The sequence below is a fragment of the Durio zibethinus genome, chromosome 23 (assembly GCF_047325235.1).
Source record: "Durio zibethinus cultivar Kanyao isolate XHJ-2024 chromosome 23, ASM4732523v1, whole genome shotgun sequence".
NCBI lineage: Eukaryota > Viridiplantae > Streptophyta > Magnoliopsida > Malvales > Malvaceae > Durio > Durio zibethinus.
This window is the reverse complement of record NC_143184.1, coordinates 18385884-18451358: the sequence shown is the minus strand read 5'-3', so window position 1 is coordinate 18451358 and position 65475 is coordinate 18385884. Positions and strand designations below refer to the sequence as shown.

Below are 65475 nucleotides of genomic sequence, written 5' to 3'. Positions count from 1 at the left end.
CTGGATCCAAGGAAGAATTGAATCTTTGTACGAGGAAACGGAAGTTAAGAAATTGTAAGTGTTCATATACACATATATAATAGGCATGTAGTTAGGATAAAGAACGACACTTGAGTATGTTTTATTTGGATTATATTTAATTATAGTGTTAATGATCAATTTATTTAAAACATTATTCATAAATCATGATTGCAAATTTCAAACCGGTGAAAATAGACGGATACCCAAAAAAATATATAACTTAAAAAATAAAAATATTATCTTTCTAACTTAACCCATAAATTTTTTTTCATTTTCCTACACTTTCTTAGCAATCAAACACCTAAAATATAATCAAACAAAAAATCTAAGATATTATTTTTCTTTTCAAGCTAAACTCGTCATTTTCTTTTTCTTTTCCCATACTTTCTCGACATCCAAATACCTAAAAAAATTATAAAAAAAACTCCAAATCAAAAAATGAAGTTATATATTATATAATCAATCCCAAAGAGTCAATTTTAAAAAACAAATCCAAACCCATAAAATAACCAACTCAAAAAACCAAAGATATTATCTTCCTTTTCAAAATTAACCCACCATTTTCCTCTCATTTTCTCACACTTTCTTAACATCCAAACACCCACAAAATATATCAAAGAAAAAACAAAAAACAGTCACAATAAAAAAGAAATACTCAATAGCCAATAAAGAGTAGGAAACAATGAAATTGAGATTGAGACTATCAATAACCTATAGGGGAAACTTTCGAAAAACAAAACAAAACCCAAAAATAACTCGGTTAGAAACTTATAGATTTTGGAGAATACGTGGATTTTGATCCACAAGCGAAACGTTAGATTCAAGTTTTAAAGAGACAAGAAGTTAAGAAGCGAGAAAAGAAGCACCAAAAGCGTGGATTTAAAAATCAAGACAACTGCAGGAGTAGAGAAAATGCTTGAAGAACTATTTTTAAGATGATTTGGTTTTGGGTTTTTCTCTTGAAAATATTTAGTTTGATGTTTTCTTTTCTTTTTTTTTTTTAGTTTCATCTGAAATATTTGAAGAGCGTTTTTACAGATGAAAAAGAACTTAGCGGTTAATATTTGCCTTTAATGGTATGTGCATCACACTTTGGTTATGGAGTCTTGTTTTGAGCAAATTAAAAAATGTTTAACCTTATATTGAGCGAAATAAAATTTATTATTCTTAATTCATAAAATAGTCAAACGTTATATTTTAAATTCAACATTTAACTTTATATGTTTTGAACATAGTTAAATAGAACACTTTAAACTCAATATCGATTTAACCTAAATTATTAAATAGACAAAATTTAATTTAATTTTTATTTAAAAATATATTAATTGGATAATAACAAATTAAAACATATCAAACATAGATTATTTTGTCATTTTTACATCCATTAATTTTTTTGTTTACAAAATTTGTTTAATAAATAAAATTTTAAAAAATAAAGAGAAAGACAATAAAAAAATCAAATGAGATATCATATGAATTTATTAAATTAAAATATTAAATAATATTTTTTAATAAAAAAATATAAATATAAAATTAAAAAATAATAATATATATTTTATATATACCGAAATCAAAACGTAATATTCAAAATCTTACTCTTACTTAAATTTGATTTAAAAAAAAATTCAACCAAAATTATCTTGAATTTTAAAAAAAATGCACTAATTAAATTGAAACAAATCGAAACTTATAATATATATATATTATTTTGTTATCTGAATCTCATATTTTTATTATAAAATTTATCTAATAAAAAAAATAAAAAAATTAAAAAGGTAACCCAAAAATGTAAAAACTTAAAAAAACAAAGAAAATGAAAAAAAAAAAAAAAAAAAAAAAAAAACAAAAGGAGGGGGGCGCACGTGAACATCTGAGATAGAACAAAATACTTGAAATCCATCTCTAACTTAATCTCATTTTCAAATAAAAATCTTGATTTGATTTGATGTTGATATTTTAAAAAAAAGCATCTACTTTGAATTATTACGAATCAAAATTAATCAGATTAAAATTATTTTATCATATTTAATCGTTGACTTGTTTTTGCAAAAAAAAAATTTAAAATTAAAATAAAAAATAAAAAAAATAGAGAATGGATAAAAGAAGGGTGCCATGTGGACGCTTTCTTATTCCTCATCTTCTACAACTTCACTAGGCTAGAATTATATCCACATTTTGCTAGGGATAATTTTTTATTTTTGTAAATTTTGTTTTAATTACTAGAGAAGTAAATTTTTGATGCAAAATTTTAATGGATAACAACAAATAGACAAATATAAGTGTAATTATTAATATAAATTATATATAAATGTAATTTTAACTAAATTAAGGTATTAAATAATTTTTTTATTAATATAACATATATAAATTAAATTAAATTAATAATAAAATATTTTTTTATATACCCCAAAAAAGGTCAAAGTAGAGCTCTTCAAACCCAATCTTAAATTGATCTAAATTATTCGAAGAGACAAAATTTAACCCAATCCTTATTAAAAGAAACTGCATCGATTGAATCATGATGAATTGAAATCAATCAGATATAAATTGTTTTGTTATTTTTACATCTATTTATTTATTTTACAAAATATATTTAATAAATAAAACTTTAAAAAAACAAAAAAAAAGAATGACAAAAAAATCAAATGGAATGACACTTGAATTTATTAAATTAAGATATTAAATAATAATTTTTAATAATACATATAAAAATATAAAATTAAATAAATAAATAATATATATATATATATAATGGTTGAGATATAACATCCAAAATCTTATCATAACTAGACTCGATTTAAAAAAAAAAAATTCAATCCAATTATCCTAAATTAAAAGAAAATACATTGATTAGATCAAAACGAATCAAAATTTATTGAATATGAATTATTTTATTATTTTTTATATCAATTAACTTTTTTATTACAAAATTTATTTAATAAAAAGTAAAAATTAAAAAAAAGACCCAAAAAAAAAAAACTTAAAAAAAAAAAAGAGTTGGATGTCATATGAATATTTGAGATGAGACAAAATACTTTCAATTTATTTCTAACTCAAATCTATTTTTAAAAAGAATCTTGATCCGATCTCGATTAAAACAAAAAAAAAAAACTTATATTGATTGACTAGCTAGAATCATTTCTAAGTAAATATGAATTCTTTGATTATCCTTTATCTCTTATAAAATTTATTTAATAAAAAAATAACTAATTAATAAATAATAAATAATAAATTTAATAAAATAATAATAATAATAAAAAAAAATAGAGGAAGGACGAGACATAAAATTGAATGTAACAAAGTTTGTTAAAATCTCAATAAATGAGTTGCTGTCAGAACGTTAATAAACGCCTTGTCATAACAAGAAGTGTTAATGTTAAATTATAGTATTTAATGAGATGCCCAAATTTTAAAATCAGAATTTTCAATATGAGAATTAAGTTATGAATATATTAATTAATTTGGTAAGTTTTAATATGAGTATCATATTAATTAATTGATTCATAATTTAGAGATATTAAAAATTTTAAAATTCAGATATCATATTAAATATTTTATTATATATAATTTAAAAATCATTTGTAACATTATCCCAAAACAGAAACTTAGTTCAAATCTAGGAACTTCATTTCACATATGTAATTTGGTAAACATTCATACGTGATTAAGTAAAAGTAACTAAAAACTTATGCAAGTACTGTGTATATTTTGTTAAAATGAGTGATTCTGGATGCTAAATGATGCAGGGGACAAATTCAAATGTGGCACAACTGATGGAGAAATGGGCAAGAGATAGACATGGAGAACAGAATTGCTTCCACTCGACATAGCCACTTTGACTGCACTTTTGGCCATTACTTATTGTTAGCCATAAGGCACATGAATATGCTTCCTATCCTACCTCACTTCCCTCAAATCAAATCTGTTTCCAGACAAGCGGCAAATGTTTCATCTACTTTCCTGCATGTTACATCTGTTTGTAGTTAGATGTCAATTGTCCTAATGAAAATTATCACTATTAATTTCACAAAAGATTTAATGTATTTCCTTGTGAAGTATTTTGTCAAATTATGATTTTAAGTTGGCTTTAATTTGGCCACTTTACTTACCAATTCCTCTCATTCAACTTGATACTTGCGTTTGCTTCACGGTTTCTTTGAGTGAAAGAGTTCTGAAAAGCTATCATGTATGGACATTGAAGAATCCTGTGCTCTTCTTCTGTTCTTCACCCACCTTTATATAGACTGATTTGATATTCTCAGGTATAAATCAACTTTGCCTAGTGGCTGCAAACCATTGAACTAACCTCTTCTAATCAAGATTTAAAATGGAAAAAGTTGCCAATTAATAAGACAAGCAGACCACTCAGACTTAGTACCATTCCTGCACAGAAATGATAGGCTTGATAGCTATCCAAAAGAGATCAAATTTGCCAGTAATGACTTTTTTTTTGCCTCAGCTATCCAGGTGTTTTAAAATCAATCATAAAAAAAATTCTAAGACAAATGCATAATACATTAACAGTAACTCAGAAGTCAATTGTGGAGGAGCATCACTGGTTTAATCACTTGCTTTTCATAAAGTTTTAAACAATGTTAACATCCATATATATCATCAATTATCTGCAGTGATGGATCTAAATTTTTTTTCCAAGTATTTACTTATATAATATATATAAAAAAATTATTGATAGATTTATTAATTCTTTCAATGAAAAAAGTGTTTTAAGGGAAATTTTTTTTTTCAAAATTTTCGATCTTTGATTTTTGCATGGGGATCCATCCAAATGCTTTATTCTTTGGATAACCACAAAGACTTGAGTACCTTTTTTTTTTTTTTTCATTTTTAAATATGAAATATTTTTCCAACCAGTCAGAACTGTGTAATTCATCAAATGAAAGGTGCAAGACATGGAAATAAATCTTGCTTCATCCAACATCCAGCAATAAAAATAAATGAAAATAAACAGTCCTAGGATTGACAAAAAATAATGGGTCCAAAAATATATTGATAAATAGAAACTCACAGATGTTGCCAATTCATTTGGTGAATGATTGAAATGATGGGAAACAGGATAATATTGAAGTGGCATTAAAGGTAGAAAAAATACAAAGAACCACAGGTGCATTGCATCCAAAAATTTGGGATTGAGAGGAGATAGCTTGAATGGGCCGTATCATGTACATAAAAAGATGGGGCAGCATCGGTTCTCAACATTGTTAATGAAAATTCTATTAAGCCTTTAAATCCTTTTCTTTGACTCCTTTCTGTCAAATTTTACTTTGGATTCTTTCGATACAATGCACCACCAGAAAGACAAAATGTCCTGTGTTTTATATTACCTTTAGCCTCTATTACTCGGAGCAAGGGTAAGGGTCCAATATAGTATGAGTACGATACTGACACATGCATTTATTTTAGAAGTTTTTTCATATATTTGGAGGGTTGGACCACCATACTCGCCTCCATTAAATATATATCAGACACAAATATTTCAAGAAAAATGAAGAGTTGGAATAACATAGCCATTAGCTAGGGTCAGTACATGGAGCTTCTAGTTGTGTTTGTACTGATATTGATCACACAATTGATCCACAAAGGTTTGGAAGAGACAGGAAATGGTGTAGACAATATATCCTGCATCTATGCATGCTAGGATCGGGAGGAGGCAGCATTGCATTCTTCAAATGAAAGGGACCTGAAAGGGAGAAACAAAAGGAAAAGCACTCTATCATATGCTAAACAGCTCCTATAATAATTATTTCATCTTTGTTTTTCTTTTGTCCTTTTATTTTGGATGTCTAATGGTTGATACTCCAGTCAGTTCAATCCTATATATATGATTTAAAACAAGTTCTAATGCCTTGTCAAAGCTTCTTTTAAAAGATTCTTAAGTTTTTTTTTTTTTTCTCAAAGGCTTCAAATGTAACTGAGTAAATTGGATAAATTAAAGAGTGGAAAGAAGAGGTAAGCACATCGTGGATTGAAATCGAGTAACAACATACTTTATTCAAATAGGTAGAAAATGAGGTTGGGTTTTCATATTATAAGTTCAGAGGAGGAATGTTGGATGTTGTTTTTAGTCTTGTTTTCTAAGAAACCATTCACATTAAAAAGGTTCTATCAATTACAAAGAGGAAAAGAAGGTTAGAACATGGGATTCGGAAAAAATTGAGAAAATGAAGACAAACTTTAGGGTGTGAAACAGTGCTTTTTTTGGGTTAGGTTTGTTCATCGCTTCCACTTAATTAATTAATATGTAAAATAGTTTTGATGTATAAACTTTGATAATACAAAGAAACTTAGTGGCTGATTGTGTTTTGTATCGACGGATCAGTGTATCGAGCAATCATCAATGTATTATAAGACTATCAAATATCTATAAAGAATTCATGAGCAAAATATTTTTAAAAAAATCTCATTTATTTGGAGAAAAAGAGAGTTCCAATTATTATTTCTGTTTTCTTTTTTTTTTTTTTATAAAAAATCAGATGAGTTTATATATTTAATTATTTTTTCAATTTACAAAAATAACTGTTTATTTTGATAAATAAAAATTATCTATTTTTGAACAAATTTATCTATTTATTTTGTGAAGATTGAATTTTTTTTTTATTTTTATCTACCTGTTTAGAACTACACTTAATTTATATTTGTTTAAATTAAATTTTAAATAAAATACTATTTTATTTACTACACGTACACATTACCATGTATGCCAAGTGCCATAAAATAAATATTAATATGATATTAATTTTAAATTAATTATTTACAATAAATGCAAAATCAACGGATCTTTAAAAATCCAATATCATGGCTCAACCTTCCATATAATCCAGTTACTCTAAACTTTCACTCTTTGATTTAAATAACTTTCTTCTCTTTTCCTTTTTCAATTTGAAATTACTTCTGACGCTCTATTTTGAAAATCTTTAACAAATGATGCTCCATCTAACAGTGATGTGCTAACAAAAAGCGTGCCTGAAATGACTTGCAAGAGATGTGTTTTATGCCTACATGTGCAGGTATAGTCACACATTTCTCTCTGTCTGCCTTTTTGTAGGGTCTCTGCTTTAGATCTGATGCTGGTTTGTATCCTACATTATGGACAATGAATCATTATGTACCCTTCAAACAAGGGCTTTTGCATGATATGCTGATGATTTCATAGCCATAATCACCAGTTTCATGTATTTTTTATTGCAAAATTTTCTCATCCAAATGGAATTTTGTACTATCCTTTGGCTTTTGATTGCTTATCCCAATGGAAAATTAATTCTAGACATATTTTCCAAATCAATAATTGATTGATCTTTGATTACTAGAATTATTTCATAATTGTTCTTAGAAATTGAGGAAGAAGTACTGTAATCATACCAACAGGGAAAGATAACCATTAATGAACCAGAGGCTTACTGGCTCTAAAGACATTGATGTTTTCAATAAAATTCAAATCAAATTGAAGATAACACAATTTGCTCAAATAGAGGGATTAATTGTTGAATGCTAGTGCATTAGGTAAATCTCGATGCATTCAATGTCTGTTATTTCCAGCACTTCTAGCCAGTGCTTTGGTAACAAAATGACTAAAAATTCCAATGGGACAAAAGAGAAGGCAAAGAGAAACCGAATGCCGAGTCTCGACTTGGTTTTGCAGTCCGTCATGAAAAACCTGTCTGGATTGAGCAACCAAACAAGATGGTCAGACCTCACAGTCTAAACTGTTTATACATGTGTGCATAAAAATTGAGCCTACCTTGCAGCAAAGAGATCCACAGCCAATAAATGAATCCATGCAGAAGCTAAAGTCATCTCACTAGAGAACATTTTAGCCATACCAGATAGCTAAAACTCGGTGACAAAAAACAAAAGTAAAAAAAGAGCAACTTATTAGCTGTTGTCAATGAAAATCGTGTATTTCTAAAGTACACCAATGATATACATATCATATAAGTGCTGATAAACAAGTACCTCCGGCAGCCAGTATTTACTAGCAAACATAAGCCTTAATGTATCAGGCGTCCACGACATATACAGCAGATATGCATACAGAAGTCCAAGCACAATATATGGGATGCTACTTTCCATAGACATTTTAGTCTGCAATAGGATTTTCGCAAGCCAAACGCATGAATTCCTTAAGAAATATAGCATGGCTCAAAATATTTACATGAATTACTGAAACAAAGATTGCAGAGTTTCAAATCTTTCCAAGACTAGGAAACTATAAGCAAAAGCTGACTTCAAGGTGCAGGACATACCCTAGACGTTGCAGGCGCTTACAAGATATTACAAAAGTTCTAACTAAATTCCAATGACAAATCAAGAACTTCATGATCAATATACAAAAGAGAAAAAAAAAAATTTTAAATGCAAACAAATAATTATAAACCACCAAATCTCAGACAAATAGTACAATTTACAACTGGTTCACCAAAACTTCACTCCATAAAGGTTTAGGACCAGTAAACGGTCTGACAGTAAAAGAACAAATAATCAATGTCCCCACAAGGAAAGATCCGACAGAAATTTCTCAAAGTAATTATTTCTAGATTCACAATATCCATAAAGAAAGTTCATATTCCTAAGCTATACATGGCAACCAGAAACTTAAAAATCGATAGAAGGGAATAATGGTGGTAATGATAAGAAACTTACCAATTCAGCTTTTGGAGCAAAAATCATGAGAGTATAGAATGGAAGAACTGCTGCTGTTCCCAAACTAAACACGCTGCTAGCAATTTGAGAAGTTGTCAACCCTGTAAAACGTAGCATATGCCAGTTAGGAAGAGTGAAAGAAAATGCTTGACATATGTTGACTTCTTTCAAAATTCAATCAATAATCAAAATTATAAATTCCATTGGTTATTGACAATCATGAGAAACCCTCTCAAACTTAGATGGCATTTAAGCAGATGTGTTGCATACATGCTACAAATTAAGGACCTTTAAAGATAACTTCAGCATAAGCATAGATAGTGTAATCCATCGATGCCAATACCAGATGACTGCAAGTAGGACCTCAGTAAGCCCCCAGGCAGCAGCACAGGGAAATAACTGGTGCGATGACCAAGCACAAATGGCACAGGCAGAACGAAGGAAGCAGTCATGGTGGAACTATCCAACTTAGTCCTTTTCACAACCTTTCAGCGGCAATAATTTATACAGGAAAGAGAAACATGTGAAATATGCCTCCAGCATATGCCGGATTTTTCACCTGGCAACCTATGTCAAAAACAGATCAATTTCTTTTCTTCACTCTTTCCCCCACATGTTCACTAATATTCAGTATTTTTCTAGCAAAATACTGGTTTCTGCTACAACACAATAAGTGAAGTGCCAAAAATTAATAGCAGGGAAGGACCTAATGCAGATGAATGCTAATAATTGATAAAAATATTTACTAGGTACAAGAAAGGAACGACCTAAACAGCCAAAAGAGTATATTCATAGAAATTCTTGAGCTGACATGGCATAAGACTACCAAAACTTTAGCAGACAAGACATAACATGATCATAAGTTATATATTTCTGTTGATCGTTAAAGATAAAAGGAGCTTCAGAAGGACCATGGCGAGACTGGAAAGAAGAATGTAAGACACTCTCTCAGAAGTTGCAACTCCTCCTTTCAAGATAGTGCATGATTCACACAATTCTGACCATGCGACGAGTGTGAAAGCTAGACACTATTAAAGCAAATAAAAAACAGTTTGTAAAATTCTGCTGAAAGTAAGCACTAAAACAGGTAAAAAGAATTACACGAAGCTTGTACTTCAAAGCTTTTTCTACAGTGAATCAATGTTGAAACTCTTTGTCTAATAACAAGTCTTGTTCCTCTAGCAAAACTCCATTCACCAAGTAAGCCAGCTCCAATTCTTGCTTGCTGGCCAAAATGTTCAGTAGTCCTGCTTTTGAGAACAGAGGTGAACCTTTGGTCCATTTCCACATGATGATGAAGATTACTAGGCTGCCCAAAGTGGCTAATCTATAAGAAATTAGCCTTAAATGTAAGGATATCTCTTTAGCTTGAAAGCTAAACAGAAAACTATCAACATGTTATAAACAGCACAATTACACAAATTCACTAGGTCAATTAAAGGGCTCATCACAACTCAAGTTCATTGACATTTAACGTGTTCTGATAATAATGACTAAATGGAGCAAACAATCCAGTATACTTGGAATCAATCAAAGTTCTGATATGTCAATTGAGCAAACAAATACATAATGAAAGTTATGTCCATCATGCAGACCACCAAAAATCACTTAACTTTAATTTCTAATACTGGCAAAGCTAAAGTCTTTGTCAACAAAACATTACTCCACAACTAAGCCATAAACCTCATCTGAGATTTAGCAGAAACTAGACTGAAATGTGCCTATTAAATGACCAAATTGATTGTTTCAAAATACAAAAGACACCCATTTCCAGTCATTTAAAACTCTTTTTCCATCAACCATTACAAATTAAACAACCAAAAACATCAAAAGGGTATTAAAAAAAGTAAGCTAAAGAACATAAAAAAACAAACCTTTAGTGAGACTAGAGGAAGGGAAATGCAAGAAGAAAAGACCATGATTGCTGAAAAACTGAAATACCCCTTAACAAAACCAACAGTAATGGCTTCTTCATGAGCTTTATCATATGCAGTACCCTACTGCCTAACAGTTGGTTATCAAAATAGTACTACCCTAAAAATTTAAAAGGCGGTGACCCAAAAAATGGAAAGAAATTTGGTGACTTCGGGTAGTGAGAAATTCCACTAAAAGAGGAAAAGAGGAGAGAGACACGCTCACACGCAGGCAAAAGAGGTTGAACAGAGAAAGTGCTTTTAAGTTTTGGAAGAGTGTTTAACAAAAAAAATAAAAAATAAAAAACTGTTAAAACCCATGACAGCAAGTAGTGTCCACTTGCAGACTTGTCTTGTCTTGCATATAATAATATATGATACTGCACCTTCAACTTTGTTGTCAGTTTCTGTTGGGATGAATAATTGGTGCATTTTTTTTAGCTGTCCATCCGTATTTTGACACGTGTATACTATTAATTGGATAAATAAACTTTTTTGTTTATAATACGACCCATGACTTCGATATAATAAAAAAATAAAATATAAAAGTTAAATAATTTAAAAATTTATCAATAATTATATATTAATTTAATAAAATTAAAAATATAAATTTTATATGTTTATATCTAAACAAATTATCACGTATAATTTTTATATAAAATATAATACAAATATATAAATTTAAAAATTTTATATAATATAAATATTAGAATCACCGAATCTAACCATCTAACTGGACGTATGCAAATTCAGTGTTGATATGGGTCGTTGTCTTGGTGGGTTTGTGCTATTTCAGTGTTGATATGGGTCCTTATCTTGGTGGGTTTGGCAAATTTAGGTAGTGATGAACCATTATAACAATAACAAACCATTATATTATAACAATAACAATGTAATATAATCTGTACATATAATTACTTTGAAAAAAACATATAATGCTATAAATTTAAAAATTAAAAAATTGTTAGATATTTTGAAAATAAGCGTAAATAGCAATCTCACATTGTAAAGAAAAAATGAGATAAATTCTTTCAAAATAAGTAGTTTTTTTAGGTACCAATATTTATTTCTTATTAAGAAATATTTTATATAGCTAAGAAAAATATTTAACAAAAATTACATATAGATGCTCTAGATTTAGAAACCTAAAATTTTTAGACTTATTGTAAAAACTCTTCACACTCATTCGTTTATTGGACGGATGTATTATCTCTTTCTTCAAATCTAAACCAAATTCATTTTAAAAATTTAAATCAAATCCTATAATCACAACTTTTGCACTAATCCAAGCTACTTAATTCCAATATAAAAGTTGCCCTTTGATTTTTTTTTTTTTAATATAGATTAATTTGAAATTTGGTGTATTTGAATTTTTTTTACGTGAATTCGTAAATGATGAAAATATTTTTTTGTAAATATTTTAAAATTTACAAATACGTATATTCATAAACTTTTAAATGCTTACAAAGACATATTTTCGTATATCTATTAACTTTTAAAGCCTTACAAAAAAGCATTTTCATAGAATTTTAAAGGTGGAGGGATACGTGTATCCGTTTAAAGTGCATTAAACAATTGAAAAGCATGCTCAGAGTAGCTTATAGTAACTGTTTTTTGAGCAATAGCAACATTATATCCAATGGAAAAAGAACCTGACATGTTGAGACTGTTGAAAATATTTTCAAAATAATGAAAAATGTTTATTTAAGTATGATACTTAGCTAAATTGAGAAATCAAAGTTTAGGAAAGCTTAAAAACAAGCTTTGAAATCAAGAATAAGCTCAAAAAGTAAAGTTTAACTAAGGGTATTCAGATGTCATCATAGGATATTCGAATACCCTCAAAAGCATTTGAATATCCAATCATTGTTTTAAGATATTAGGTAAAAAAACACTTGTGTATTTGAATACCCGTGACAGCCATTCGAATATCACTCTACTGTTCAATCAAAAAATATGATTTTTTAAAATGACATCTCTTAGAACGATATATACTCTTTTGTACATTATTTTTCATTTTCAAAAATGAAAATAATTATATTCATAATTATTCACAAAAATGTATTTTGATTTAAGGTTGTGTTTATTAAATGAAATGACACATGTAAAGAATCATCACTCTTTTTTTTTTTAAAGAGTTACAATCCTTTTCTTTGATCTCTATAAATAGAGAGGATTAGAAAATAATCTAAGCATGTTGTTTAATGCTAAAAATATGTGGCAAAATTTTGTCAAAATATTCAAACTTGACTTGATCCGATCTCGGACAAAATTCATTTTAAAATTTTAAATTCTCATTTTGAATTTTTTTATTTATATAATTTTATATTTAATAATAAGATTCTTTTTTAATCAATTTGAGCTTAGAAGTTATATGAGATACAGGCTCTTTTTTTTTTTTTTTTTTTTCAGTATGACAAGCAAGAGTTCTTCATGTAATTTATATAATAGACAGAGATAGATTTTTCAAAGAAATCTTCTTTACATTTATTTTAATAAATAATAAATATTATTTAAAATACGCTAAATCAATCCTCTAACTGGTTCCTGTCGTTCAATTTATGACGTCTTTATATTTATATACTAAACATTAATTATACATATTTTCATATTTTAATTTATTTTGATGAAAAATTTTACTTTATAATTAAGATATTTTTAATATAAAACATATAATTTCACACAAATTGAGTTTTAATAATATTTAAAGATTTAAATATATGTTATTAAATCAATTATTAATTAAAAACTCATGTATAATTTTAAACTATACATTTACATGTAAAGAACGTGACAATAAATACTAGTTATGTAAAAAATGATAAAAACTCGACTCGATCTCAATTATTTTAAATTAAAAATTAAATAATTGAATTTAAATTAATAAGTAAAAACTTGAAGTAACCTCAAAATAACTAAAATTCAAAATGATTTAAATCCTAAAAAACTCAACAACTACTAAAAATTATTATTACACGTTTCTAAAGTTAGTATTTAATATACCGTCGATGTAATTTTTTAATTCTACATACAGTGTTAAGAGATTAATACATATTTCATTTATTTTTAATTATTTTTTTATTGTTTAAATATATACCTAAAGCTATGTGTCATTTTATTAACTCCGCTTATAAAATTTAACGTTATATTTGAATTGAAAGAAGGAGAAAGAAAAAAAAGAAGAAAAACAAGGAAAATAAGAAAATATTTCCTTGATTTGGTTTATTATTTACATTTTAATAAAAAGAAAAAAAAAGAAAATTGAACATCTCTCCTTTTCTTTCAAAAGCTACAATTTTTAATTACCTCAAATTAGTGTAAATAGGAAGAAAAGGAAAGGATTAAAAATTTATAAATATAAAATGACTTTTATTTCATTATTATATTTTATCATTTTCAAATAATACTTTTATAATATTAAGCTTAACCATTGATGTTAAACGTTGCCTTTAAAAACTTTTACAACTTATTTCTCAACTATTTTTTTATCAATAACTTCGAATTCTATATATTTTTAATATATGCTTAGGTTTTATTTTATTTTTTTTTCATTTTGTTATCATTTCATACATTCTAAATAATAATAATAAAAAAGAACATGACAAAACATGTAAAATGGTAGGAAAATGCTAATACTTAAATAAATTTATGGTTAGTTTTATTTTAATAATAAATATTTACATTTTTAATTTTTTCATTTATGGATTAATTTTGAAAAAAATTGTAGTATAAAAATAATTTCAAATATACATTTTTATGAATTAATTATTAATAATATTCTTTTAAATTGAAATTATTTTTATTAAATTTCAAATTTATTTAAAATAATTAATATCAAGATTATTCACATGATAAAAAAAAATATTTTTAAAAAAAAAAGTATAATCGATCCATTCCATTCCTTTCTTTTTTTTCACTTTATCTATCCAAACAAGAATGAACTATCATTTCTTTTCTTTTAAATTTTTTTTCTTTTCTTTTTCTTTCCTTTATTAACTTTAATCCATAGACAAAAAACTCTACTGATAATGGATAAAATATTTTTTTATATTTATACAATCAATTAAAACCATATAAATTTTTTGGTTAATGTGGGAATTGAATGTATTCAAAACCCAAAGGTTAAGTTTGAATGATAGTAACATTTGTATCCAAAAAAAATTGAATAGATAATAAATGTGTTTATTCCATATTTAAAGAATTAGATTCGAATTATCATTTTTTTAAAGGTAAATAGTATCCATAGTCCTTCATATTTAAGCTAAATTTTATTATGGTCTTTAATTTTTAAAAAATTTTTATCGAGTTCTCAATTATTTAAAATTATCTTATTTTAATTATTTCATTTATAAAATTATTTAAATTGACGATATATGCTTATTGGTATAATGCGGATAACATTTGGTATTTTACATGACAGATGAAGAGATTAAAATAAAATTTTGTTTAAAGTTTAAAGACAAACGATATTACTATCTCAAACTTTTTATGTTTCAGATTTTTTTATTAAAATTTTAAATTTAAAATAAAATTATATATTTTATTTATAATATAATTTATTCGTTAAATATTTTTTGCTTTTAATAGAAATAAATTTTCAAAAATTAAAATTAAGTTGAAAAATCAAAATTCAAATTTTCTTTGAAAAATTTCATATCACTTTAAAAAATTAAGTAAAAAATTTTATAGCAGTTTAAAAAATTAAATAAAAACTTCATATCTTTTTCAAGTATTAAGTAAAAAATTTTAAATTATTTAAAAAATTTATTTATTAAACTATTTATAATAATTTTTATATTAAAAATTTATTTTGAATCTATTCTTTATTTAAATTTTATATTTATAAAAAAATAGAAAAAGACAATCAAAATGACTTTTACTGCCTTTGATCAGTAAGAGGAAGAAATAGAGTTATTGATAATGATATTTTTTACTTTATATAAATATAAAATTTTTAATAAAAATATATTCAAAGTAGAATTTATGGATAGAAAATAAATTTTTGAATAAAATTAATGAATCTATATTTTAAAATGATATGAAAATTTTTACTTAATAGTTTAAAATGATATTGAGTTTTTTTATTTAAATTTATAAATCAATATAAAAATTTTTAGTTAAATTTTAACTAACTTTCAATTTTTAAAATTTGTTTTCTATTAAAATATATTTTATTGATAAATAATATCATAAAAAATAAAAATTATTTTAAACTATAGTATTTTATAAAATATATTAGAAATATAAACAATCGATTTTTTCTTTAATTATTTTAATTATTATTTATTTTTCCATTTTTTCTTTATAAAATATATTTTATAAAATATGTTAGAAAAAGGAAAATATATATAATATTTTTAATCAAAAATAAATTTTTGGATGGAAATTAATATTTTTTTATTATGATTTATTAGTAAAATAATATTTTTAATATAAAATAGTTTTTTGTTTTCAAATTGATATGAAATTTTTTAAAAAAGATTCTAAAAATTTTAACTTAATTTTAATTTTTGAAAATCTATCTTTTTTCAAAACAAAAATATTTAACTAATAAATTATATGAAATAAAAATATAAAAACATAATTCTAAATTTAATATTTGGTAAAAATATATTTAAAATATAAAAAAATTGAAACAGTAGCATCTTTTATTCTTAAATTTTGAATAAAGTTTTATTTTAATTTTTCTACCTATCACATTAAAAGTTGGTTGCGTCAGGTAATATTTACGGTCAATTTATAGACAAAAGGCCAAATTGAAACTACTTTAAGCAATTAAAAATTTAATTAAACTTTTTAAAAAATTAAACATCAAAATAAAATTTATCCCAAAATTAAAAGATCGCTGATGCTATTAAGTCTTCTCCCCTTAAAAATAAGTGTGAGATTGATAATTTAGGCTTCGGTTGGGAGGTGGAAGGCGTATGGGTTAGACTACGGCAAGAAATTTGAAAATGACAGATTTTTTATGGGGAAAATTTCCATTCCACGAAAAAGAATTTTCAAGACAGCACGCAAAAGGAAGCACTACACCATGAAACGTGCACGAAAAGAATTTTTAGAATAAATTATTTTAACAAATGATAATAACACCAACTACAATTCTCACCTTTGTTTTTTCTTTCAAATTAATATTTTTTATTAAAAATAATTGAGAAAATATTAAAGATTAAGAGAAGGAAAAAAAGTGATTGTTCATGAATTTATTTTTTTTTTTTATAAAAAAATCATAATTTGAAAATATAATAAGCCATAAAAGATGTGGTTAGCATGTACTATTGCTGCTATGTTCATCAAGCCAAGAAATTATATCACTAAAAACTCTAAGAATCATATCATCTGGTTCACCTTCAAGAAGAGCATGACTGGCATCCTTATAAATAATAATCCTCTTGTCCCAGCTGCTTGCTTTCTCGTACAAGGCTTTGCTAACAGATGGGTCCGTTACCACATCATTCTCCCCATGCAAGATTAATATCGGAAGTGAAACCTGAAATCATGGCAATTATAGTCATCAATCATAAGTTTCAAACTCCAAATCATAACTGGTATGATATTATATGACGGCTCTCCTGGAATGCCACTGGTATTAGTCATCGATAACTGTAGGATCCAAAAACCCTGAGGAAAGAACTAAACCATATTATATGACGGCACTCCTGGAATGCCAGTGGTATGATAATAGCATGGTAATTGAGACTCTGCCCCTATCGTACCCTAAGCAACATATGTAGCTCATCTTAATAGGTGTAGACGAAAAAGTTCGGTCATTTGGATCTGCAACTTAAGCTAAAAGATTCCTGCAACCGACTATCGACAACTTGTCCGGATTTAACAACGTTTGGCTTATCTGACTTTAAGGAAAACGAGTTTGGGGATTGATGCAGAAACTATAGTAAAGCGTGAGTTGATTGCTATCGAACATTAAACAAAATATAGTTATGGAGAAATATACACGCAACACACTGTCAAACAGACACAGAAAAGTTGTTTGAAATTCCATTTTGAAGTAAATAAAAAAATATTAAAGAGAGAGGGAGAGGGAAATTGGACCTTCTCCAAATTTTGTTCTATCTCGTCAGTGGTTCTCAGCATCTCTAGAGCAGTCCGCAAGCGTGGCTTGTCCTTGTAAGCAATAACATTATAAGGTGTCTGCATTGGTAGAAAACTGAAAAGTAAAAATATATATAATAAAAGTTTTGGCTATTTATTCAAACAAATATTCTGAATGCAGAGAAGATGAATGATTATACCCAAGAGATAACAAACTGCACAAAAATGTCACAGTTATACACTTGAGCATCCTACAGGACATCCATAATATTTACCATAAACGTTAACTACAAATTATTCAAATGATCCATAGAAACAAACCAATTCTCTCTTCTGATTGTCTCTGAATGCTGCCTCTGCCAAATCCTTTTGTGGGACTAACTTCTGCTTTGGAAGAATATTAGCCACACCAATCAGAATTTGCTTTACTATCCAGGGTGGAACCATTTCATCAGCAATCTACACAAAGTATTTCAATTAATAGAGGTAAAAAAGATGTATACAATGTCCATAAAATGTTTCAGTTCAGAAATATACTTTGCACATAGGAGCAACAACACATGCACCACTCCAGGCGTTAGGTTGTTTTAGGTGCATCTTCAGAGCTACAGCTCCACCCATTGACTGCCCAAAGAGGAAGTTTGGAAGAGCCCTAAAATCAGGATTCTCTGCCATCGAATCCAACAAACGTGAACATCAAGAGCAAACCAGTAATCAAGACCATTGACATTTTTTCTTATACATTTAATAAAAATGAAGATAACAAAGACTCTGAAGGGAAGGAGAAAGTCTTCCTTCGAATAAAATTATAACAAGCCTAAGGTACATCAAGTAAACCAAACATCATCATTTATGGAAATTTTATAAAGAAAAAAAAAGGTAACTTGCTAGAAAAATGAAAAAACTGAAGCTTCTTACATATTTATGAGGCACATAACAAGAGAACTAAAAGAAAATGAATTGTTCCAATTCATCTTTTTCTTAAGTGATGGCAATATTGATAAAACGATAGATGTTTACAAATGTAAAATAACAATATTCCAATTCAAAATTACTTCATCTTCATTACTTTCTTTCCGCTGTCCACTGTTTTAGTTGAAATTGATACATTTTGAGAAGAAACAACTAAAAATTTACCACTTCTATACATCACATGGAAAGAGGACAGATAATGCTTTACATCAACCTCTCTTGCAGTTTAGTCACAAGCTCCTTGTCCTCTTTCCTGACAAAAGATTCAAGTGGCCTTGTGTGCACAATTAGAGAGAAGTAAGAGCATGAAAAGGAGGAGATTAAAAATGGAAGGTGAAAGTGTAATTGCTTCTACTTGATAGAGTAATAAGTAGGACATAATGCTTGACATTGATCTTTCTACCAGTTCAGTCACAAGCTTGCTGACCTCTATTTTTCAGAAAAGATTCAAGTGGCTTCTTGCGAGCACAATTAAAGAGAAGTGAGAGTATGGAAAGGAAAAGATTGAAAAAGGAAGGTGAAACTACAATTTTCTTCTACTTGATATGATAAGAGTAGAAAAGTGAGAGAATGAAAATTATATAAACTACAAGGAGGAAAATGTGAGAGAAGATGAAAGTTCAAAAAAAATTTTACGAATTAATTAACTTCCAAATCCATCTAACAAAGCATGAGAGAAAAATCAAATATTTATTCTACTTTTCAATTTTTTATTACTCTCTTCTCCCCATTGAGAAGTTTGTTTTCACCATTTAGCAAATTGTTAAGGTGCTCTGCCTTGATACATCCCTGCTGTTGGATATTGAATCTGCAATCAGGGCCTTCTCTCCGTGCATCTTCAGTTTATATCAAATTGTACCCCCTGGAGTGCTGAAACCAGGAGTTTCACACAAACATTTGTGATGGTTTTTCCTAAAAATGTCCAGGTCATTTTATCACTAAAGGGTGCTGCAAAATGACTTTGATGTATTTCATCAAGTTTTAGTCAATTATATGCAACTGAAGAGGCTTGAAGAACAAAATTTGTCATAGTCAGGTCAATGCAAATCTTTTGGACATACTTTGTAATTGAGAAACTGTGTTCAAAGCATGATTTCATATTTTTCCTACAGCTACAAGGAGTACGGATTATTGTTAGATGATTTGTGACTCTCAAATATTGATGTGTCAACATTCAACAAAAATCATAAAGGATGATAAATTGCCAAGCACTTATACACGCAAAATTCCACAATGTACTATCAAGTTACTTTACCACTTCATTGAAGAAGGATATCAATGAATTGTTCTATCAAGGGAAAGCGGAAAAGCTGAGACCATGTAAGATAAAATTTGGTCACAACCAGAGAAGTTCCCCAAAAAGATTCAAAATTAATATCATTATAGCTTAGAGGGGAAAAACCCACACCTTTGACTTTGGAGTATTGCTCAATCACATCATCCACAAGCCTGTCAAAGCTCGGAATATAGCAATGAAGGCCTTCTGACAGACCAAATCCTGGGTAATCCATTGCAAAAACTCCATATCCACACGATGCCAATTTCCTAGCAATTCCTGCTAACAATGTCAAAAGATATTTAGGTCCCATGACAACATACCCAAAACTACAACAAGGTTATTTGTTACTAGTTATGAACTACATGCCTTCAAAAAAAAAAGTGCAAGTGTCTCCATAACCATGACAAAAAAACACCATTGCCTTGGGGTGAGAGTTCTCTGGAAGCCAACTTTTTGAGAAAATTTCCAATCCCCTAGAATTCACCTCATATGACTGTACCAAAAAATTTCAAAATATGAAGTGATTATAAAGTAGACTATAGCCACTGCAAAGAATCAAACATGAGGCAATTAAAACATCTTTTTGGCAAAGTAGACAACTTAGGTATGAACTTCATCAATTCCGTGCAAGAAGGAAAAGAAAAAGTAACTGAATAAGCAACACCATAGATATATTTACAGTGGGGAAATTTTCTTTTCGAAAGGAAAAAAGGGAAAAAGCTTTCCAGTTGCCAAAGGTTGTTCCTTTTTATCACTAATCTGTTGACCTTCCATTTGGTCTAAACATAAGAGAACAGCCAATTTCAAAACATACACACACACACACACACACACAAGAGATCAGCTAAAACAATAGTATGATGTTTTCACAAGAACTTTTACATTTGAACTGGGAATCTCTTATTCACTTTAAACGAAACTTGCTTGTAGAGAGAAAGAAAGAGGAGCTGTGGCGGACAAAAGCCTGCCAAATACCAAAGAGAGAAAAGAAGAAGAAAAGTGCAATTTCATAGCTTTTACCTCCTTCATCTTCAGTCCATCTGGAGGTGTCTGCAACACATGCAAAAAAAAAAGGAAAAGGACCAATCATTATTCACCTAAAAACAACTCAAAATTTTAAAACCATCTATTTGGCATATCAAAAACTGAATTCTCACATTCACAATTTGTCTACTCATTCTAACAACTACCCAATTTTCCTTTAATTAAAAATATTGTTTCTCTAAATGAATCAACTCAACCAAATTCTTTAAACTATCCATAAAAATTATCCAGAAAATAAAATGAAATAAAGCCAACAAACACTCAACTTATAACTTATCCATTTGAAATATCAAACAAAAACAAAGGCAATTCTCCACTGAATTTTTGAGAAGTTGTCTACCAATTTTCCTTTTTATCCAGCCATTCCTTCTCTAACTATATATCAATTCAACCAAATCCTCTAAAATGAAATAACAACTCAGAGTCATTGAAACAAAAATCTAATACTTCAATTCAATATATAACTTTAGTACCCATTAGATATAAATTTGAAGAATGAAGGTTAAAAGAATAACCTTGAATAAAATATGATTAATTCCAAGCTGAATATCCTTAAAGGCTTCCCTAGCTCTCATTCTAGCAGGTGCTTCATCCATGTTAGTATCCAAAATCTTCTGTAACTCTTCATCTACCCCTTTAAACCTCACTGGCTTAGCCATTACTCTGCTTTTTCCTCTCCTCCAATTCAACAAAAACCCTGTCACACACCAAAAAAATTAATAGAAAATGAGAAAAAAATAATAAATGGTTTTTTTATTGTTATTCTTGGTCTCTAGAATTACCGTAAAAAAGATGGCTCCTGAACAAGTTTGAAGTTTTCAAAGCCATGTGGATTTTTCTTTTGAAAAAATTAAATAAGAAAAAATCAAATAGTATTTGTTCAATTTGTTTATATTTTATTTTATTTTATTTTTAAGATGCAAAAGAAAGTTGAGATTTTAATTAGGAAAAATATTTTATAGGGTAACCAGAGAGGTTGGAATTCTAAGATTGCAAACCGGTAAAAAAAAAAAAAAAGAAGGGGTTGGTGAAGATGATGACTGAAACTGATGGGACCCATTCACCAAGGAAAGAACTGATGCTCACGACATCTTCTTACTTCACGTGGTATAGATTCTTTTGGCAATGGCAAAAAAGTAGGCGCATAATCCGACCAATCAATCAAAGACTCGTCCCATTAGTTTAAATAATCGGACTAATCGAATAACGACTCGTTCCATATAAATCTCATAAATCGTATTTTTATATATCCAATATTATATCATATTCTATATGTATAATAATATAAATTATTAAATTATAATTATAATATAAATTATAAATATAAATACGATATATTTATTATATATATTATATAAAATCGATATGATTAATATATATAATTAATTTATTTAAATATGATATAAATAAATATGAATAGATAAAAATATACGAATAAATATGATTAAAACGAATATATATAATAATACAACTAACATAATAAATAATTATAAATTATCTCTTATTTACAATTTAATTAATTTGATATATTAATAATATAAAAAATTATTTACATATTAAAAAAATATAAAAATTTAATATCAATTTAATATCTATTTAATTTATATATTTAAATTTTAATATATATTACATAATTATATTAATGTTTAGTATCAAATTTAAATTGATAAACTATTAAAGAGTAAAAAATAAAATAATAATATATAGGACTAATATTAATATTAATATTATTAATATAAAACATAATTTTATAATAATTATTAAATGAGTATCACAATTAAATATTTAAATTAATTTTTATATGATATTAAATAGCTGTTTAAGTATCATAATTAAAAGATTAAAAATTAAAATAATCTTTATATATTTATATTAAATTAAAATAAATATAAAAAATGTGTTAAACATATTAAACGTATTAAACATGTTAAATGTGTATTCGTATGATAAAATTAAAGTAAATGTGTTATTCGAGTCGTGTCACGTATTTAGAGATATCAACATGTATAAGATATAAATTGTGTAGTGTCGAAATTCATATCGATAAGAATAAATATGAAACATATTTTTTTAAAACACATATATAATTTTTTTCATATCGTTTTCATATAATATCTAAAATTATCAGGTCTAGTTTTATCAACTTATTTATACCGGAGGTAAATTGATTTTGATAAAATTAAAATAATGATAACATTAAAATTAATTATTGTAGTAGTAAAATAAAATTCGTAATGATATTAATTTTGGTAAAATTGAAAATAATGATATTGATAAGATTGATTATTATAACAATAAAATTAGTTATTATATTAGTAAAATTTTGTTCTTCCTCGTAAAGGTTGTGCTATTTTGTAGGTAAAAAACAATGTAAAAATAACGGTGGTGATAAAATATAACCTAATAAAAAGAAAAATTGATCATTAAAGATATTAATATAAATATATAATAAAATATTAATATATATATTAATACTATTATTTAACATTTAAAATGTTTAAAAAATTATTCAATCAAAATATTGAATTATTTTAAAATAATAATTAAAATTTTAAATATTAAAAATTATAAAAATGATTCAAAATAGTTAATATTATAAAAAAAGTAATACTTATAACAACTGTAAATATTATTTAACAAAATAGTATTAAACATATGAAATATCAAATTTATAACAACTGCAAATGTTATTTAACAAAATAGTATTAAACATATGAAATATAAAATATATAACAAAATTAAAAAATTAAAATTTTAAAAATAATACATTAAAACATAATAAAATAAAATTACTACTATTAATTTATTGTATTATTTATTTAGTAATCTATTTTAATAAATTACTTAATTATAAAAACATTTATCTTTTTAAATATTTACTAGGTATGATTTTTATGATAAAATTTATTTTTTATTTGTATTTATTACTTTAGTTATTTATTTATTAATTATTTTATTATATAATTATATAAATGATTTATGGTATAATTATAATAATTTTTGTGAAAAGCTTTAAATAAAAGATGAAAAACATAAATAATAAAAAGAAATTAAAAGACAAAAGCTACTAAGTGATAGAAGGTATTCTTATTCATGCATTATTCAATGGAGTTCAAAAAGGAGAACAAAAAAGGATGGCAGGGGCATAAAAGGATTATAAGTGATAGGAGGTATTTTTATCCTTGCACTATTCATTGAAGGGTTAAAAAATATGGTAAGGGCAAAAAGGGGGAAGAAAGGTTATGGTGGAAAGAATAATTTTTCATTGAACACTTAAAGGTTTAACGGTGATTAGAGGCTCTAGTGGGATTAAAGAAAGTTCAATCATGTCGAAGCATTAGATCCAAACATCATTCAATGGCGGTTGAAACTCTAAACTATGTTACTATTGCCACATGTGGGTCCAGGAACCCGATATAGTATGGAAAATTTTAAGATCAAAATCAATAGTTGTTACCAATATTTTTTCATATGTGTGATTAGTCATCCAAAAAGTTTATTTTTTTCATAAAACTCTAAAACTAGTTCAAAATTTATCAAAAAGATAACTTTGGTCTTTGAAATAAAAAAGGGATTCAAGAGTTTATTTACGCATAAAGAAAGATTAGCACCTCCACAGTACCTATTAAAAAACGGTACTAATTAATTGCATGTCATCCTTGAGTTTTGATAAAAATGGTCTTGACTTTAATGTTTAAAGTTAATTCCTTGAATTTCATTTATTTTCACAAAATCATATTTTTTTTATTCTTTGAAAATGCAAATAATTTTATTTTGGATTAAAATGAACCTTCTATATCAAAATATTTTCTAAACTCTCTTATATCTAGGTGAAATTTCAAAAACATTTCTTTACTTAAAGATTTCATAATAATCCATCGAAACAAAGGAAATATTTTTTATAAAAGATAATTGTTGAGAATTTTTCCTATAACTTGCCAAAGTCTCAAGAATTATTTTTACTTGAAATATTATCTTACTTTATTTTCAAAACATATTTCAAAACATTTTCTTAAAATATTAGAAAATTTTATTAATAGATGCAATAAGGTATTTATAAGAATGACAATTAATATACTAATGCATACAACAAACTAATTATGAAAACAAACAAGTGCATATGCATGTAACAAAATATTTTTGAAAGTGATGATTGCTAATGCTAAGATGAACAACAAATTAATTATATGAATAAACACAAATGCATAAGAGTGATTATGTTAGAAATTAGGGTTTGGAAAAGGATTAGAGTTACTAATAGGGCTTAGGAAAAGGTTTCAGGTAAGGGTTAGAATTTAGGGTTTGGGTTGAGTTTAGGGTTTTGGCTAGGGTTAGGTTTAAGGTTTAAGTTTAGGTTTTAGGTTTAAAGCCTAGGTTTAGGGTTTGGTTTAGAGTCTAGGTTTAGGGTTTGAGTTTAGGGTTTAGATTTAGGGTCTAGTTTGAGGTTTGGTATAAGATTTGAGTTAAAGGTTTAGGTTTAAAGTCTAGGTTTGGGGTCTAGGTTTGGTGTTTGAGTTAAAGGTTTAGGTTTATGTATGATTAGCTATGCATGACACTTTAAATTTTTCATTAAACTAAGTGCATGAGATTAATCAACTATAATGCATGAAATCAAACTAATATAATTAAGTTGACATGAACATATTATCAAAAACCTAATAAACATTAAAACCAAGCAAAGGGTGACTAAGAGGGAAAGGAAGGGCTCAGCCAAGGCAATGAGCAATGCCTAAGCTAAGACCCCTAGGTCATGTTGATAGGTTTTGTGTGGTCATTTTATCAAACATTTGAGAAACTCATGAAAATTTGCATTTTTATTTCATCAAACACCATGAAAACATTAAAATCAATACCTTTCTAACTTTGAAATTTTATTTAAACACCTAGCAAATATAACAAAACATGAACACCTACCTAAAAAAACAAAGAAATAGGATATGGAAGGAATGATGAGCTCTTGGCCAAGCATGGGGAAACCTAGGTTGAGAGCTTCCCTAAGGCTCCATTTATGATATTTTTGTTAATTTCCATTAGGTAAGTCTTTCATTCATTAGATACACATCAAACACTTAGAGAACAACCATTTATTTTCAATGAAACTTTTATAAAACACTTGGAAAATTTTATAAATGAAAATAAACAAACTAACATTTTTCTTCATCAAAATCAAACAAACATATAATCAAACTAAATAAACAAGATCATCACAAGCACAAATCATCATAAACATATTAAGATCATTTACCCAAGCGTGAAAATCATCACAAATTTAAGGTGGAAGTCTCGACCATTATCGCAAGGTGCAGATCCGAGAATCCTATCGTTAGAAGTGAAAAAAAATATTTTTCAAAAACATCAAAACCGAAAAGTTATTATCAATTTTTTTAAAGATGTGATTGGTCACCTTAAAAGTTTATCCTTTTAATAAAATATTAAAACAAGTTTAAAGTTTATTAAAAAGATATTTTGGCTTACAAAAATTGAGTTGGGTTCAGGAGTTTGATTATGCACAAGGAAAGATTAGCACCTTATAGTGCCTGTTTAAACAAATGTACAAATTAGTTACATGTTATCCTCAAGTTTTTATAAAAATGGTTATAATTTTAATGTTTACTAATTAGTTCCTTAAGTTTTATTTATTTCTTCCAAAATTATTTCTTGAAAGCAAATCACTTTGAATTTTATGTTTTACGAACAAATCATTTTTTTTTGAAATGTTGAAAAACAAACCAATTATTGGATTGAGATGAAAAATCCTAAGTATCAAAACACTTCCTCCATTCCCTCATATTTAGGTGGAATTTAAAAAATATCCCTAACTTTAGGAGTTTTCAAGATGTCCCACAAAACCAAGATAATATTTCTTATAAATGATAACCGTTAAGAATCCCCCTATATTTAGGCAAAATCTTAAGAGTATTTTTTACTTAAAATATTACCTTATTTTATTTATTTATTTTTTGAAATGTTTTCTTAAAACACTTTATTCATGAAACATGTGAGCAATATGCTTGAATATCATGATATATATGCATGACAATCAAAGAGAGAATGACAAATATAAATGCATGAATGCATTAATAATTCAAAAATGTTAATGCATGTGAAAATTTATTAAAATGAAATACGAATGCATGAAAATGGGTCTAGGGTTGGCTTTTAGGGTTTAAGCTTCGTTTAAGGATTGGTTTGAGGTTTCAGTTTAATGATTAAGGCTCAATTTAGGATTTAGGTTTGGTTTTAGTTTAGGGTTTAAAATTTGATTTAGGGTTTAAGGTTTGGTTAAGAATTTAGGTTCAGTTTAGGGTTTAAGGGTTAGGTTGGAGGATTTGGTTTAAGGTTTAGGTTTGGTTTGGGTTTAAGGGTTAGGTTGGAGGATTTGGTTTAAGGTTTAGGTTTGGTTTTAAGGTTTAGGTTTGGTTTGGGTTTAAGGTCTAAGTTCAATTTGGGTTTGGTTAAAATTAGGGTTTGGGTTCGATTTAGCGATTGGTTTAAGGTTTAGGGTTTAGAAGTTGGTTTGGGGTTGACTTAAGTTTAGAGTTTAGGCTCGAATTAGGGTTTGAGGTTTGTTTAGAGTTTAGGCTTGGTTTTGGGTAGATTTGGGTTCAATTTTGGGATTGGTTTTGGTTTAGGATAGGTTTAGGTTTGATTTTGGGTTTAGGCTTGGGGTTTGAGTTTAGGGTTTGAGGGTTTGGTTTGGGGTTTGAGTTTAAGTTTAAAGACTGAGGGTTTAGTTTTGGGTTCAGGGTTTAAGTTTAGGGTTTGGTTTATGGTTTGGTTTATGGTTTAGGTTTAAGTTTAGGGTGTGAAGGTTTAGGATTTAAAATGAATAATGTATGTCATAAAAGAAATAAATGTGGTATCAATGCAAAATGTAATATTTAATGCATGAAAGAAGACTGCATAGGAAAACAAAAGCTTAAGGCAAATTCACAAACACTTCATAAACTAATCATTCATGTAACAACCTAAATAAAAGTAAATTAAACACTAAAGGCTAAGGGAAGAATCAAGGTTCAGCCAAGCCATGGATAAAACTAAATAGAAACTTTCATAGTCGTTGGAGCATTTCTTGTATTGGCCAAACATGTAGGACTATGTATCCTACATTTTCATTCCACACAAACATATGAAAAAAAAGTTAAATCCTACTAAAAAAATCCACTCATTCCACACTTTAACCCTTTGAAATTTTTATCAAACACATAGAAAACATGAAAATCTAGCTAGAAATCAAAGCAAACAAGTATGAAATGTTAACTTTTTAGCCAAGAAATAAGTTGGAAGTCTTGGCTAAACAATGGGAATGCTAAGTAGAGATTCTTCCATAGCCCCATCCATGATCATTCTATCATTTCCCTTAGCTAAAAAATACATCAAACACTTAGAAAACTACCTTGTAAAGGTCTTTTATCATCAAAGGATTTTTATCAAATATGTAACAAATTATCATGAAGGAAAATACTAGAAATATTCATACTTGCCAATTAACTAACATAGCTTATCAAAGTAGTAAACTAGCATGAGAGTGACAATCAATAAAAGCACAAACACATCCTAATACATCAATCCAAGAAAGCAAATCTCATAAACAAAGTAAGAGAAGGTTTAGCCAAGTTATGGAACAATATGGGTCAAAACTTCATGGTGGATTTGTGGTTGATTATTGATTCACCTATATTTCAAACTATACCTGTGATTTGGTTGGTTAAATTTACTGACTCAAAGATGAAAATATGGAAGAAAACCACTATGAAAAGAATTTCTAAAAATAAAATAAAAGTATATGGTTAGATATGGAACTTGCATGAAATACATGAAAATGAAGAAGAAATTATTCCTTTCAAGCTTTTTTCAAAATTTTTTTTCTTCATTTTTGTTGCCTTTCTCACCACTTTTCCTTGCTGCCTCTTCCTCTTTTTTAGCCCTATATGATGAATATAAAGGCCAAGCCAAAATCTCTTAGCCCTTTGATCAATTTTTCACCTAATGGCTAGCATAATCCTTCTTTTTTTCTTTATGCTTATTGATCAAGTGACCACATTTGGCCCTAAGATTTAAACCCTTGAAAGATCAATGGTTCAAAATGAATACAGCAAAAAATTTAAGTTCTAGTGTAGTTGACTTGATGGGAAAATACTATTTTACCTCCATTTGTGCTCTTTGTTTTTTTACATGATTTTCTTAAAAACTTAATATCCTATCTTTATTATTGTGATTTTAATACACCAAAATTCATAAAATAATATCTAATCATGGTTTGAAGCTTTTCGTGAAAAAACAACCTTAGAAAAGTCAAATTATGAAAATACCCCTAAATGGTATTTTGGTAATTTCACTCTTTTTGAGGTGCCATTAGGGTTTTTAATGCATAAAAAATCATGAAATAATATCAAAATATGATTTGAACTTTTTGGTCAAAAATTGACCTGGGAAAGGTAAAAAATTGACTTGAAAAAAGTTAAATTATGAAAATATCTATGATGATATTTTGATAATTTTAACTCTTTCAAAGCGCTATTATGATTCATGAAATAATATCAAAACACGATCTTGAGTTTTTACCAAAAACTGACCTTGAAAAGATCAAATTACAAAAATACCCCTAAAAGGTATTTTGGTAATTTTATCCCTTCAAAGCTGCAATCATGGCTTTTAGTGCATCAAAATTACAATTTTATAAATCTTGAGCTTTAATAGTCCCATTCAGTTGTGAATTTCAAGGATTGACTCAAGTTTGATCAAGTTTGATCGATTTTGACCAAGTTTGACTTTATTTAACCAAGTTTAACCTAAGGGCATTTGGGTCACATTAATCAAAAATTCAATTTTAAAAATCGTAAATGTTAAAGAAATGTTAGGTACAAATTGGGCCAAACTTTAAAGGCTTCAAAATTAATTAGAATTTACCCTGAACAAAATTAGGTATCTACAACCATCATGAGAAACACTATGGGCGAGAGCTTCCTTTCATGGCCTTTTGTTGTTGTATAATTTATGTTATCCTTGAATTGATTTTTGTTTTGAAATGATAAAACATTAAGCTAAATAAGCTTTATTAAGATTTTGAAAAAGCTCAAATAAATGATAAAGCTAAATAAGCTAAAAATACATGTTTTGTAGTTTTATTATTTTTTTGATATTAAATAAGTAATATATTTTTCAAAGTGATATTTGATTTGAAAAATATCCTAAAAAAATTTTGAAAAGATTGGTCTTAATGTTTATATAAAAAATATAAATTTTCAAGATTGACAATTCTCGGTAAAATGTTTTTAAGTTTAAACAAACCTTTATTTATGTTTTTGTATTTTTTTAATCAAAACCATTTAAAAAAATTATTTAGTTAAGCTTAATTGAAAGTCCAATTATTTCTTTTAAAGTTGTTGACCTTGAATTGATTAAGAGTTCTGATTTGACAAAATAAAAATTTGCCAAACTTGTTTCAATCTTGTCTAAGCTTAAATTGAACATTTTTTCACCCTTTTATCTTGCCAAAATTCATTTGAGAACCAAAAAAACTCAAATTCTCGGAACAAAACATGATTTATGCAAGTTTTGATAGAAGGGATTGATCCCATAAGGGAAAGGATCGATCCCCTCATTTACCAGATCGATCCCCTAGAAAAAAAGATCGATCCTATTTTCAACCAGAATCGAAAGTTCTCAAGATTTGGCAAAAATCGATTGATCCCCTCCCTGTAGGGATCAATTAGTTGGGGTTTCAAGCTGAACGGATTGATCTCCTCATTCAAGCAATCGATCACTTTTTCATACAGAATGCTTTCTTCGTGAAATTTTTTAGAAAATAAATTGATCCCTTACATAAGGGATCGATCACCTAAGGTAAGGGATCGATCCCCTTTTAAAGGGATCGATCGGTTGTTCAAACAGAATGCTCCCTAAGTGTTGAAACCTAAAAAATGGATCGATCCCTACCAATCTGCTCAAGCATTCAAAGCTGTAAAAAGAGAAAAAGTATAAAATTTATATCAATTTTTCTCTACTTTCTTATATATACCTTTGTGTACTTCAATTTAGCAAACACTGAACCTTTATGAGGTTCTTAAAGTTTGTCAAACACTTTTAAATTTCTATATTGTGAGTGTGTAAGCTTAAGGGGGAGGATAACCCTTAAGAGTGTATGTTGTTGAGTTTGTAGAGTTTTGTGAAAGCTTGGTTGTAATCTTCATCTAATAGTGGATTGAACTCCTTAGCAAGAGAGGCTAAAGGAGAGGACGTAAGTACCTAAAAAAAGATCGAACCTCTATAAATCTTGGTATTAAATTCTCTAACCCTATCTCTTGTTTATATTCTTCTATTGTGCTTATTTATTTTGATAATTTATGGTTATTGAATATTATCTTAGAAAATTTTATTAAAATCAATTCACCCCATTTTGGTTTATTCAAGTCTTTAAGCTAACAATTGGTATCAGAGCTCGTACTCTTTTTTGTAGGTTTAACAGTCCACGAGTGATCCTAAAAATGGCTCAAAAAAATATGATAATCAAAATGGAAAAACCATCCACAAGCTACAACAACTATACTGGCTAACAAGAGATGTGTCTCATGGTAAATGAAATAGTTGCAACATCTCTTGAAAGTGAAGGGCATTCAATTGTAAGACCTCCTCTCTTTGCTGGTGACAACTAATCCTATTAAAAGACTAAGATGAGGCTGTACATTCAAGCTAATGATTATGAAGTCTGGAGGGTCATTGTAAATGGTTCTCAAATTTTAATGAAGATGGTGGATGGTAAGGAGGTGATCAAGCTATAGAGTGAATGAGATGTCAATGACATGAAGATGGCTCAACTCAATGCCAAAGTAATGCATACACTCTTTTGTGCATTGGGGCCAAGTGAGTACAATAGAGTTTTCTTGTGTGAAAATGCAAAAAAATTTGGGATAAGCTGGCTATTACTCATGAAGGTACTAATCAAGTGAAAGAGATAAAAATTGGCATGCTCACTCACGATTATGAACTATTCAAGATGAAACCATATGAAATCATTAGTGAGATGTCAAATCATTTCACCAACATCATTAATAGTTTAAAAGCTCTTGAAAAAACTTACTCAAATGTGGAAATGATGAAAAAATTCTCAATAGTCTACTTAAGAGCTGGGAAGCCAAAGTGACAGCCATTGAAGAATCCAAAATTCTTCACACATTATTTTTAGATAAACTAATGAGCTTTCTCCTCACTTATGAAATAAAGATCAAAAGGGTACATGAGCTAATCAAAAAAGGTGACATTGCTCTCAAATCTACCTTTCAAAAAGATGAAAAAAATTTTAGAGAAAAGAAAAATGATGAAGATGAAGAGATGGTCATATTTGCAAAGAGGTTCAAGAAGTTCGTGAGGATGAACAAGTTCTTCAGTAGAAAAAGACCACAAATGGAGATGACTAAAGGGGAATCAAGTAAAAAAGAAAGAGACCAAATTATTTGTTATGAATGTAATAAATCGGGTCACATTAAACTTGATTGTACTATGTTGAAAAAGTAAAACATGACAAAGCCAAAGAAGAAAGTTATGGTAACAACATGGAGTGATAACGACTTCTCCGATGATGAATCAAATGAAAGAAAATTAGTCAATTTATGTCTCATGGCTCTTGATGAGTCCGAAGTAACCTCTAGTTTATGTGATTTAAATTCATACACATTTGATGAACTACAAGATGCTTATGATGAGTTAGTTATAAAATTTAAGAACATGAGCATGAAATATAAGAAAATGGTCTCAAAATTGAAACTAGAAAGTGAAACATTGACTAAGGTAAAAAAAGACCTAGAAAATGAAATTAAGCTCTTGAAGTTGAATGTCAATGACTTGACTAAGAAAAATGAAAATTTGCATAATTCATTTTCCAGATTTTATATAAGACATCAAAAGCTCAATGATATGCTTGAAACACAAAGAGCTTTTTTTAATAAAGATGGACTAGTTTATAATGGTGGCAACAAAGAAACTCATTTAAAAAATTTTCTTGTTAAACCAAATGATCCATCCAGCATATGTGCACATTGTCATAAATTGGGTCATTCAATATAATATTGTCCCTTAAAGAATATCACTTATAGAGGTAAGTTCATTAGAAAAATGTAGATTCCAAAAGGAGTTAACACATCTCAAAATGAGATTACTAAAATGAAATATATTTTAAAAGGCATAAAAATTGTTAGTACTAACACTCAAGGACCCAAAAAAATTTGGGTACCCAAAACAAAACTTTAATTGTGTTTTTGTAAGTAGATGAGCATTGCTACAAAGCCAATTCAAGCAAGAACAATCTGTGGTACCTTGATAGTGGATGCTTAAAACATATGACCGATGACAAAACTCTTTTTAAGGACTTGAAAGCTAAAAATAGAGGAGATGTTACATTTGGTAACAACTTTAAAGGCCAAATTGAAGGGATTGGCTCAATTGGTAACAATTCCTCTACTACTATTAAAAATGTTTTACTTGTGAAAGGACTCAAGCATAACTTACTTAGCATTAGTCAATTGTGTGATAAAGGATTTAGAGTTGTATTTGAATCCATGTGCTGTAAAGTAATTGATATCAAAACTAACAAATTTATTTTTGTTAGATATCGTCAATGAAGCATTTATGTAGTGCATCTAGATGACTTATCCTTTAAAAATGTTTGTTTTATGGCTAAAAAAAAATGAAAATTAGATTTGGCATAGAAGGCTTGGACATGCAAGTATGCATGTAATTTTAAAACTCTCTCAAAATGATTTTGTTGTTGGTTTGCCAACGCTAAAATATGAAAATGACAAGGTTTGTGATGCATGTGCTCAAGAAAAACATAGAAGAATTTCTTTCAAACCTAAGAATTGTATTTCAACTACTAGACCTCTTCAACTACTTCATATGGATCTTTTTGGCCCTATTAGAACAATGAGTCTTGGTGGAAAATAATATGGGTTTGTTATTGTTGATGATTTTACTATATTCACATGGGTTCTCTTTTTGTATTCAAAGAATGAGGCTTTGGAAAAATTCATCACTTTTAGCAAACAAATACAAAATGAAAAAGGTTATTCAATTACTAGTATTAGAAGTGATCACGGAAAGGAATTTAAAAATCTTGGCTTTAATGTATTTTGTAATGAAAATGGTATTAGCCATAATTTTTTTGCTCCTAGAACTCTTTAACAAAATGGGGTACTAGAAAAAAGAAATAGAACTCTAAAAGAAATGGCTAGAACCATGCTTTGTGAAAATAATTTGCCTAGATATTTTTGGGTAAAAATCAAATACTTTTTGTTACATTATAAATAGAGCTATGATTAGGTCAGTTTTGAAGAAAACCCTTTATGAGCTTTTTAAAGGAAAAATGCCTAACAAAAGTTATTTTCATCCTTTTGGTTGCAAATGCTTTATTTTGAATAATGAAAAAGATGATCTTGGTAAATTTGATGCAAAAAGTGATAAAAGAATTTTCCTAGGATATTATTTGAATCTATACATGTTATTTTTTATAATCTAACTCACTTTCAAGAAAAGTGCTTCTTGATGATGATGATGTATGTATACTTTAAGAGTAGATGAATGATGCACCTTATAACATTGAGGAGAACAATTAAAAGAAAGATGATGAGTTTATGGATGAGCCACAACACATAGAGAGAGAATCAAATCATCCTGGAGAAAAGAAGTATGTCAAAGATAATAAAATCATTGGTGATCCAACTGAAAGGGTAAGAACTAGATCCTTTTATAATGTATGCAATTATGTTGCTTTTTTATCTCATTTTGAACCTAAAATATAGATGGAGCCTTAGGAGATGATCATTGGATATTGGCCATGCAAGAGAAATTAAACCAATTTAAAAGAAGTCAAGTATGGAATCTTGTACCTAGGCCTAGTGATCATCCTACCATAGGCACAAAATGGATTTTTAGAAATAAAATGGATGAACATGGGAATGTTATTAGAAACAAAGCTAGATTGGTAGCTCAAGGGTATAGTTAAGAAGAAGGAATTAATTATGATGAAACCTATGCCCGGTTGCAAGTTTAGAGGCCATAAGAATATTGCTTGCATTTGCATATTTTAAAAATTTTAAGCTTCTTCAAATGGATGTTAAGAGTGCATTTTTTAATGGTTTTATAAATGAAAAAGTGTATGTAGAACAACCTCCCAGTTTTGAAAATCCAAAATTTCCAAATCATGTGTATAAATTGACAAAAGCATTATATGGTTTAAAACAAGCTCCTAGAGCTTGGTATGAAAGATTGCCAAATTTTTTGATAGAAAACGATTTAATAGAGGAAAGGTTGATACTACACTTTTTATTAAAACAAAAAGAAAAGACATTATCATAATGCAAATTTATGTTGATGATATTATATTTTGTGCTACTAATGAAACTCTTTGTCAAGAATTTGCAAAGATTATGCAAGGTGAATTTGAAATGACCATGATGGGGAAACTCACATTCTTCTTGGGACTACAAGTAAAGCAAACAAAAGATGACACATTTATCAATCAAGCCAAATACATCAAGGATTTGCTTATAAAGTTTAGATTGAAAGAATCAAAGCCTTGCTTAACACCAATGAGCACTTTAACAAAACTTGAAAAGGATAAATGAAGTAAATGTGTTGACTCTAAACTATATAGGTCTATGATTGGTTCATTACTATATCTCATTGCAAGTAAACCTAATATTATGTTTACTGTATGTTTATGTGTTAGATTTTACTCTTCACCTAGAGAGTCACATTTATCTGCTGTCAAAAGAATTTTTAAGTACTTTAAAGACACCACTAATTTAGGATTATGGTATCCAAAAAGTTCATCTTTTGCTTTATATGCCTATTTTGATGCTGATTTTGATGGGTGCAAAATTGATAAAAAAAAACACCTCTGGCACTTGTCAATTGCTTGAAAATATGCTCATATCATGGTTTTCCAAGAAACAAAATGGTATTGCTCAATCTACAACCGAAGCTGAATATATGGTAGTCAGAAGTTGTTGTGCTCAAGTTTTGTGGATTAAGCAACAATTGAAGGATTTTGGAATAACCATGGATCATATTCCCATTAAATGTGACAATACTAGTGCCATCAATCTCATCAAAAATCCAATTTAACACTCTAGAACCAAACATATTGAAATTAGGCATCATTTTATTAGGGATCATATTCAAAAGGGTGATATTGTGCTTGAATATATGGATACCTTGCATCAACTAGCTGATATCTTCATAAAACCTCTTGATAATGATAGATTTTATGCAATTAGAGGTGAACTTAGTATGATGAATGTTCCTTAAAGTAAATTTCTTGATGCTAGGATGAATAATGCACTATTGATTGATCAAATATGTGTTTATCTAAATTTTTCTGTTATTTATGCATGATTGTATGTTTGAATGATCATATTGCATTTTGGTTTGTAAATGTTGGTATTTAATCTTTATATCAATGAAATTCATCTTTCATTCTCATATGGCATGTGCTCTTATTGTTTAATGGTTGATGATTCAATGGCCTTAAATTGATTTTCTCTCATTTAGTTTCACTTTACTTTCTTTCATCTTTTTTGCTATGGCAAAAAAGAAGAGAAATATTGTATGAAAAATTGCTTTGATGATTATAATGATATTGGTTTGGTGATATTGAGTTTGCTTTGTTGGCTTATAACTAATGCTTAAATTCATAGGGAGTTATATTTTTCAGGGGGAGTTTGTTTTTCATAGATTAAGGGGGAGCTTGTTTTTCAAAAGGAAAAATATTTTTAAGCAAAATTTTCACTTGGTTTTGTCATAACAAAAAGGAAGAGATTGTTGGCCTTGAATTGATTAAGAGTTTTGATTTGACAAATAAAAATTTGTCAAACTTGTTTCAATCTTGTCTAAGCTTAAATTGAACATTTTTTCACCTTTCTATCTTGCCAAAATTCATTTGAGAACCAAAACAACTCAAATTTTGAGAACAAAACATGATTTATGCAAGTTTTGATAGAATGGATTGATCCTCTAAGGGAAGGGATCGATCCCTCATTTATCAGATCGATCTCTTAGAAAAATGGATCGACCCTATTTCAACCAGAATCGAAAGTTTTCAAGATTTGGTAAAAACTGATCGATCCCTACAGGTAAGGATCGATTGGTTGGAGTTTCAAGCTGAACAGATCAATCCCCTCATTCAAAGGATCAATCACTTTTTCATATAGAATGTTTTCATCGTGAAATTTTTTAAAAAAGGGATCGATCCCCTACATAAAAGATCGATCACCTAAGGTAAGGGATTGATCTTCTTTTAAATGGATTGATCTTCTTTTAAATGGATTGATCAGTTGTTCAAACAGAATGCTCCCCAAGTGTTGAAACCCAGAAAAGGGATTGATTCCCCCACATAAATGATCGATCACCTAAAGACTTTAGGGGATCGATCGGGTAAGGCAAAACAGACACAAAATCAAGCCTTCTCAAACATGAACCAATCGACTCCCTAAGGGAAAGGATCGATCCCCTGAAGGTCAGAAACTTCCAACAGCTATTTTTTTGCTAAAATTTTTACAGGTTTGAAGCATTAAATGCATTCCAATGGCTCTCAACTTCTTTCTAACTATAAATCAAGCATTTCACTGCAGACCAGGAGCAATAAGAGCTAAAGAAACTTATTGCTATTCACCTACCAATATGTTCAAGCATTCAAAGCTGTAAAAAGAGAAAAAATGCATAATTCATATTGATTTTTCTCTACTTTCTTATATATACCTTTATGTACTTCAACTTAACAAACACCTAACCTTTGTGAGGTTCTTAAAGTTTGTAAAACACTTCTAAATTTTTTTATTATGAGTGTGTAAGCTTAAGGGGGAGGATAACCCTTAAGGGTATATGTTGTTGAGTTTGTAAAGCTTTGTGAAAGCTTGGTTGTAATCTTTATCTAATAGTGGATTGAAATCCTTAGCAAGAGAGGCTAAGGGAGAGAACGTAGGTGCTTAAGAAAGGACCGAACCTCTAAAAATCTTGGTGTTAAATTCTTTAACCCTATCTCTTATTTATATTCATCTATTGTGCTTATTTGTTTTGATAATTTATGGTTATTGAATATTATCTTAAAAAATTTTATTAAAACCAATTCACCCCCTCTTGGTTTATTCAAGTCTTTGAGCTAACAAAAGTGAATTTATTCATAATGAACTCAAGATAATTTTGATAATATTGGTTTTGAGAAATGGATTAACTAGAGAAATATGTTTTGTAAGAATAATGTTTTTTAACATTGATTTTGTTTTATTTTTTTTATTAATTTATAAAGTTTTAATATTCAAATTTTATATGGTTAGAAAGCTATTTTAGTTCACTTTCTAATGAATCAAATAAAAAGATTTTGAATTCTTACTAAAAGCTATAGAAGCTATCTAACAACTGCATAAATGGTAGTTTTGAAAACTTACTATAATTTTTATACATAGAATTGGATGTTAAATGTTATATTGATAGAAAGCACTTTAAATCTAGATTCTAAATATTTAAACGAACCTTAATTTAGAGTTGTATAACTCAAGATATGATTAAATTAGTAAGTAAAGTACAAAATAAGATTTATATTAAGATAGCTGACTGCACTATTCATCTAGAACTACTTCAAATGCAAAACCAGGCTTACCTGATGGATCCCCTGTTAAAGTGGATAGATCTATTCCTTGCAACAATCAAAATTTGAATTAAAATCAAGACCAAATTGATCCTCTAATGTGCTCAATCAATTCTTTTGCTCTTGATAGCCATTAACGACTACTTTAAAAGGAGAAAAGCATGCATTTTCATTTTTCAATCTTCTCCAATAGCTACAAACTCATTTTTTCTATAAATAGAGTATGCCAACATACTTATGAAGTAAGAGAGCAAATATAAAAAAATCCTTGCCTTCATTCTCTCAAGAATTCAAGAGTATTCTAAAGATTAGAACTTTAATTCTTTCCATTTTATATCCAAATTATATTTGTTCTTTATTTATCATTCTTTGTACTTAATTAGGCAAACAACCAACTTTAGTGAGGTTGTTTAGTTTCCAAAAACACTTGTCTCTCATTTGAGATTGCAAAAACCCTTAAGTGCATTTGTAAGATTTTGAGAAAAACCATTAAAGGTTTTTGATTAATTGTACTCTTAGCCTTGGATAGGCTATTTGTAAGACTTAAGATATAGTGGATTATTTTTGGCTAAGATAGCTAAGGGAGAAGACATAAGTGTCTTTGGAAAAAAACTAAACATCTATAAATCTTAGTATTTGATTTCTCTATCTCTACTTTTTTATTTTCATTGTTGTTTATATGTGCTTTAATTTTCTTTATTATTGTTAATCTCATCAAATTTTCATAAAAAAACTTTATTGCTTTAAATTTTTTGTTCAAATTATTGAAAGTCAGTTTTGGAAAAGAATTTGGAAACAATCCAATTCATCATTCTCTTAAATTGTTATCTACACTTGAGCTAACAATTGGTATCGGAACTTAGATTCTATTTTTTATATATCTAACAACCTAAGAGTGATTCTATGACTCAAGTTTTTGATATAAATTTTGGAGAAAGGCAATCTATCATGTTTAAAAGTATAAAATACACTCAATGAAGGACACTATGAAAGCTTTCATTATTGCTCATGATGTGAATTAGTTAATTTGCTATGTGGCATTTTAATTAATACATGTTATCATCAGTTTCATTTATATCCAATGAAAATGCTGCATCATCAAAGTTAATATCTATGTTAGCAAGTCAATAACCATATCAAAATTTTTAATGCAAAAAATTAGATGATGTTAATGATTAGACTAGAATTATTAAATCAAAACAGTACAATAACTAAATTTGTATGAATTACAATAAAGAGACTAAATTTTGAAGTTTCTCAAAATATAGAAACTTCTGACATAATTAGATCATTAATTAATATGATAAAAATATAAGTAAAATGTAACATAAGATAGTAATATCACTTTTTATCATCTTGAATAACAAATTAAAGTAATAAAAAATGTAACAATAAAAAATTTAATAATATCTTTTTATTACGTCAAATGAAAATTTAAGTAATTCAATAATAATATGATTATTTTTTTGAAGTTACAATTATAATCAAATATTATTTTATATAATCAATTATTATACATCATAATCAAGTTATTAAAGCAATTTGATAATAAATAATTGTCATAATATACAAGTCCAAGAACTCGACCGCTAGACAAAAATATGGTGTCACCACCAATCATTTTTATTAAGAGTGATTGGCCATTTAGGTGAATTTGTCCTCTTTAAAAAAATTCCTAAGCTTAGTTAAGATTTCTTAAAAAAATAGGTTCTATTTTACTAACCAAACCTAAATTCGAGAACACGGTTACGTGTGAAGAGAGTATTAGCATTCCTATAATACCCATCTAAAAATAGTATCAATTAATCTTATATCACCCTAAAGTTGTCTTGATTAAAAAAGTCTTTTTATTATTTTGTTTTTCTTAAATTTTATTATTTACAATATTCAAAAGAAATTTAAGTTTTTTTGCTATCACTATTACAAATTGCTAAATAACTCTCTTCACTTTAAGAGTATCAAAAAATTTCATTCATTTTGTTGAAAATGTTCCATTGTAAGAATTGTTAATAACTTATGAAAAAGTTTATATTAATTTTAATTTTAATTTTAATTCTTTTATTTTTTATTTTTTAAAAAAGTATCTAAATCTTTTATCGTTTGGTTATATTAAAAATATTTTCTTATTAAAAAATTTCTTAAAAAATCAAAAAGTTGTGATTTTTAAAAATTTCATTATCAAATTTATTTTTATGAATATTTAACAAAAGTTACATTTTTATTTTTTATTTTTTGAGAATAAATATAAATTAGTTTTATTAAAATTTTCCCAAAATTTTCATCGTTTGGGATACTTTTAGGAAAAATTCTCATCTAAAAAATTTTAAGAAATTAACCATTTCTAAATTTTTAGAATTTTATCCTTAGAATAATTTTCATTGATTTCTAAACTTTTACAAGGATTAAATTTTATTTACTATTTGTTTGAAAATAAATATAAATTATTTTTTATTGAAATTTTCCTAAAATTTTCACTATTTGGTATATGTTTAGAAATATTTTTTGCCTAAAAATTTTTAAGAAATCGGTCATTCTTGACTTTTAGAATTTTATCATTAGAATAATTTTCATTTACTTTCAAAATTTTAAAAAATTTTTTATTTTTATTTTTATTTTTAATTTATTGTTATTAAGATTTTATCTAAATTCTTTGCAATTCTAAAAAATTAAATAAAACTTTTTACCTAAAAATTTCTAATAGATCAACCATTATTGACCTTTAAAATTTCATAATCGGATTTATATATTTACAAATTATTATTTATTACCTAATTAATCTAAATGTTTTAGTTCTATTTTTTTTTATATATTCAAACAATTAAAATATATCCTTGATAAATATACATAAAAATAAATAAAGAGTAAGTAAAAAAATGAAATAAATAAAAATATACATGTAAATGTAAATAAATTAATAAGAAAAAAAACTAAAATTAAATAAAACAAAATGAAAAAAATGAACAAATTAATTAATTTGATAAAAATATAAGTAAAATGTAACAAAAGATAGTAAACCACTTTTTATCAGTCCAAATAACAAATTAAAGTAACTAAAAAAACAAATAAATGAAACAATAAGAAATTTAAAAATATTAATTTTTATTAAATCAAATGAAAAATTAAGTAATTCATTAAGAAATAATTATTGAAGTAATAAAATTTAGTAGTGATCGTATAAATGAAGTAATCTGACTACAAATAAGTGTACTGATAACAAAATATTATATTACTATTTACTTTTACATCAATAAAAAATTAAATACTTTGATAGCAAATAAATAAAAAAAACTTACTTATCATAAAATGAAATAGGAAATAAGAAATTATCAAAATTACCAGTAAAAACTTTTTTAATTTCATAAATAAAATTAAAATGATAACATATATGATATAAAAAATTAATTTTAAAAAATCAAACATGTTACTATCTTAAATTTATTTCTTATGTTAAAAAAATTACTGTTACTTTATCAAATAATGTCTCATAATAAATTAAATAATTAAATAATATAATTATAAATGCAACTATCATCGAAATAATGAAAAAAGTTTTTTAAAAAGCTATGACATGTGATATCGTGTACGCCGGCTTTGATAAGTGAATTATTTTATGGCTTTTTCATTTTTGTTCCTTTCCTTCTTCGTCAAAGTCAAATGCCGACCATCCATATTCACACTTAATTTTTTATTTTTTATTTCAGAAGTACCAAATTTGAATGCTCTAATATTTAATTTAACTATTTATATGTTTTATTGTTTTCTGAAAAAAAAAGCATCATTTTCATTATCTTTTTGTTTAAATTAATTATAAATCCAATTGCATTCACATGAATTGAATGCATACAAGCAATTTTCAATTATACAAATTGGGTTTTCACTTTTAAATATGAATTCCTTCTAAGATCACTTTTTTAAAATGAATTTTATAAGATTTTTTTTTTTTTGAAAAAGAAGACTTTTTATAAAAAAAACTGGTATTGAATAAGAAATGAAAAAAAGAAGGTTGCATTATGCACATATGAGTTGTGACTTGTGATTCTAAATACTATAATACTATAATGTTACCATGTTATAGCATATTGTACTAATGTTTTGGAATTGTATGGTCATAAAATATTTAAATTTGTAGTTTTATGGATGTGAGTTTTTTACTTAACAATAAGTATATATATTTATAGACATCTAATTTTATTTGGATATGTTTTAATCAAATTTGACATTCTAAAATGGAGACTCGATCTTTTTCGAGAAGTTTTAAACTTCATAGATATTTTAAATTTTTTAAATAAATTGATTTTAGATTTGACAATAAAAAAAATGTTGAAAGTTAAAGTAAAATCAAAAGTAACTTTTAAAGTCAACTTAATTAAATTTAGTCACACTTACCTTTTTGAAATAAAAATCGAAGGGAAAGTTTTAAAATTATTTGAAAACAGAATTGTAGGTCAATGGATATGGAAAGGCTTTGAAAAACCTCTAATCAATTTGTTGGTTGAATTTGGGTTGAAAAAGTGAAACTTGGTAAAACTCGAGTCAAATCATGGATTTAAAAAAAAAATCAATGGGACAACCCTAGATTTGATAAAAAACTTAAATTTTTGAACCAAAATACCCCTCAATCAAATTTTTGTTAAACTAAGTTAAACTAGTTAAAGCTTAATAAAATTATAATTTGGGATCTTAAAAATTAAATTTTAACCTTAAATGAACCGTAAAAGCCCAAAAAAGTTATTTAGGGGCATTTTCATAAATTTAATCAAAATGAGATCAAAATTTAAGTGTGCGTGCGAATTTAGGTTTAGAGACCCCATATTAGCTTTTTAGGTGAGATGCTGATCCAAGAGGGAAGTGAATTGGATTTCTCTAAATTCTTCCCAAACAATGATTTCAATAGAGTGGAATGAAAATTAAAACAATAAGCACTTTTGATGAAAATATAATGCAAATAATAACAATTAATGAACCTAAAATCAAATATAAACAACAATAAATTGTAAGGAGGTTGGGCTAAAAAAAATCAAACACAATAATTTATAGAGGTTCGATCCTTCTCCACAAGGTACCTACGTCCTTTCTTCTTAGTTGTCCACACCAAGACTTTAATCTACTATTCTTTAAATTGAAAATACAACATATCTTTTTCTTTTTAAGGCTTAAGATAGAAACCTCTACCATTTGTAGTATTTTACCCACTACAAAGCTCTCAAGAGGATACCTCATATTTTGTTCTCTTCACCATTGTATATCAAAGGTAATTTTGCAAACAATAGAATAACCTCTTTAAGGCTAAGTGTTTGCCAAGTTTAAGTATAAGAAAATGATGAATGAACAACAAATATAATTTGGATATAATAAATACAAAAATATAGACTTTGAAGCTATAAAAACTCTTAATTATTTGAGAGAATAAAAATATAGCTTGTTAGCTATTACTCTATTGATTCATCAATCTTCTTGGTGTGTTGGAGTGCCCAATTTATAGAGAAATTGAAAACGTAGCCATTGGGGAAGCTTGGAAAGTGAAAGTAGCCCGTTGAATCCTTGATAAAATAGCCATTGAAGATGTCTTTGCCCAGACCCAATCGATCCCTTTTGTGAGGGGATTGATTGGTTCATGTTTTAAACCAATTTACGCTTGAAAATAGCCTAATTGATCAATCCTTTTTGTAGGGGATCGATTGGTTAGGGAGTGATTGATCCCCTATATAGGGTGATCAATCCCTTCTTACCATTTTAACAAAAAATTCATTTTTGGGTAAAAAAGCAATCGATCTCTTCCTTAAGGAGATCGATCCTGTCCAAGTTGGGTGGTTGTTTCCCATTTTATACTTTACTTACTAATTTGATCATAACTTGAGTTATACAAATCCAAATTACAAAGTGTTTAAAGATTTAGAAACTAGACTCAAAGGGTTTTCTATCCATATAAAGTCATTATCTAATTCACTGTGTACGAATTATAGTGAATTTTCAAAATTACCCATTGTGTAGTTTTTAGATAACTGCAGAGTGTCTAGTAAAAATTCAAAATATTTTCTTAAAAAATATGGATTTTGATTTTGTTTATCCATTAGAAAGTAGACTCAAGGAGCTTTCCAACCATATAAAATTCAAATATTAAAACTTTGTGCATTAATACAAAAAAATAAAATAAGTTCAATATTGGAAAACTTTGTTATTGTAAAACAACTTTCTTAAGTTAATCTATTTCTCAAAACCAATATTATCAAAATTGTAGTAAGTCTAAAATAAATAAATTCACTTTAAAAACAACAATTGGACTTTCATTTAAGCTCAAATAAATAATGTTTGGAGATAAATTTAGTTTGAGAAATATGAAACCAAGAAAAGTTTGTTTAAACTTTGAGAATCATATTATTTATTTAGTACCAAAATATAAAACTTAAGAATATGTACTAAATAAATCTTTTTTCAAAATCGTGATCTAGTTTATTTATCTTTAATGTTTTATCATTTCAAAATAAGGATCAATTCAAGACTAACACCCCATCATCATTTTTCGGCATAATAAAGTCAAAAATTTGGCATTGGAATGGAAAAATCAAAATAAATGTATGACAGGGTCTAGTTTACTTAAGAAGGATAAATTTTTAATTTCATATGCCTTGAGAGATAGCTCCACAAACAGGCAAGAGAGTTTGTTGTAAATTATATGAACCTTTATATCTTAGAGTACAATCATCCAATGGTCCACATTGCTTACTTGGTCAACAAGTCTAGTAGGAAAAAGACAAAACATCATCCCCCTTTGGATAAGATTTGATCAAAGGGCTAAGGGAAAAGGTCTTGGTCTTTAAATGGAATGTTTTAGGGTTAAATTGGGGGTTCTCTTTGAGAGGAGGTTGGTAGCAACACCTAAAATAAGGAAAAGAAAACTTACAAAAAATTAGGAAAAGCTTTGAATGTACTTTTCTAAATTTCTTTCATTTTTCCTTTCATGCAATCTTCATACTCGTGCATATAGCTTTACATTTCCTTTATGTTTTTATATTTCTTTTATTTATTTAACAATAATAGTACAAGATGAAAAACCTTTCATAAATGGTTGAAGGATTTTCTCTTAATCTTGAAGGAAAAATAGAACTTGAATACATGAAAAGAAAAGTTTGGGAAACTGTGAGGATTTTTCTATAGAGAAGAAATGGGTTTTCTTTGTCAATGAAGAGTAAAAAATATTTGGAGAGCAAAAAATTTTTGAAATATTTGTTAATTTAAATATAAGGGTAAAATTAAAAATTCATTATTTAAAAATTACGATAAATTATTTAATTCTATGGATTGAAAACAATCCTCTACCTTTTTAAAAGATAGAGTTATCCTATTAGTATAGGATATCTAATCCTTTCAATAATCTAATTCTTTTATTTAAGTGCATAATAAACATATGATAGAATAATTAGTACTATCCTTTAACTAATTCTATGCACTAAACGTAGCCTAAGAGTAATTTATAATATTAACTCCTATTTTTATATGATATGGTCCACATGATGAAGCCACCTAATGATGAAAAAAACTTGAAAAATATTCCTTTTTACTATCCTTAGTAAAGGTTTATGAATCACTTATCTTTAACATTACATATAAAATATCAATCTTATTAAAATTTTATTGATGCTTATAGTGAATTATAGTCTCCCAACTTAACAATATATATATATATATATATTAAAAGAAATAGGAGAAATAGGTCCATTCATAATGGGTGGCCCAAGCCCTATGAATGAAACAATTGCCATTGAGCAGTTTATTTTTTTGAATAAAAAACTGCCGTGGGTAGTTAATGATTTAAGTTTTTAAACCAAAGAATTGTTGCCCCTAATCTCTAGAATGGTGTGAATGGCATTCAACCATTAGTGAATATGGGTGAAAAGAGTTACAAAAGCACAAAAATAAAAAATAAAAAAAAGAGAAAGAAAGGAAAATAATTGGTATGCATTCAATATAACAACTCACAAGAAAAAAAATTCTTGCATTCAATATGAAACCCAAGCAACTAATATGTATGTGTGTGTGTGTGTATATACACATATACACACACATATATCAATATAAAATCATTCTATTTAGTTATGCTTCCATTTTCATGTAAAGTTGTAGATTAAGGTCTAAGCTAATATAAATAAAAATGTTATACCTATTTTTTTTCTTTCTTGTTAAAAGTTATATAAATATAAAATTAATTTATTTTACACTTTTATAATTTCAAGTATAATTAATACTTTTACAAATTTATCATCTAACCATCTAACCTAAAACAATTATATGAAAGTTGTATACAAGACTTAATAAGTTAACAACTATTGTTAGGAAAATTTTGAGATGATAAGGGCATTTTAGGTATTATATAATGAGATGAGAAATGTATTAAGAAAGACAAAAGGGAAAATCTAAATGCACCCTTGTTTTTTCTCTATACATCCCACTTTTTTTTTAATTTTTTGTAGGTAAAATTATTTAAATACGCTTCTCACAAGTGTTTGGATATTCATATATGATAAATTTTATGATTTTCCAAAAATGTATTTTTGAAAGTATTATGACTTTATGAAAATGGATTGCCGAAAAGTCATAACATTCATTTCCGAAAAGTCATAGCACTTCTTGAAAATACAAATTTGAAAAGTTATAATACTTCTCGAAAATGAATTTTTGAATGGAAGAATTAAAGTTTTTGAAAATTAAAAAAAAAGAATTTGTTAAAATTTTTATAAACTAGTGTAATAAAAAAATTATTATTAAAAAAATCATAAATTTTAACATTAATATATAAAATTTATTTTATTATTTTGATCTTAAAGAAAGAATAAAATTTTATAAGGACCTAATTGAATATTTCCACTTTTAATGTTGCGAAGGTTGGTGAAAGAACTTTCAGGTTTAATTAACATATTAGAGTTAAAAACTGCTTAAAACTATATAAATAATATCACTAAATACTATATAATTTATCAAAATTTAATATACTAATTGAAAAAATTCATCGTGATAAGTAGATAAAAAGATTTTTTCAAAAAGTTCAGTTTAGTTAGAGCTACTATAAAATTTTAATAATCGATATAAAAAATATTTGTTAAAAATGATAAATTTTAAATTTATAAAAAATTATATTTACAATTTTATCTTTAATTTAATTAGGGCCTCATAAGATAAAATCAAATTAATAAATGTAAAGTTTTTTATTAATTTTAAAATTTATTTTTTAATAATAATTTTTTTCTTTATACTAATTCATAAAAATTTTAACAAAATTATCTTTTGTTTTGTAATTTTTTAATAACTTTCAATCCTTCCATTCTCAAAAATGCATTTCGAAAAGTATTATAACTTCTTGAAAATGCATTTCACACTTCTTGAAAATATATTTTCGAAAAGTGTTATCACATTTCGGCAATCTATTTTCGTAAAATCATAATATTTCTCAAAAATATATTTTTGAAAAGTTATAAAATTTATGGAATATAAATATCTGAAAATTTGTAAAAAGGATATTTAAATAATTTTACTCGCAAAAAATTAAAAAAAAAAGATAGAGTGTAGAGAAAAAAAAGTAGGGTGCATTTAGTCACTCCCAAAACAAAATATGAAAAGAAAAAGAAATCTAACCATTAAATGAAAGGAGTTATGTATATATATATATATATATATATATATATATATATATATATATTAATTTTAAAGTGACTTGTTAAAAATAATGAAATTTTTTATGTTTATATTTTTTAAGATATTGAAATTATTTTTTGATGATGATAAAGCATTTCATGATAATACATGTAACACAAGACTTTTGTTTAATTGTCTTGCTTATTTTAAAAAAAATTACATCTAGATTAAATGGGTTGTTAAAACAGTTTTTTTTTTTTTTTAAATTACCCTACTCATTTATTAGATTATATAAATTCCTAAAACAAATATTTTTTAAACTATCTTGCTCAATTAAAAAATTACATCTAAATTTATATAGGTCACAAAGTGAACGGCAAGTCTCTGTTGTGGTTAGATATAACAATCAACTTATATTTGTCATAAATATAAACTTTCAGATCAATCCGATATGCCTACTATTTTCATAAAACATAATATATTTTAATATATATTGACGTTTTAAATTTTATTATTTTTAAACAAATAGTTAAGTATTTTCAATTAACTTGAAATTTGATATCAATGATTTACGTGAATATAATATAAAATTCAACAGCTAGATTAACATATTATTAAAGGAAAAACATATACAACAATACAAATGACTATCTTATTAGGTCACATTTGTCAAATTATTCAAAATAAATCATAGTTCATACGTATTTTAAAGTTTAAACCTTTTATATCAAATTAAAAATAAAAACACCACTATTGAAGCACACTTTTTATTAAAATTTTTCCATTTTTAATCATTAATATAAGGATAATAAAAATTTGTTTGATTAATACTTTAATTGTAAAAAATAAATAAATAATTCAAATCAAAAGCATATACTAAATAAAATTCAAAGTAATAATAATTCATATCTCACTATTGATTTCAAACCCAAATGAAATGAAAAATATTATGATAGGATAGCGATCAATGCAAAATATAATCAAATCATAAAAGGCCTAACTTTATTAAAACAAATTTAAGATAACGATTGTGATCCTTAGCCAATGTTTAAGGTTCATATATTTTCTACTTCTTGAATTTTTTCAAAGGAACAAAATGTTACATAAAAAATTTATTTAAAAAGTGTAATTATTGTTTTCAACATTCAATAATTATAAAATGAAATTTTGAACAACTTCAAAAAACTCTTACAATTAAATTTTCTTTTTCAAATGCTTATGACGAGAGAAAGGTTTTTCTATTGCAAAGTTCAGATAAATTGTATACTTTAGAAATAAATTATGTTCATAAAAATTATTAATGAGACTCGAATATAAAATTTATGAACGAAATATTTAAATATTATCAACTTAATCAATTATAGTCAAATTTTTTTTTAAACAAATGAAAACACGAAGTTATCAAGTTTAAGGATATTAATTTTATTCATATTCGTTAGAAAATTCATTTTTTTATCTAAATAGAATAAGGATGATGATAGCTATTAAATTTTAGGATGAAAATGAACATGATTTTAAATTTTTTTTATCAAGTATATGGATGAGAATAGATAATATAACATCTGTTCTGTATCTATACTCGTATATTATATTTATATATATTTAGTAAATATATTTTTTATTAAATAATATAAGATTTTATTTTAGTTTAATTAGAATTAATACATTTCTACTCAATATATATTAATATAATTTTATAAAAAATTAGTATAAAATAAAATTTTAAAATTTTAAAAAATAAAATTTAAGTTTTTTTAAACTATGAGTATATGAATTATCCGTAACCATTAAATATATATAAAAATAAATAAATAAATAAATTTAAAATACTCGTTGGATATAAATATATATATATAATATAAAAATTTAGAGATGAGAATAAAAAATATTTTACTTACTTCATACATTATCTGTTGACATTTTTAAGATTTAAATTATAATTTTTTGACTAAAATATTAAAAAAATCCCTGAACTATTTCATTTTTCTTAAATAAGTTATTATATTGTTATTATATTTAAATAAAACTCTTAATTTTGATTTGTATCTAAATAATGTCTTATTTCAAATAAAAAAATAATTTATATTAAAAATTTATTTATATACAAATTAAAAGTTTAAGATTTATTTATATACAAATTAAAAATAAAAATTTATTTAGATGCAAATCAAATATTAAAGATTTATTTAAATGTAAAATATAAGACTTATTTAAATAAAATTATAAAATTCAAGACTTTTTTTTATTATTTTAACTCTCCTTTTTCTTTTTTCCAACTTTTTTTTAGAAATAATTTTCAACCCTTTATTAAAATAGAAGAAGAAAAACTTAAAAAAAAAAAAGAAAAGTCTAAAACGAAATCGTGTCATCGTGGCACAATTGGCCTCTATATAATTTCCTCCTCGCCTCCTTTGTTTTCTTTCTTTTCCTCGTGGCACCCACATTTTCTCTGCTTTTCTTCTTCCGAGGGATTCCTTCTGGTAAATCTAGAATTCAAATCCTCTTCTTCTTCTTTCAAGTACGATTAATTATATATTTTTCACGAAATTTCATTTGTTTTGTATAAATCTGGTTTCTTCTTTTTTCTTTCTATTTTTTTCCGTTGGAAAAATAATTCTGTTTTTTAGTCAAAGTTCAAAGCGTTTCTAAGACAGATCTGATAAGTTTTTGGCTGTAACAGTTGAATTTCCCATCTGGGTATTTCATTTTAATTCTTATCTCTTAATTAATCCCTTAGATTTCTAATTAATCGCTAGAGTTTCCGGTGTTCTTTTGAAATCTCTTCTTAATCATATAAACCCTGGATTTTACTACAGTTAACCCCAAATAAACCTGTGATTTTGAAGGTCTGGATCTAGATCTGTGTTTTGCTTTTGAGGATAAAAACAAAAACTCTGGGTTGGTTTCTTTGTCGTTATTTTCTAATTGAATATCTGTTGTTAGATCTGGGTGTTGACATTTTTTTTTTTTGGTTATTCCAATAGGCGTTCATTACGAAGCTGTGGTTTTTTTGGGAAGATGAATCACTGCAATCTTCAGCAGAACGCCGCCGCGTCGGCTTATGAGGAATTGAGAGGGTTGATCTCAATCTCTGATCATCAAAAGGGCGGCCCTGTTGTTTGCCCTAAGCCTCGGCGAATTGGGGTTCTCGCCAATAACCCCATCAAGCCCTTGAGATTGCATATGAGGTATAATTTTTTTTCTTGTCTCTATTTTGGTTTTTGGTTGATTTGATTTGTTTTAAGTGGTTGCGATTTAATTGAGTATTATGTTTTTCATTGCAGCCATCAGGTCGAGGTAAGCGATTTGAAAGCCGGTGCAGAGCTTCTAGATTTCATCCTCAAGAAGGTATTGTTGAATCTGAAACATGTTTTTTTTTAATGTTTTTTCTTGTTTATTTGTTAAATGATGAGTTTTTTATTTTTTATTTTTGGTAAAATACTCATGTCGGACACATAAAGGAGATCCCAAAGTGGAGAGGCTATGATTCTCTAAACATAAGAAAAATTTTCCGGACAAAATCGAACTTAACCATGTCGGACAAGTAACCAAGAGAAATTTAGGAAAAAGTGAACATACTAATGTTGTGTCCAAGTATTAGCAATATGGGTTAATGTTGTTTCTATGATGGACTTGTTTTAGTTTATTCTTTGTGTTGGTTACTAATATTTGTTTTGGTTGTTCAGCAGGAGGATTTGGGGACAGAACAATCTGCAACACAGGAAGCATCATCACCCCCATATTTTTGTGGGTCGCCTCCCAGTAGGGCTGCGAATCCACTTGTGCAAGATGCTCGATTTGGTGATGAAAGACTTGCAGCCCTTTCAACATTGCAAATACCATCACCATCATCTGCATCATCATCAGCACGTAAAGCAGGGTGTGTTAGGATGAAGTTTGGCCTTAAACCAGCCACAGTTAGAGTAGAAGGATTTGATTGCCTTAACAGGGATCGCCAGAATTCCAGCATCTCTGCTATGGCTTAGAAGTTAAATTAAAATCGAAGTGTACATAGAATGAAGCTAAATGCCACCACCATTTCAGAAACCAAAGCAGGATTAACAAGGAGGGAGTTTTGGATATTTTTGGACAAGAGTAGTGTTGTGTATATGATGTGTTTTTTGGTCAGGTAAATATATTTGATTGCTAATAGCGCTGTAAGTAGTTTGATTGAAGGGATGGCAAGTAGAAAGGTTTGAATTATGCTGAGATTTCGTAGTATATAAGATTCGGGTTAGTATCCGAAGAGGATCAATCCACATTTGTTTTTGAAGATCACCATGGAAAAAAATCTGTATAGATCCTGTTGGTGATCTGAATTGCAGCTACATTACTCTGTAAATGTATGTTGGTAATTGTCAAATTTCCTTGTTTTTATGAATGTTACTGTCATATTTATGTTTATTATCGCGTTCTTGATTCTCATGCTTTCTGTTTATGGTTGTATTGGGAAAACAAACCCTGAAGCATGTTACTAGCTGTCCACCATTACAGTGACAGTGCTGGATTGGGAGATGTTGAAATGATTTCTGTCTTCCTTTTTATTTAAAAGAAGACATGTTTTGCTTTCAGCTACAAATATATGTCTGCTAATGTTCACGACCCAGACAACATCGTGGCCTACTGATGAATCAGAATGATGATTGCCTTTAGACACAACCAGATAGGATTTTAACCTTTTTTTTTTTTTCCTTGTCTGTTCCAAAAGGTCACCAAATTAAAACAAAGGGGTAAATTTTATTAAACTTTTCAGTTTTGAGGATAATTTGGCCCAAATTCATTAGTTTGAAAGACACATAATTCACTCCAAACATCTTAACTTTGTTATCAGCTGCCTCGCAAACCTAAATTTTTTGCATTTATATATTATTCTATATATCTGTTAACAAAAATTATTTGTATTTAAATATTATAATTCTTTAACTTGGAATTAACCTTTGTGTGGGTATGTCGAAACTCTTTTAAGTCATACATGGTGCATAAAATGATAATAAGATAAAATGATAATTATTTTTTATCATTTTTTATTTATATCAAAAGAAATTTATATAATTACAAAAAAAATTAATCATTATTTTGGTATAAGATAATTTAATTTTTCTAAAGTAAAGAGGATTATTTTTAATTAATGAGATTAAATTTATATGTTATATTATATTTTTAAAAATTAGATTAATAATTTAAATTATATAAAATTTGAGAAAGAATAATATTAATCAATAAATAAAATTATCTTATTATAATTTTAACTCACATCAAATACAAAATAAACTAATATTATTTAATTTAATTATATTTTTAATATAATCTTATTTTATCTTATTATAATTTTATATATCAAACGCACTTTTAATACTTTTATCCATTAACATGTGAATGTGAATGAATAAATAAGGAAGCATTCAAACTTACAAACTGATTTGAATTTGGTTTTCATAACCAAATTTAATTGAACTAAATTTAGAAGAATGTATTTATCTCTTAAAATTTATAGAAAATATAATTTTTTTCGTTTGAAAAACTCTTGCTTATCTTCCTATTTGGCAAAATATGTACTAACCCCTCGAGGTGTTATTTATTAAATTAATCTTAAATGAAAAAAATAAATACACTCTTTTAATTTTTAATCATTTATTTCTCTATTTATGTATTCTTTCTTTTGCTCAAAATTTTTTTACAACTACAAAATAATGAAAATTTAATTAATTTTAAATTCTCTTTAATGATTATTAAATTAAATTTTAATTCAAATACATGTTAAATATTTTTAACTTATCTTCAATTCAATTATATATTTTTATTTAAAATACATTATTTAAAAAAGTTTTAGCTAGAAAAGAAATTGATTAAAACATAAAAGGAAAAAAAAAAAAAGGAGCCAATAGGCTTTGGCTTAGTGGTAAGAGGTTTTAGAACCGAACGTCTTAATTTTAAATCTCGTGAGTGCGGTTATTTAAATATAATATATTTTTTTAGTTGATTAATTAATGATTATAATTTGATTATGATTTAATGATTATATATGAGATTTTATTGAAAATAAATTTACCAGTTTGAAAAATACATTGCATCCCTCTAGAAAGTAACCATTGTTAGGATTCCATTAATTAAAGTAAAATTTGTTTAAATTTTACTTTAAATATTAAAAAATCCTCATTTTGTTTATATTTTTCCCTTTTTTTTTCATTTCTTGTTTTAATCAATTTCTTTGTCATTAGTTTTTTTAATTAATTTTAATTAATTAATATTAAATAAAAATAACATAATACATTAACTTATTTCATAGAATATTTCGTAGAATATTTCTTAGAAATTTATTTAAAATCTAATTTGATAATAATTAAATTTAATTATAAACTTATTTAACTTGATTAAATTCATGCATTCATCTAAAATGTTCTTTTTTTTTTTTTTATGAAGTAAATTTTAGTAATTTTAATTATTTTTTTCATGCAAATGCAATTTGGTCAGCTATATTATCACAGTTAACTTATTTTTATTAAAATTTTGAAGCATTGGCTTCTATCATTTTAAACATTTTAATAGATCAAATTTTATATAATATATATTTAAAAAAGTATTTCATTCAGTATTAAAAAATATATATATATATATATATTTTTCATATTTTTATCATCAATAAAAATTACCCTATAAGCAAAACACTTCGTTTTGGTATTCACTAGCATTTTGTTTATTTATTTATTTATTTATTTTGTTTCTTCACCATTTCAGCTCAGTTCAGTTCTCCATCTCAAGACCTGAACAATTCTCTTTGCCTTCTTCTCCACATTGTAAGTCAATTTACAATTTGTTATTATTTTTTTATTGTTGGAATTTAATGATGATGGAGAAAGTTTGGCTTATGGGTACACATGGCTGCTTCAAAATAATGCCAATGACTTGTACGTTTTCAATTGAAATCAACTTTCAATGGGGGAAGTCACTTCCCAACAAAATTCTATGTTTTGTATTAGTCATTGTTCAATTCATCAGAGATAGCCAGCAATTTTGACCCTTTTTTGTTTTCCAAGTTTAAAAGGGTTGATGTTTTAAGAATCATTGTGATTAAAAATTTTACTTGTTTGACTGGTAGATTTCTGGGTCAGGTTTAGTTTTGAATTTTCTGCCTTTAATGTTGTTGCAACTATACCTAGATGGAATTATGGGAAAAAGATTTGGTCAATTATTGTTTGTTAGATGAATTAAGGTACAGAATCTTCTTAATTTTTTAGTGAATAAGTACAAATATCTCCAAGGAGATACTCAAATGTTTAGAACTTGAGATTCTAATAGGGAGGTCTTTATCGATGGGGGCAATGGGGATGATATAATAGCCTAAAATGTCTAGGAGACAACCCATTGGTTAAAATTTGAGATTTCAATTTGGAGGGTTCACGTTAAGAATCTAGAGATGGTGGGTTATTTCATGTCGTATAGCCAATCACCAATGGGTCTACAAATGTAAAAAGAAAGCTAATATCAGAATTAGGAAAATATCGAATCGATCAAGATTTAGGCTTTTTCTGGTGCATTGGATGATGTGTTGGATGGGAAAACTTTTATCTAATATTGTGTTTGATTCTATTTTTGGGGGAAAAATGGGATCATTAATTGGATTGAGCTATTCACTTCTTTTTCCTATCCTATCCTCTTAATAATCTACTGTTGTAAATTCTCGTAATGTTTACTGTTTAATTTATAGAGTTAGATTACATTCCTTATCTTTTTCTTAAAAAATAAAATAAAACTCCTCTATTTGTTAACATGTAATTGACAGGGGAAACGATTCCTGGATTTATTCAGTTCGAAAATGTTAGCCTTCCTATAACTGTTAAAAACTTTTCTTCCTTCTCGAATATGACGTACTATTATTGATTCATCATTTATAAACATCCATTCTTTTTGTTTCATGGATTCGTTGTTTGGATGATGCAATACAATAATAGCTTGCCATGTTAGGCCAGAAATTAGTAAAGACTGAGTCAAAGTAGCATTATGGTAGGTTATACTTCTCTCTCTCTTTTTTTACTTTACTCTGAGGAATCATTATAGATGATTAGCTGGTTAAGTAGCTTTGAATTTGTCAACTACCTGAAATAGTTAAGCAGTTAACATTCTATTTCTAGAAGTATAGTTATGGCTACTTTCTTTTTTTATTTTTCTATTTAAATGTATGCTTCATTCCATCATAAGTGCAGTTCTGTAGTTGACACTTCACATATTTGGTATTTCCACCCTGTTAGGCGCTTCTTGCCTACCGCAAGGATCAATCAAGTGTTGTTATATATATGAGCTTAAGAGCAAGTTTCTTGAATTCATTGGATAAATTTCTTATATTTTGTCTTTCCCTTACGCTCTTGATGACCGCGTTTAGTTAATTTTGGGCTTAAGCTTAGATTGCATCAACTTTAGCTTCCAAACAATATTTTCTGTCATTAATCCTAGATTGATAGGTCATGTACTTGCTGACTTTTTAGCTGACATCTTATTCACAAAGAATGCAGCTTGGTTGTTATTGCCAAATTTTGTCATCTCTCCAAACGTAGACTTTGTGAGGAAGCAATAAAGTAAAAGCTGTCGCTAATGTATACAGTGGTGACTATGATTGTTAACCTAAACAGAATCGGATGTAGAATGACGACACTCTGGATTCAACTGAATTGTCTTGTTGCTCTCTCCTTCCTTTGGAAAAAATCTCAGCTTGTTTGTGAGTGCTGCTTTTGCATTTCACGTTGTCTTTCTAGCTTCATGACTTGATTTTACTGGTTTTACTTCAAACTCTGAGAAGGTGCCTTCATGTTAAATTATTGGACGTGGTTTTGAGAACTATTGGAAAATTTACCATAACTATCAATGAGATATCTGTGTTTCTTTTACAAAACAGTTTGGGAAGGTTAATATCATCCCTAAAGATACGTTTTCTCTTTACATTTTCCTGTCAAATTTGGCAAACATTTTGATTTCTTGATTTGTTAGTCATGGTTAGTAATTTTGCAGCTAATGTCATCGAAGATGCTTGCTTGTAATTGTTCTATTCCTGATCTTTACTGCATGTGTTGTTTGGGAAAATTGGATGGAACTCTCTTTTATTGGATCTGTGGAATTAACCTTAATGAATTTGTTTCTGCATTTTTTGAGAGGGGAGGAAGAAAAAGAAAAGAAAGTACTTTTTGAAGGAACAGTAACTATTTTTCTTGGTAACCTAGAACGATTACATGGTAATGTAAAATAAATGAAATATATGAATGGTTTCCTTGATAGCAAGTAAATATGGGCTAGACCATTAGAGAAGTTCTCATTTTAGTATTAAAATCCGAAATATTAGAAAACTAGTTGTAAATGCAACACACGCAACGTTTCAAGTTTGTTCTGATCCTGAACCAAGTTTATATGTTAGACAAGGATTCAAATAGCGGTTTAAAAGCAAAATAGCGACCGCAAAATAGTGGTAACGTCACCACCAGCTACTGTTATTGGACAAAACACGGTTGTGAAATTCATTCACGACAGAAACGGAGTGTAACAGTCGCAAATAACGGCTTAACGGAGAATAGGGGCAATAACGGATTGTTATTGCCGCTATTCTGTTTTCCTACACGGATTTAATAGTTCGAGAAAAAAAAATTTAAGTTTCAACCATTCAGCATTTCGGCACCCAAATTCAAATTAGCATCAAGTTTTCAATCAACATTCAAGATCAAATAAGGTAAGAAAAGAAAGTTAAATTACCTTTTTTTTTGTAAAATTTTTGTAAAATGATATGTTGTGAGAGTTTGAGACTTGAGAGAGATGAATGAGGTGTACTGGATAAGTGATAATGATGAAAAGATGCAATCGAAAATGAGAGATGAAAAAAAAAAAGAAAGAAGAAGAAATTTCTAAAAGACAAAGCTTTGCACACGCGAAGAAGATGAACAAAAGCTGGTTTTAAATGGTTCTGCGTCCTGCTACAATTAAACATTTGAGGGGCATTAAGGCAAGCACATGAAGAGGGATTGGGTGGGGTGGGGAAGGGATTGGGTGGGGAGTGATTGGGTGTGGTGGGGTGTTGGGGGGGGTGGGAGTTGAAATTTTTATTTAATTTTGTAATTAATTTTTGAAATTTTTTTAGATAAAATTTAATTAGAGGTTTTAAAAATTTATAATTAAAAAAATAAGAGATTAATAATTTAATATAATATATATAGAGATTTTAGATGAAAAATTTTGATAAATTTTTTGTATAAGTTAGAAGAAAAATAATTAAAATTAAATATTATATTTTGATTGTGTTATATATTAATTTATAATTTTGTATCTGAATTTTAATTTTTTTTGGTTGTTTTGATATTTTATTGTTGTCACATATTAGATTAACTTTTGTTATTTTTGTGTAATTATTGAAGATTGTATTTATTATATAATTATTGAAAGTTATTTGTGACAAAAAAATTTATATCAATTAGTGTATCAAAAAGATTAAGTTATTTAATAAATTTAGCATTTTATGATCTATTACTCTTACTAAGATTAAAAGCTAAAAAATAAAAAATATAGGTTTGAAAATTTTATTAAAATATAAGTTTGAAAATTTTTAATTTTTGAAATTTTTTTAGATAAAATCTAATTAGAGAGATTGAAGATTTATAATTAAAAAAATTAAGAGATTAATAATTTAATATAATATATATAGAGATTTTAGATGAAAATTTTTGATAAATTTTTTTGTATAAGTTAGACAAAAATTAATTAAAATTAAATATTATATTTTGATTGTGTTACATATTAATTTATAATTTTATATGAAATTTAATAAATTTTTTTGTGAATAAACCAAATATGAATGCTTTTTATAATCTAAATAAAATTATGAATAATTTTTTAAAAAATAAAAAACATAGTGTCATAAATTATTTTTAAAATCATTGAATAAGAGTTTTTATAATTATAGTTATAATTATTAAATTTTATATAAATTGTGCAAAAAAAAAAAAAAATTTACGACCGCGATAACCGTAGTGATCGCAATGATCTTTGTTATATTAAAAAATACGATAAACACGACGCGACCGAAAATGTGATCGCGACCGGTATTTAATCTATTCATATGCCTTGCCATATATCTATTCCTTTTATCATGATCTGGTTCCCCAAGTCTTGTGTATCATTCTTATCTATAATAGGGTCTCTCCTTGAGTAAGTGTGGAGGCAAATAATTTATTACTTGAGCTGGGAAAGCCTTGTTTAGTAATAATTAGGATGGGATATACAAACTATCAATGTGCTAATGCAACTGAGATATGTTAAGCATGTGAAGTTAAAAATGGTGCGATGCGAATAAAGGGCATTGGATGGACAGGATATTTTCTAGAAATTAATCGAGCCAAATTAGTCTTTTGTTAGCTGTTAGAGAAAACCTCCTGAAAATGGAAATGAAGAGGCAAGGGGATGAAGAAATACCAGATAACAGGATAGAAACAGGAATATAAGGTTCCTCCATCCCCCCCTCCTTTCTTTCTTTCTTTCTTTTTTTTTTTTTTTTGAATGGTTCATTTTAGAGGGATTTGAGAAATCTGCAATTTTAGAAATAATACAAAAGTTGAACTAGGAACTTAAGGCATCGAAAGGCCTAGACAAATACCCTAAAGGCAGAAACCAACATGGATCCCTCTAATTCCGCACAATTCACTTCAGAAAGTGAAAGAGAAAATACTAAGGGTTATGTTATACCCTTATATCATGTTCTACGTTTATTTAATATTCTCTCACCAAATCATTGTAAGGATAAATGAATTTGCAGATGGAGATTATATGAGTAGCCTTATCTTTTGCACAGGTATCAACAGTATTCATGTCTTGACGAGGCTTACATGTTTTTGAATAATTTTAGTTGCTGTGTACATAGGGTTCGTACATTTCCATGTGCAAAAAACTTAAGTTGTTATTCTAATTTGTTACTTATAATCTTACCACCAATGTGGAATATACATTCAACATAACCCAAACCCTTGAACTAATAGTTATTATGCATGATTAGTTCTTTTGCTTCTATGAATAAAAAGTACCCAAGGCACGTGGTATTCATCAAGGTTCAGAGCATGAAATCTTGGTTTAGTATAACCAAGAAACTTGTGGGGATATTTTTGGGGAAAAATTTATGACAAGGCATATGGGATTAACGCTTTGCCTTTTTGGAGTTGATTTACTAAATTTGTCATAAAATCTCATTTTTATGTTTCCCTCTCTGTTCTGATTATTTACACAGCAAGAAAGTAGGGAAGACTGTGAAATAAGATTTATTTAGTCTAGTAGTGAAGTTGAGTATCAGAAAAGCCCAACAGACTCTTTTCCAGTTTTACAGATTTCGATCGATTATATTTCCCATTTTATCATAAGCCCTTGACCAGAAAACTTTGTATTAAAGTTTCTAGTTTAATATTTGTATTTCCCCTTATTATAGCGCAAGCTGACCTTTGGTTCTGACTTTGAGTGATCTCAGGTTGGATATAGCTTTTATGAAGCTTTATTTCACGACACTTATATCAAATAGCAGCTAATAGTTTTGTATTTTATAAAAGAATTACATATCATGCTATCAATGTATGCATGCATGTGTATACAATGTGCACTTGCATTGTATCTTCTAATACTTAAGGGCAAAAGACATGCTGTTTTTCAAGCCATGACAATGTCATTAATGTTGTCTTTTCGTTTAGGTTACTTCCAGTGGTATTCTAGTTTTATCAGGCAATTGCAACTCTGGCAACTGGTCATATCAGGTAATCTAAGATTTTGGTTAGAAATCATGCCCTTTATCTTCTACACTTTTCTTTTGCATAATTTGGACAGTTATTAAAATTCAAATCTATGATGGCAGACAGGTATATATCATGGAGCCATTGACTCATTTTGCAGAAAACCCATTCTTCTATCATCTCAAAGGCTTTCATTAGGATCTTGCAGAGAAATATAAAAGGATGGGAAAATCTTGAAATTACTCAAGGCATTAGAATTTAGAATTCTATGCTACAAAACTAAAACCATTTTCATCAGCATGTTTTTGAAATTCAAAGGTGAGATGAATGAAAAACATAGGTTTCAAATGTCATATTCCAAAAGTTAGCTAAAACATGCTGAAATTATATTCTCATTTTGGTTCCCATAAGAGACTTTAAGTGTAATAATCCTATAACCTTTAATCATTTGCACGTATTTATGCATTTTTATTTTTAATCTATCGTATCATAGTTGTTAAAATTATATTTGTTCAATTTTAAACGGAAGTGAATGAATGTATGAGCTCGAATTTTTTCATTGTTTTTGCAATATTCACATTTTTTTTGTTGTATAGAAGAGATCACAATCCGGGAGTAAGAAAAAAAAAACTGAGTATTGAAATTTGAACGTTACATTTGTTGGATATCACTTTTTTAAATGTAATTACATGAAATATCTTAACATGAATCCAAATTTTTAATTTTTTCAAATGAAAATAAATTTGTGATTGCCATTATTCACATTTAAATCTCTGGTATCAAAGGAGAAGACCTTGTTGCAGCCAAAAACACATCTTCTGAGACAAAAATTGGTGCACAAACGCTGCCTCATGCATGCCCCATTTAAAACGTGGTGGGTATCATTAAAATCCAACTTTCAAAACCAAAAATAGGAGCAAAATTTAAAGACTCAATAAAAAGAAAAGAAACTTCCAAAATCCAAAGAATAGAAAATTTTCTGAACCCCACACAAAAATGAAGAAAAGGGAAACCACATTTTCGGTTGCTGGGTCCCATAATTTGCATGGGCAAATATTTCCACGTGGCCTACTTGCATGGCCACGTATAGTAGAAGCATTAGAAACGCCCCCTCGGTTATCTCATGAAATATCAACTTTCAGGCAAATTTTGTTGACATGGTAAGTTCATTATGAGAGTATGATTAGGATTTTCTCTCGAAAATGGAAACTCTATATAATTTTCTTACTTGACTAACATGTACATTAATTTTACTACCCTTGCAAGCTCCTATATATTGACCCCACAATTGCACTTACTTTCTCACCAAACACTCTTCTATCTCTCACTCTTTTTCTTGGCTTCTTCTTCTTTTGCTGATAAAACCTTTCATTAATTTCCTCTCTTTGTCAATGAAGAGATCTAAGATTAGCTCTGTGTATTAAGGGAGAGAAAGAAAGAAAAGTGTAGAAGGAGAAGAAGAGAGTGAGAACTCGTCAAAGAGTGCAAGAATGAGTGCAAAGGCAAGAACAAATGGCCTTTGGGCTAGGAAAGCACTATCCATCATTTCCAATGACCGAACCATAGTAACAAGGTCCATGGCAATGAAAACAATGAAGCAGAAAGATGACGAAAAGTTGTATGAGGTTGAGGTTATTCAGGCTAAGGAAGAGGAGAAGAACGATGATGACAAACCTTTGGAGCTCGTGCAGCTGCAGCCTGTCAATGAGGCGGTAGTGGACAATAAGGGAGACGATGGGAGGTTGTTGACCTTGGACGACTGGCCATTGACATGGAGTTATGAAGAGGAATGGTCGTGGTTCAAAGTGGGGTATGAATGTGGATGGTATTCCTACTGGGATACCATAGATGGTGATTCTTGGGCATCATTGAGAGACGATAACAAGGAGCCTCTTTGGAACAATGATCTATGGAGCTTTAAGGGCAACAAAGAAATCACAAAGCCTTAGAAAAAACCTGTTATGTTTCAGTCTATCAATGTTGTTGTTGTCTGTCTGCTTGTTGTTTATGTGTGTCTTAGAGAGATGTCATGAGGTAGAAATGCATTTACAGCAAACAGCTGCTTGATTACTTGTGTTATAATATGAGTTTAAGTATGTGCTTTAGTTTCTGAATGCTGATCATTTCAATCCTTTCTTTTGGGGTTCAAACTTGAAAGAAAATAAGAATTTATTTTCATTCGAAGGTCACTAAGTATTCAATCTGAGTTAGGGCACTTGAAATTTAAATATAGCCAACAGGATCTACTTGGTGCAAATTCTCTTCTCTCTGATTTCTCTCTTTAGTCTTTTCTCAGGTTCAGTCAGTTAAAATGAGAGGCATACATGTGTAATTCTTATCATCCAATGTTTTTACAAATACTAGGCTTCCCTTGCTACCAGAAATTTGCATTTTTGAAGGTATGAATAGTTTTATTGAAATTACTGGTCCAAAATTTAATTAATACTATGATTAACATCTCCCCTTAGGAGGTGCTCTTCAAATCCTTTCTTTGACCTGAACCAACATTATCATAGAGAATGCTTTATTGAAGTCTAGCCTTAGAATGCGGCAACTGTTTCTAGTAAGAGAATCACCAAAGGTTTGCAAAGATAAAACAAATGAAGACAGAACTTAAAGTTGAAAACTATATGGAACAGCTACAAAATAATGTTATTGGTGTTTTATATATATATATATATATATATAATTGCACTTGTTTATTTATGCAGACCTCAATTTAATATCGCATTCATTGGTGTTGTAAAATGTTTGTAAATGTCAACAAGTTCACTGGACTGTCTTGACGATTAATTATCAAAAACAAAAGCAATGCCAATATTACTGGAATAAAATCATTAGATATTAGACGATATATTGACCATAACGGTCATGGTATATGATATGATAATTTCAATATTGCTTAGGGTTATAAGAGCTTTTAGAGTTGAGAAATGCGGGCAAAACAGGATAAACTTTCAACTTATGGAAAGTATATGTAGTCTCAAGAATGCCAAATTTCGAGGTTAGGATGCAAAACATTTATCAGGGTCTTCATACATAAATACTTCCGGTAGGTTGAGTTCCAATCAGTGTAAGTAGTATTTTCGTGTCATATCCTCTTCATTTATATGTTTAGTCACAAAAGTTGAAGTCTGTTCACTGGTATTGTTACTAGTATTTAAGCTTCTTAACTAGGAAAAAAGAAGACTTATCATTATCAATATTTGTTTTGTTGGCTTGTCTTGTCTTTTATGTTGCAATTTGATTAATGTACACTTCAAAGGTTAGCTTGATCTTTCTGATGTGATAAGATTCTTTCATAGGGTATACATCATTCTACAATTGAACCACTAGACATTTTGAGTAATTGAGCTTCGAAAATAGATCGAGCGATGGCTTGTTGATCTCGCTTCTTTGAATGGAAAATCAAAGCTATGCTATCGTCTCAGCTTGTTCGACAAGTTTGGACTAGGTTTTAATTTGAGTAAGCATCACTTATGACAGGCGAAACAACTCCTATTGATTGTTATAAAACAGTCGGGAGAGATCATACTGGCAGTTAATCACCTGCTGGATAACTACTAGGTTACAAAAGGGTTTTAACCAACATCCTGCTCTTGTATAGTCAAGTCTCCAGGCAGTTCACTGATGTAGGAATTATGTATACATTTCTAAGGAGCGAGGAAAAAGCTAAAGAAGATGACACACAAAGATATTGAAGAAGTATTCACAGAAACTTACGCCTCGTTGCATGTTGCTATCAGCTATAATGGTAAGTTGTATGTCATAATGGACACCTGTAGTTTATCATAATGAATCTCACATGAAGTTCCTGGGTGAAACAATTAAGGTCTTGTGAGTTGTGACTTCTATTATATACAGTCTATGGCTCCTTAAACAAGCTGATTTCCGTAAAAGCTCAATAACTTCATGCACTACATTATAGAAAATTAGTAATCGATCCTTAATTTCCTTGACTTATGGAAGAAAGTTTAACCTTATATTGTTGGACCTAAGCAAGCAGGGGCCTGTTATACGTCGACAAGGATGGGAACTGAGCAATGCATTTAAGCAAAAAAAAAGTGGTTTGAGCCAACATCTACGTGATTTTTTATTAGAGTATTGAATTTTTAATTTCAATAATCAAATTTAAATAAAATATCTCACATACTAAAAGAAAGATATTTTAAAATTTGAAGTAAATATAACAATGGCTAGTATCGGATCGAATTCGAATTGGTGTAATGATTCATCACATTAACATTCAAAATAATATAAACGAGGGTGCACACAAGCTTGGACTGGTGATTGATCAGGCCTTCATTTTAGACAATGTGTAATTCTCTAACCTTGTTTGATATACAGTTGCAGATCAGCCAGGAGCTCCATGTACGGAGAACTAAAAGCCCAAAGCACATATTGCTGTGATATGTACTCGACATCAAGCCCGAGAGAAGATTTCTAAATCGGGTTTGGCCCGACTAAATCTGTGATTGGACTTTGTCCATAAATGGAGAACCTATCAAGCCCATTGGCCTGGCAGCAAAATTT

At 27.6% G+C, this 65475-nt stretch overlaps 3 protein-coding genes across 16 annotated transcripts; 1 reads left to right on the top strand and 2 right to left on the bottom strand.

The window, feature by feature from the left end:
* Positions 1-7387: 7387 nt before the first annotated feature.
* Positions 7388-10634, bottom strand: ABA4 (abscisic acid (aba)-deficient 4). 3 transcript variants are annotated; one of them, XM_089752638.1, is made up of 6 exons: positions 10554-10634; positions 9023-10006; positions 8680-8780; positions 7993-8121; positions 7778-7866; positions 7388-7697 (listed from the first exon to the last, which is right to left on the bottom strand). In XM_089752638.1, exons 2-6 carry the CDS (start codon positions 9129-9131, stop codon positions 7556-7558), a joined length of 570 nt encoding a protein of 189 aa, XP_089608764.1. In that variant the 5' UTR covers positions 9132-10006; positions 10554-10634; the 3' UTR covers positions 7388-7555. The 3 variants fall into 3 exon arrangements, with proteins under 3 accessions (XP_089608764.1, XP_022770040.2, XP_089608763.1); XM_022914305.2 differs by having other exon boundaries at positions 9781-10006; XM_089752637.1 differs by having other exon boundaries at positions 9781-9988.
* A 6149-nt stretch (positions 10635-16783) lies between these two features.
* On the bottom strand, positions 16784-21900 carry LOC111314704 (caffeoylshikimate esterase-like). The gene is made up of 9 exons (XM_022916331.2): positions 21723-21900; positions 21456-21637; positions 20917-20946; positions 20263-20389; positions 20026-20172; positions 18183-18313; positions 17967-18104; positions 17646-17744; positions 16784-17082 (listed from the first exon to the last, which is right to left on the bottom strand). The coding sequence occupies exons 1-9, from the start codon at positions 21766-21768 to the stop codon at positions 16858-16860; spliced, it is 1125 nt and encodes a 374-aa protein (XP_022772066.2). The 5' UTR covers positions 21769-21900; the 3' UTR covers positions 16784-16857.
* Positions 21901-50636: 28736 nt separating this feature from the next.
* On the top strand, positions 50637-52609 carry LOC111314706 (uncharacterized). 12 transcript variants are annotated; one of them, XM_022916334.2, is made up of 5 exons: positions 50637-50685; positions 51052-51103; positions 51190-51393; positions 51490-51553; positions 51892-52609. In XM_022916334.2, exons 3-5 carry the CDS (start codon positions 51224-51226, stop codon positions 52189-52191), a joined length of 534 nt encoding a protein of 177 aa, XP_022772069.1. In that variant the 5' UTR covers positions 50637-50685; positions 51052-51103; positions 51190-51223; the 3' UTR covers positions 52192-52609. The 12 variants fall into 12 exon arrangements, with proteins under 12 accessions (XP_022772069.1, XP_089608623.1, XP_089608626.1 ...); XM_089752497.1 differs by lacking the exon at positions 51052-51103 and adding an exon at positions 51022-51051; XM_089752500.1 differs by having other exon boundaries at positions 51022-51103; positions 51895-52609.
* The last annotated feature ends 12866 nt before the right edge of the window (positions 52610-65475 follow it).

Bases quoted from the DNA above. Each gene is read 5' to 3' on its own strand.
- LOC111314706 (XM_089752490.1), top strand. From the start codon at position 51,224: ATGAATCACTGCAATCTTCAGCAGAACGCCGCCGCGTCGGCTTATGAG. The intron at 51,394-51,489 runs GTATAATTTTTT...TTTTCATTGCAG, and splicing joins CCCTTGAGATTGCATATGAG to CCATCAGGTCGAGGTAAGCG. The intron at 51,554-51,891 runs GTATTGTTGAAT...TTGGTTGTTCAG, and splicing joins TAGATTTCATCCTCAAGAAG to CAGGAGGATTTGGGGACAGA.
- ABA4 (XM_022914305.2), bottom strand. From the start codon at position 10,598: ATGGTCTTTTCTTCTTGCATTTCCCTTCCTCTAGTCTCACTAAAG. The intron at 10,007-10,553 runs GTTTGTTTTTTT...AATTTCTTATAG, and splicing joins TTCCTCTAGTCTCACTAAAG to ATTAGCCACTTTGGGCAGCC. The intron at 7,698-7,777 runs GTAGGCTCAATT...TGCTCAATCCAG, and splicing joins GTGGATCTCTTTGCTGCAAG to ACAGGTTTTTCATGACGGAC.
- LOC111314704 (XM_022916331.2), bottom strand. From the start codon at position 21,768: ATGGCTTTGAAAACTTCAAACTTGTTCAGGAGCCATCTTTTTTACG. The intron at 20,173-20,262 runs GCATGTAGTTCA...CATTGTTAGCAG, and splicing joins TTGCACTTTTTTTTTTGAAG to GAATTGCTAGGAAATTGGCA. The intron at 18,314-20,025 runs GTGTGGGTTTTT...ATTCGATGGCAG, and splicing joins GCAATACTCCAAAGTCAAAG to AGAATCCTGATTTTAGGGCT.